This window comes from Sander lucioperca, chromosome 21, assembly GCF_008315115.2.
Source record: "Sander lucioperca isolate FBNREF2018 chromosome 21, SLUC_FBN_1.2, whole genome shotgun sequence".
Lineage (NCBI taxonomy): Eukaryota > Metazoa > Chordata > Actinopteri > Perciformes > Percidae > Sander > Sander lucioperca.
Window position 1 is genome coordinate 6,388,967 of NC_050193.1, and position 51,999 is coordinate 6,440,965.

At 41.5% G+C, this 51,999-nt stretch overlaps 4 protein-coding genes across 7 annotated transcripts in view; 2 read left to right on the forward strand and 2 right to left on the reverse strand.

The window, feature by feature from the left end:
* Nucleotides 1-19,642, forward strand: part of s1pr2 (sphingosine-1-phosphate receptor 2) — a 19,731-nt gene extending 89 nt beyond the window's left edge. Inside the window, exons 1-3 of one of the 2 annotated variants that reach the window (XM_031312651.2) lie at nucleotides 1-353; nucleotides 16,367-17,654; nucleotides 17,693-19,642. The exon at nucleotides 1-353 is cut by the window's left edge and continues 89 nt beyond it. In XM_031312651.2, the coding sequence (XP_031168511.1) occupies nucleotides 16,499-17,617 (1,119 nt within the window). In that variant the 5' untranslated portion in view covers nucleotides 1-353; nucleotides 16,367-16,498 and the 3' untranslated portion in view covers nucleotides 17,618-17,654; nucleotides 17,693-19,642. Of the gene's footprint in view, nucleotides 354-16,366 lie in introns of both variants that reach the window. The other variant, XM_031312650.2, reaches the window with a different exon arrangement.
* Nucleotides 19,643-21,651: 2,009 nt separating this feature from the next.
* On the forward strand, nucleotides 21,652-34,419 carry dnmt1 (DNA (cytosine-5-)-methyltransferase 1). 2 transcript variants are annotated; one of them, XM_035996519.1, is made up of 35 exons: nucleotides 21,652-21,895; nucleotides 22,343-22,379; nucleotides 23,101-23,208; nucleotides 23,304-23,544; nucleotides 23,669-23,741; nucleotides 23,871-23,952; nucleotides 24,044-24,084; nucleotides 24,169-24,220; nucleotides 24,314-24,397; nucleotides 24,598-24,707; nucleotides 24,848-24,966; nucleotides 25,066-25,158; nucleotides 25,245-25,396; nucleotides 25,862-26,049; nucleotides 26,354-26,368; nucleotides 27,171-27,351; nucleotides 27,434-27,531; nucleotides 27,752-27,899; nucleotides 27,984-28,099; nucleotides 28,171-28,372; nucleotides 28,448-28,581; nucleotides 28,705-28,884; nucleotides 28,980-29,204; nucleotides 29,283-29,475; nucleotides 29,832-29,922; nucleotides 30,014-30,148; nucleotides 30,273-30,555; nucleotides 30,664-30,805; nucleotides 31,212-31,378; nucleotides 31,502-31,679; nucleotides 31,812-32,007; nucleotides 32,088-32,251; nucleotides 32,897-33,013; nucleotides 33,969-34,062; nucleotides 34,144-34,419. In XM_035996519.1, exons 1-35 carry the CDS (start codon nucleotides 21,849-21,851, stop codon nucleotides 34,176-34,178), a joined length of 4,521 nt encoding a protein of 1,506 aa, XP_035852412.1. In that variant the 5' UTR covers nucleotides 21,652-21,848; the 3' UTR covers nucleotides 34,179-34,419. The 2 variants fall into 2 exon arrangements, with proteins under 2 accessions (XP_035852412.1, XP_031168185.1); XM_031312325.2 differs by lacking the exon at nucleotides 26,354-26,368.
* A 781-nt stretch (nucleotides 34,420-35,200) lies between these two features.
* On the reverse strand, nucleotides 35,201-38,612 carry eif3g (eukaryotic translation initiation factor 3, subunit G). 2 transcript variants are annotated; one of them, XM_031312327.2, is made up of 10 exons: nucleotides 38,356-38,612; nucleotides 38,224-38,270; nucleotides 37,464-37,552; nucleotides 36,823-36,882; nucleotides 36,621-36,725; nucleotides 36,279-36,474; nucleotides 36,042-36,152; nucleotides 35,796-35,932; nucleotides 35,394-35,500; nucleotides 35,201-35,311 (listed from the first exon to the last, which is right to left on the reverse strand). In XM_031312327.2, exons 1-10 carry the CDS (start codon nucleotides 38,376-38,378, stop codon nucleotides 35,296-35,298), a joined length of 891 nt encoding a protein of 296 aa, XP_031168187.1. In that variant the 5' UTR covers nucleotides 38,379-38,612; the 3' UTR covers nucleotides 35,201-35,295. The 2 variants fall into 2 exon arrangements, with proteins under 2 accessions (XP_031168187.1, XP_031168186.1); XM_031312326.2 differs by having other exon boundaries at nucleotides 36,036-36,152.
* Nucleotides 38,613-39,168: 556 nt separating this feature from the next.
* Nucleotides 39,169-50,813, reverse strand: LOC116059631 (suppressor of SWI4 1 homolog). The gene is made up of 13 exons (XM_031312854.2): nucleotides 50,571-50,813; nucleotides 50,096-50,266; nucleotides 48,181-48,282; nucleotides 48,048-48,098; nucleotides 47,692-47,862; nucleotides 47,382-47,458; nucleotides 47,006-47,113; nucleotides 46,753-46,876; nucleotides 46,585-46,663; nucleotides 46,256-46,385; nucleotides 45,997-46,160; nucleotides 45,507-45,907; nucleotides 39,169-40,299 (listed from the first exon to the last, which is right to left on the reverse strand). The coding sequence occupies exons 1-13, from the start codon at nucleotides 50,583-50,585 to the stop codon at nucleotides 39,322-39,324; spliced, it is 2,571 nt and encodes an 856-aa protein (XP_031168714.1). The 5' UTR covers nucleotides 50,586-50,813; the 3' UTR covers nucleotides 39,169-39,321.
* Nucleotides 50,814-51,999: the final 1,186 nt, after the last annotated feature.

A 51,999-nucleotide genomic window follows, 5' to 3' on the forward strand; every position in this document is an offset into this window, starting at 1 on the left:
ATTAGAGCAACAAAAGAGAAAGTGCTGTTAAAAAAAGTCTTCTTTGGCTTTCATCGCTCTTCTTTTTTTCTCTCTTTTTTTTTTTTAAATAGTCGCGCTTTCGGGTGTTTTTTTTGGTACGGTTTCCGCGGTGGCGCACAGACCCGGTATGGATTTACCAAAGACTAGACGAGACACGCCGTCTAGTCCTCCACCAAAGTTTTGATTGTCATCGCTGCCTCTCGACCCCAGAGCAGAGGAAAGCGCCGAACTTTGAAGCAGCATTTCTGGAAAGTGGTGACCACATGTGAGGACATTTGGAGACATTTTTATCGGAGCGTCTTTTCGCTGCTCTCTACTATATCTCTCATGGGGTAAGTCAAATATGGTTAGTGTGACAGTCTGCATGTGCTGCAGCAACCTAACAAAAGGAACTGATGTCTCTCTCGTACTACTGTAAAATGCAATGCAGTTTTACATGAAATGAGCTAATTTCAACCCTTCACTCGGGGTTTTCTTTAAATACATCAGCGATCACTCATACGCGTTAATAATGAACTGAAAGTCTCCATTGACGCACAAAAGTATCGGAATATGTCGTTGACTCACAAACACTACATGACAGCAGAATGGCCCACAATAAGCAACATGTCACTTTTGCACGGAACACCACGGCGACCATAAATTAACTTCAGTTATTCGCCACAAGCAAACACTACTGCAGCCACTGTTAATATTTGGATTCCGTGTGTCAGCCACGTTAGTTTGTGTTTTAATGAATAACACTGTGTGGTGTTACTTATTAACACGCAGGGCTACAGCTGTCGACCATACGAGGGGGGGGGGGTGGGGACGAACGACAGTTTGCTGCATCATGTTGTCTGTATAGCTGTTGTTGGCTGAGATGAGCTGCTTGCACCCCAGCCGCGACCTCGCAGGGGCCTCCACACACTCATTCACACACACATTTCCTTGGAGCCGTTGCGCAGCCTGCTGTGCCCCCCCCCCACCCCTCCGATGTTGTTGAGGCTTGTTCATCCGTCACTCTAAAGAAGGCATTGTGCTGAAAGGATGTATTAATAAGACAAAAGCCCCCATTATCCCCATGTACCAGAGTTAATCTCATGGGGCAGGAGATGTGCTCCCCAGAGGAAGACAGCACAGAGATTTAACAAGCAAGGTCTTAACAGACTACAGTACATTGTTGTCAGAGATTAAAAATGAGCAAATCTTAAAATATCAATTTGAATACACTGTCACAATAACATGCATCTGTATTAAAGATATTCTATCTATCTATCTATCTATCGACCAGTGTCATTGTATATTGGAACATTTGCAGGACTTCCTTCTATGCCATCTTTTGTAGGCCCTGTGATTACATTTCCTTATCATCACTATAAGGCCCGAATGACCAAACAGTGTGTTGTTTCCTTGTGTCTGAAAGAGTAAACCTGCAGAGAGGGATACATAGGTGTCAGCAGTCCAGCCATGGGGCATCCTGTTGTGGGAGAATCCTCAAATCACAGTGAGATAAGGTGATAAGGATGAGGAACTAATGTTTATTGCCCAGATAAAAGCCCACATCCATCATCCTCTATCCTGTGGACGGTCTGCTTCAGTCTACACAGTGTTGTGCTCATTAGCAGGCTGTCTGAAACTGAAAAGGGCTTGTGGCGGCATTATCTCGAGCCCCAGCTACAGGGTGAGGAACCAAAGTCTGAAATGCACACAAATGCTGCAAATCCTGTTGAATTAAGACAAACATCTAACTGTGATAACATCAGGAGCAGGCGGTGAAGAGGAAGCACGCTCAGTAGCATTAGGAGAGGACTATCAAGTGTTGAAGGCCCTGTCAGCAGGTTCATTGATGCTGGCGTGCAAGAGCAGCTTGGTTTGTTTGGGGGGTGCACGGCCACTCATTTGACTCAGGTGCTTCTCCCAGCATGCCTTGGACTGGCTGGAGACAGGGCATGATACAGCCGGCCTGTTGTCTGCGTTTGGCCAATGTGACCACATGCCTGATTGCACCAGAACAAAACCTCCACCCCACTAGGCCTGACCGCTGCCAGGCTTCTTCACACATTTGACCATCCTTGGCCTTGGCAAGAGCAAACCCCAGGGTGCTGTGAACAGCGTCAACTTATTGGCCAGACACTCCACAGCTCCAGGCAGGAGCACAAATGGTATTAGTCTTACCAGTCTATACAGAGGGACTTTAAAATCGTTTATGTTTTGCGCAGGCAAACTGGCTCAGTCCAGCAGCCCATGACATCATGAGTTGAGGATCTGTATGTTGCTGACCCAGCTCGCTGTGCTCAGTGGCCCTGCTTTCCTCTACAAGATGACTGCTGTAATTGGACCCTCCCAATGGGGACTGCCAGGGATAGCGTGAGAAATGAAGACAAATAGATGAGTTTAGTAAATAAATAGATGTATAAGTGCATGGATGGATAAATAAATGTATTGTAATTTAGCGGTGGGAACTGGATTTGCGGGACTTTTTTTAATGGAACAGGTCACTAGGGGGGGTGAAGGCGGGGATGGGTGGGCGGTGTCGATCCCTGAAGGATGCTCGGGTTTCAGCTCAGGCCTGAGAGCGGTCTGCTACTAGGAAGCAGCGAGAAGGGTTTTCCTTAGGGAGACTGACTTCTCTTTTGTTGTCTACACTCCCGACTTTATTAAGCCAGATTGGAGGGGTGACAACACTGTCAGATCACAGGAGCGACATGCCAGAGGCATGCTGGCTTTTACCTGGTTAAATGAAACCAGTCAGAGGTCATAACTTTCAAAAGAGAATAGGAACCTTGGCAGATCACAGGAGACAATGCATGTGTTCATACATTGATTTTTCTCTGTGATGGTAATAGTGTTCTGCAGAGAGCAATCTGGGTTCTACAGGCTCAGAGTTTTAGCTGGTACTCCCTCTTTAGCTGAAAAACACTTTCCTTGGGTGTGGCAGCTGGAGCAAAATAAACGCCTTCTGTTCACAGGCTCCCGAAGCGCAAGTCACAACACACAGCTGACAGCATATAGCTTTCACAGCCAAGAGCTGGGAGTGTCTCCGATCAGAGAAATAAATAATGCAACCTGCTTTTTACCCATTTTGCTAACACAATTGCGAATAGGATGTCACTAAAGGTCACTAAAGACTGCTTTGCCCTCTGTTGGGGGTTAGAGAAATACACATGCACACTTACTTGCGCTATCTGTCTCTCCTTTTCAAAACAACCTTCTCAATTGCTGTCAGTGCCGTTCTGAGTATCATATAAACATTTACATAAGCTGATTGGTGGAGACTATTCAAGGAAGGTGTTTTACCCAATGACAGAATCTATTAGCTTTAAAGTCTCCTGTTACATTCCTTTTCCACTTGAAGGACTTGGACAAACTATGAGACCCCCCATGACCAGGCACTAATGCTTGTAGCAGCATGCCATCATTTTTTCTGCGGTGCGGATAAGGCTGTTCGTCTTCTGTCAAATTTCAAGCTGGGACCAGCCCCTTGCTTCAAATGGCTGTCAGTTGCCAATAATGTTTTTTTTTTAAACCTTGACAGGCATTTTTCATTGTGCTCTACAGACATGAACATTATATATCTTTCAGAGAAATGTAAATTGAAGACCAGGTTTTTGGTTACTGCTGTGGCTTTGGATGACTTTTGAAGTTTGAATTTATTGAAATGAAAGCCCCTTGAGATGTAGCATCTCACTTTTGAGGGGGTCGGCAGAACCTTGCAACCTCTCCTTAGGTTATGCAGTGTGATTTATGAATTGGATGGGAACAACCTCATACAGTCTGTTCTAGCAGCAGGCTTAATCAGTGTGGTCATGTTGTGGTTTCCTGATTTCTGGCCATTCTCAGCGCTCACGCTAAAGCAATCTTGGAGCAGGTACACATGAAGATGCTGTGGTTTGGGAGACCTCCCCCTCCTCTTCTTTCTTTCTTCTTCTCTCTTGAAAGCCTTTGGTATCCAGTCAGCTTTGTTTGTGCAGCTGGAAAACTCAGCGGGATTACTTCAACACCCCACCTCCCCAGATCCAGAAGTAAGCTGGAGACAGTTTTCTTGGATTTTGAATTGCCCCATGCAGCCAGTGAGAGCCTGTTGAAGCATTCATTTTGTTCAGAACTGAAAGTTAACTTGATCGTCTCCCAATGAGCTCTTTCAGATTCTCAAATGACTCTCTCAAACTTACAAACACGTAAACCAAATAGTCAACTGTGATGGCCTGTTTTGTTAGAAAGAGCTATTAAGATTGTTTATCCGGTGAAGACCTCAGCTTCAGTCTATCCAGGCTGAAAGACACGATGGAATTAACCTCCAGCCAAACACAAGCCGGGTCATGACAAAGGCCAGACTGCTCCATTGCAACTGACAAATTGAGTAGAAGTGGAATCTGTTTACTTAAACTAATGTGACAACTGCTCAAACGTCCATTTCAGATGAGCCTTGTCTCGGTCAAAGTCAAGTAGCTGTTGCCTTGTACCCTCTGAAAAGCTACACCACAGCAATACTCACTTTCTGACCTGTTTGTTATTTTTTGCAAAATATTCCTTGGCAAGCCACTCTGCCTAAACCTTGCACAAGGCTTGTAAAGCTGAATATAAAAACAAGTTATTTACAGTGGGGCCTTTTCTCTGAAATTGTTTTACTCATTTAATGTTGCCAGGATGTAAAACAGACATAGTATTCCTCTCAAAAAATACCCTCAGGTCTTTTTGCATGCACACATTTACCGGTCTTAAAATGCAGGTTGTATTGTATACACACACACACACACACACACACACATATATATATTTACAGTTTAAGATACAATGTCCTCATGCCAGAGAGGTCGATTTTGTTAAAGGAATACATTTGCTCTTCGAAGTAACACATTCTTAAATTGTATAAAATACAGAGGAACAACTGTGGACTATGTGGACACAACAATGTTCCCTCTCCAGGCAACCGTGTTTTTCTCTAACGACAAAGCAGTGTTTAATGGATGTGTGTTTGCCAAAGGAGTATGGAGCTGTTTTCCTATGCTGGGCCATGAGGAGAGATGGTGGGCCTCCATCAATTTATCATCTTAAAGGCAGAACCAATCAGGGCGGCTTTGTGCCCCTGTGTGTCAGCCTATGTAGATGGTATCATTTACCATTGTGCAGGGCTTTGCTTTGTCGCCAGCACCTTCCCTTCTCATCTTCCCTGTGGCATGCGGTCCTGTGACAGTCTGTCTCGCTGCAACATCAGCGGAACAAACATGGATGTCACAGCAGCCCTCCACGCTACCAACATACACAATTGCATGAGTATATGTTGTCCAGTGTTCCTTGGCACGCCATGCAACAAATAAGCACGAGGTCTCTCACGGCAACCTTGCAGTTTCCGAATGAAGAAACAGAACATGAGAAGGGGTGGAATTCAAGGTCTACCAAGAGAGTAGAATAGGAGCAGGGAGCCAGGACAAAAGAGACCTAAACAAGGGTTCAAAGCCATTCATTAGGGAGACCTCATTGTAAAGACAAGGACATGGGAAGGTGTGAGAGTGGCTGAAACTTGAATCGAGCATGCCTCAGCATTCAGGTTTCTGATGCAGGCCAGCCAGACTTGATCTAACTTCTTACTGTGGTACATCAACCAGTCCTCCGTCTGTCTTAAGGGCACCATGTGGTTAACACTAGCCTACCTATACACGCACTAACCCAAAACAGTTTACCGCTGTTCCATGTAAAGCTTGAATTCTGAGAAAAGTCTATTACTTTTTCATGCTGAGCAAATCTCAGGACAGATTGCACATGCCTGCTGCAGAAATGCATACATTTGTCTTCAAGGATTAATGATAAGGACAATAATGTATTTGAAATTATTATCAGTGAAGATACATGAAACAACATTTCAGTTCTGAGAAAGTAGTTTCTTGGTGCAGAGCTCCAGAGTTTCCTGAATCGAGAGCTGATTATGTAGAGTGTGTGCTGTAATAAAGTCTTTAATAGGAGACTATAAGAACATGTCTGCCCCAGATGTGTGCTAAATAAATCCTTCTTGATGTGCATTTAATCACCTCTTTGTGGCCTTGTCTTTTGATCTCTGTGGTGAAGTTTAAAATATACGAGAGGAGGAGAGGGTGTTGGAGTGAGGACGATGTGGCTCTGCAAATGAAAGGGAAATATGCAAAATAGAGCAATATTAAAACGTGAATAATTTGGAAGACAGTTACTTAAGTTGACAGGAATGGTCCGAGAGTGAAGGTATTACAGTAATTGCCTCTCAGGCGCCACCCTTGGAGATCCCCCCCCCTCCTCCCAACCCCAAATGGGGCAGACTGGGGGTGGGGGAGTCTGCCGGTCATGCGGGCTATGGCTCCTTAGGCTGTATGATGCCCTTTTTTTACACAGCTCTTTGTCTCCAGCTACTCTCACTGCCACTCTAAGAGCCACAGCACATGAACAACTGCCATAAATAAAGCATCGCAAAGTTGCAAGAGATCTGACTGACTGAGGAGAGGAACAGAAAACAACTTTGAACTATCACTTTGAAACAGAAAAAAAACACTTTTTGTTCCTGGTTGTGTGTTGACAGACTGGACCCCTCAGAAGAGGCTGTACCCAAACTGTCAAACTGTTTGACGAGCGAAAGGGTAATCCCTAATTAAACGATGAAACACCATGTATTGGGGACACCCACTTCCCTAATATTCAGCCGCTTATATGCAGTTTTTATGAATTGTGTTAGCATAATAACGGACAAAGAGAGAGGAAGGTCTGCTTTCAGAGCTAAAATTAAACCTTGAACACAGAGTGAAAAAAAACAAGAACGAACAGCTTCACCTGTCATTAAAAAGGAACTGTTTTGTTATTTGCCTCTCATCTCACTTAATGATTCATGTTTCCTGACACTGGTGCAAACTTGTAATGCTTCTCTATTTTTTTTTTTCTAAAAAAGGATGTGATTTCTGATGTCTGCGATATGGTTTTGCAAGTTACAGCCATTCTCTGTTAAATTTGTTGTTCCTCTTCAAGCTAGAAACTGTGAGATATTGCAGGCCCCCATCTCATATCTCTCAGTCTGTTCTTCATCTAGACTATGCGAGTTACAGCGCGAGACTGAAACAGGCTCTCTTCTCTCTTGTTTGCACTTCCCTTTAAAACAACCAGTTTTCATTTATCTGGGGATTTTCGTGAGCGGGTGGTGTTTCAAAACAACAGAGCCTGCCAACGTATTTGCCTGTATTTTCACTCCTCCATCCTCCAGCCCACGCTTTTGTCCCTTGAGTAGGAGGCTACAGTGTGTGAAATCACTACCAGAATGTGTGAGACTCTCTGTCTATCTGAAATTTAACTACCTTGATTTCCGGCGTTTAGGAAATCAGTAAATATATCTGTACATTTCTATTCAAATGGGTAAGAAAGAACAAAACTGAGGGCATGCTTAGCACTCTGAGCTTCAATATTGACTGTTGATTCCTAAAGAAAACCCCTTGTAGTGGCATTTAGTAGTAGGCAGTTGAAGTTGCTGGTGCTTTGGTGCTTAGTTTGACCTCAACCTATTCACTTCACTGTTTTGGGCATCAGTTTTATCAGGGAGCTTGTGTGGCATGAAACAGAGAAAACAGCAACGGCTTAAGATAAGATCACGCAGTCATGATCAAGGATAAAAGAACTGTTCTGGGTTTATTTTGACCTCACAGAAGAGACGCTGCTTACCACTTAAAAGAGTAGCCCTGTGAGACTATTTAGTCTGTGCTGTGATCAAGGTTGTTTAAAGGACCAGTCATGTCCCAGCGGCAACATGAGTCCTCTACATCCCAGTTACAGTAATACTGGAAATGCTTTTTCCTGGAAATTGACTGCGGACAATCAATAGTGTTGCTGTGTTGATGTGAAAAGGTTTCACACACAGAGCCACGGGGCACAGTGATGGATAAAGCAGCAGAGAGACGCTGCAGCCACCTGCCAGTAGACACAGTCCAGCCCGTGTTTTCTGTAGTTGCAAAGCGTGACTGCATGGAGCTGCTAGATGCAAAAAAAGAAAAGAAAAGAAAAAGGCCTGCCATAACGGGCCCATGTGTGCAGTGGCTTGCGACGGCTTAGAGAAGCATTCAGCTGGCTATGTAAAGACAGTGTCGTCGTGCATAAGGAAATGGAAAAATGTAGGAAACAAGTGTAGGTGTGCATCTTTCAGTTTAGTCATTTCCCCGTGGTAGCAGTGATGAAACTTTGTGGTGCTAATAGTTAGTTGTGTTATCTCCTGTGTGTCTGGCATGTCAACACTTGACTGTCAAAATGCTCTGATGACATTGCTGTGCTTTGCATTTGAAATTTTCCCTCCAAAATGCCACTTGCTCTTCTACAGTATGAAGTCACATTCACACCTTTTGGTTTACATCCATTGCAATACTCAAAAAGACACCTTCAGATTATTCGTTTGAGTGTAAAGACTCAGAGATTTTCCCTTGGAACTCACCATTGACGGGGCTCAATCCGAGGGGCGGGATAAATTAAATAAAGGGATAGGATAGCGCTACAACCAGGCAGAGCAACGAAGAAGGTAGCAGAGCTAGTTGATAGATTAAACTTTTGCCGTATCCGGTCGGCAAAACTCCAAACACATCTTCCTTTTTTAAGAATGATTTCAGTGCCGTTCTTTGTTCTTTTCTCGAAGAAAAGCTTAACTCCAAATCTTCCAGAAGACCGCTGTTCCCAGCAGCAGCAGCCATAAGCCTGCCCACCGACTCTATACACGATGTGATTGGCCGGACCAGAGTTTGGTTTTTCCAGCTCGCAAGCCAACGGAGAGTGCCTAGACCCACCTGGCTGCAAATTAAATTTGCGTCTAGATTTCTAGGCTATGATTTTTGCAGTTTAACACCAATCGCTCTGAAATACCTATATTTCTTCCTCATATGAGTGCTGGTCGGTCGTTATGGTGGTAGCCCCCGCAGACTGTCCTTTGGTCTGGTCAGTTAGAAAATGCTGGACACAAGGAGCAGAGGAGAGAAAATAGGTGTAGACTGATTCCATTTACAGTTATAGCAAAGCACTTTTAGAAAGTATACACTGATACCACCATTAACGGCTGTGAAACTGAACAGGAAAGAACAAATCACAACAGCAGATGCTTTCTGTGTTTCCATGATGGATTACCTTGTGGCTCAGATTAAGTCTATTTCAGAAGAAAGGCCTGGTGTCTTGTAGAGGGCGCAGCAAGTCATTAAATCTAAATTAAAATGGAAAATGTACATGATTCACTTTTTCATATTATAGTCCAAACAAAAAAGATCTTTGTATAATAGTTTCATGCTGCTGGCTTTTTATGAGCAGATTTTGTGCTATGAAAAAAAAAGATCAGGCTGGATTGGTGCCATGTTGCCACTACAGCAGCTTGTGAGCAGGGAGTGTGAAGGGCAGTTGGAGAAAGATGTGTTACAGGATGTTTCAGACCACAAACTGCTTAACAGCGAAATACACTGAGGGATTTTTCTAGGTAAACAGTAAACACCTTTCAATGCAAACAAGATAAGCTGCAACTGTAAATTGCCTACGACACAAGGTTAGGGACCGTTCGGTATTTATGGAATGGACCACCGGAGGAAAATAGGGGAGGGTCATGTCTTTTATTCTTTGTTGAGGGGAGGGCAGGGTGAGCTGCCCCCCTGGTGGCTGAAACGGATAATTGCATTGTTTAAAAAATGAGTGGAATAATAACATCTGGCATGATCAGATATTTTATAAATATCTTAAATAACACAAAACAACTAAATGGTGGTAGGTAATACATCTGATTTCATATACTGCTTTAGTAATAAAAAGTATTTCCTGGCTGACGATGGGAGCAGCAGGACGTAAAAAACGAAAATGACTGTTGCACTAGTCTGGACATCTTACCGTGCCAAGGTTGCAATAAAGGTTTCCTAAATGCCACATTTGATGTCAGCTTACTAATTGATTGCAGGTTTTGTGTAGATTTGGACTTTTATACGTTTATTCCACTTTGTTTAAACGGCGAAGTGGAGGAAGCCTAGTGACGAGTCCATAGCAACCAGTTTGTGTGTTGAATGTTACCCAGAGTGCCTTGCTGAATGGTCTCAATATTTTATTGTTTTATTTCATGTGAATACTAGTTTACTAGAGGAGTAACTTAGTATTTGAAGTAATGCAGTATGCAGGAAGTGTGCATTTAGTTCCCATGCTTATTGTGTTTCCACAACAATGTTAGTGAGTAAATCTACTGAAATGACCACCACACCATAACAGAGGAGTGTGATGCGTCAGATGAGAATGCAGAGGTTTAGTCATGTATGTCATGGCTGTAAAAAAACAAATGGAATCTGTATATATTTGCCAAGCGCAAACCAGTACAGAAGGTATTGATAAATTGTGGGGGGATGGTTATTCCTTTTTTCCAAATCGTTTTGGAGGGTCATAGAATTTTTTTTACTGGCAAGGGGAGGGTCCCAAAACTCCTCTGGTGGCCCCTTAAATAAATAACAAACAGTCCCTTAGTCACTGCTCTTATCTAGACCATAATGTTTGTGAGAGCTTGTACCATTCACCTGAGAAAGTAGAGCCAGGTTTAAGTAGAATGTGACAGGTAGCAGGTGGTGTAATCGGGCGGGTTACCTTGGTTTTTGGTGAGCAGACGCTCTGCTAATTGGGGCTTATCAGGTGTTTCTGGGAAAAACACCTGAGGCTTTTGTGCAGCTGTCAGTCTCAAGATGGAGAGGGGAACTTTGTCTCTTGTTAAGATTAGGAGAAAACAAGAGTCAGCTTTCAGCAGCACCCTTTTGAATCATCTTTTGGGAGATAGAGATGATATGCATTTGTTTGCAACTGTGGTTCAATGGTTGATTAAAATATGTTATCTGTAAATGTGGTTGTGAAAAGAAGGCCTAGCTGTGAAAACTCTAACACGTACACAGCATGTGTGAACTTGCACCACAAGAGCATCTCTGCATTATTTTTCAAATGATGACAAACGGGTAGTCTTGGTGATGTTAAGGCTCACATAAGCTTTCTGATAGGAAATCCTGTCTCAGGTGTCTGTCTCTTGTTTGTCTCTTTGGCTTTCGTTTTTACCCTCCAGTCCACAGTTGTTTCTTTCATCACCTTTTTCTAACCATGTCTGAGCTTCACTTGTACCACAAGAGCATCTCTGCATTATTTTTCAAATGATGACAAACGGGTAGTCTTGGTGATGTTAAGGCTCACATAAGCTTTCTGATAGGAAATCCTGTCTCAGGTGTCTGTCTCTTGTTTGTCTCTTTGGCTTTCGTTTTTACCCTCCAGTCCACAGTTGTTTCTTTCATCACCTTTTTCTAACCATGTCTGAGCTTCACTTGTGAAATCCAGATAGGATATTATCTGTCTTTCTGTAGCCTCTCTACACCTTCACCTACATAACAGGACTTTGACAGTTGTTTATTAAACCAAAACAACTCAAAATATTCCATCATCTATGTTCTAATGAAAAAAATCTACTATTAAAAAGTATTTCCAATATCTACAAACTAATGTATATGCATTACTTTGGGAACATAAGATTATGTTTAAGTCATAATGGAAGAATTTGAGAACGAGTTTCAAGTTATTTCCACAATTAAAGTTGCACGTAAGTACTTGGATATGCTGTCCCAAAAGAAACACTTTTAAGTACTACAGTAGTACTATACTTAGGTCTACTTTAAAAAATGATGAATGTAACTTAAATGTAGATCTATTATATTTAAGTTACAGTGAAATATATCTTTAATGCATAAGTGCAAAAGTGTATTTAGTTGAATTGATTGGAAGTGTATATAGGCAATGCTACACAACATCCGATGCACAAGAAATATATGAAGAAGTGGTGTAACAGAAATTTCCCGCCTCTGGTTGTAGAATTTAATTTGTAATATTTTATATTCTTTTAAAATTGTAGTAAAATATTAATCAGCTCATAGAATAATAGATATACATGAACACCTTACTAGTAATATTAACATGATTTTATATATTTTTTCCATTTATTGACTAATTACTGAAGTATAGTTTTTGGGGGTTGTGCTGCTGTTGCTATCCCATTGTGTTAGTTTAGAAAGGAGTCATTAGTCGACATGGCGTGACAACATTTTTGACAATGTGTTATGTCTATTGTGGAAGTGTGACAGTGATGTCTGGGTCGTACACAGGGCACAACTTTGACGACAAGTCGGTCGGGAAGGAGGGTTTACATAGCAGGAAGTCTGCACTCCTGTCGACCAATCACCGTGGAAACTGTCTGAATGGCACTCGGCAGGTAGAGGGGCGGGGCACGGCTGCGACGAGGCGGTGTTGTAGGCAAACCAGCCCGTCAGGTTTCACAAACACACAGTAAAATCCTTGTGATGACAGACGCCAAGGACTGGAGGACACATGTGAGACCTGTCCACAGCAAACCGGGCTGAGCTGAGAGAAAAAAACAAAGATGAAGCAAAAAGCAGTTGGTTTTTTTCCTAGCGGACTGGAGACTGTGGAGATACAGAGCTGGTGTTTATCGCCTGACTTTTCCATCAATAAAATCATTATAGGCTGCAATAATGTAACCTAATGTAATTATGCTTGTGCAGCTGGCACATGTGTTCAGCCTCAAGCCTCTTATTTGTGTCTATTAATGGAGCTGAAAAGGATGGGGAGGGGGAGACAAGCTACCCTGATACAGCAATTCTGATAAGGGAGTGCTCAACTGTAAATAAATGTCTGCTATGATACAGTTGCAGCAGCCAAATGGAAGTGTGCTGTCCCATTATTAAGGCTGAAGGGCAATGCTATCCACACTGAAGGAGACTATTGTTCTTTGTTCCTGCTTCAGGAAATAGTGTGCTGGTTATTACTGGCAACCAATAGCAGCTATGTGTCGAACCTGCCTGTATGCAGGGGAATGATTTGCTGCCAATTAGCCGTGTATGTGTGTGTGAGGAAGGATTTCTGTGCGCGTGCAGAGTAAAGTTCTGTGTGCACGCAGAGTAAAGTTCTGCGCGGTGCAACGCGTCACATGGATGAGTTTGTACGTGTGGACGTCACAGTGATGTCTCAGATTCCAGCCTTTGTGTCCAGATGCCGTTCCACATGCATGCTCTCTGTCTGGCTTTGTCTCGTTTCCCTCTCCATCTTTCAGTCTCTCAGATTTTGAGTAAAAGCCCAGCAGAACAGAGACATGGTTCAGCCCCAGTTTTCACTAAAGGTTTCCAATTAAGAGCTAACTGAAGAAGACAAGCAGTGGAAGCATCAGTGTTGAATTACCTCTGGAGCTGGCCTGCAGAGGGATCTTGTTGCTTACTGACAGGTTTAAGACACCAGCTCTACCTCTAATTAGATTTCCAGAGCCTCCAACTGTCCTTAGTTTTCAGCCCTGGAGCTGCAGCCTATTTTATTTTGTTTTGGTTTATCTTCGAAAAAGAGCTATCTCAATAATTTGAAGCCACAATCTGGGTTCACAATAGCCTGACAAGCCAGACCCACATCAAGATGTTGGGTCTGGGAACTCACCATTGACGGAGCTCAATCCGAGGGGGCGGGATAAACGGTTGTCTTTCAAATTCCCTCTGCACGCAATAGGATAGCACTACAACCAGGCAGAGCAACGAAGAAGGTAGCAGAGCTAGTTGATAGATTAAACTTTTGCCGTATCCGGTCGGCAAAACTCCAAACACATCTTCCTTTTTTAAGAATGATTTCAGTGCCGTTCTTTGTTCTTTTCTCAAAGAAAAGCTTAACTCCAAATCTTCCAGAAGACCGCTGTTCCCAGCAGCAGCAGCCATAAGCCCGCCCACCGACTCTATACACGATGTGATTGGCCTGACTAGAGTTTGGTTTTTCCAGCTCGCAAGCCAACGGAGAGTGCCTAGACCCCCCTGGCTGCAAATTAAATTTGCTGCCACTAGGGTGTCTAGATTTCTAGGCTAGGTTCACAAGGCTTTTGTTAAGTTTGTTAAGGTGCGTCATTATAAAACTTAGGTCAAAGATTTTCCACATTGGTTTCAAACTAGTAAGCTTATTTATGTATTTAGACTATAACATATGCCCATAAAGCACCATAAGACATAATGTCATTGTGTGCAGGAAAAATAGAATTTAAAAAAATTAGTTTTAGTTAAGGTGGTGGGGGGGGGGAGTTGCCATCTGACCAATAGCTTCACTCACTCAAAGCAGATAGTATGTGTGAAATAAAAACAGGACACGTAATTTCACTGTGTTTAGTGTTTAACTACGCTACTATAAGATAAGATAAGACAGACTTTATTAATCCCACACTGGGGAAATTCCTGTGCTACAGCAGCTCAAAAGAAAAAAATGTACACACATCAGAATAACACAAATACACATTAAGTAGACATAGGAGAAAAAATATTCATAATGTATAAGAAATGGAAAAATATAATTAGTTATAATAATAATAGTAATAAAACAAACATATTTACACAATAAACACCCTTATATAAACAGACAGTATATAAACACAGATATACAGATAAGTAAGTTGTGGATGAGTAGAGATGACATATTACACAGTTCAAGGTAACAGAGAGTAATAAATATATAAATATGCATAGTGCAGAATATTGTCCAGTGATGGCTCATATTGCAGAGATAGCTAGCAGTGCTACATTATGATGTTGCATTAAAGAGTCTGACTGCTGCTGGAATGAAGGACCTGGGGTAGCGCTCCTTCTTGCATGTAATGATGGAAAAAAACAGACCAAACTCCCACAAACAACGACGCACGCGACAGTGAAATGGCGATTTATCCCTTTAAATGTGAATAAACGACATATTGATCCTCATAACCACTGAAAACTGTCAAGAAATCAAACCCAAAGTCCAATTATTATGGACGTTATCTGACATTAAGAGTTTCTGCTTCACATTTTCAGCAGGGCAGTGGAGCGGCTGTGGGTTGACTCTCCACAGTTCTCATGGCCTTTATAAGTCCTAATGTGAAAAAGCTTAACGTGGTTTAATGTACCTAAACAACGATCAGTGATCACCAAATTTCTCTATCATATTGCTCCTCATAACCACTGAAAACTGTCAAAAAAATCTAACCCAAAGTCCAATTATTATGGACGTTATCTGACATTAAGCGTTTCTGCTTCATTAGATTTAGATCATTCACTTATTTTATTTATTTATTTTTTGACGACGTAGTTAAGGTAGCAGGCGCGCGTTGAGGCAGCAGGCGCGCGTTGCTTAGGCGGCCACCTTTACTGCAAAGTGCTGCAGGAAACCCTGGTGTGGAAACACAATGTGGAAAATATTTAGTGTATTGAATACTTTTGAATTGTGACATGCCAATTAAAATGTCGATGATTTACTTTGGATGTGCCAAATCAAGTCTTACAAAACTTTTTCTCATAAAGTCAGGGAAACTCCCACCTTTTCCTCTCATTATCTATCTGATTTGCTGTTAGCTTGTGTGAACTGGTTAGATTGAGGGTTGGGATGAAGAGGTCTGGCTAGGGGCATAGCACAAAATTCTGGGTCCTGTGAAAGGCATTTTCTATGTGCCCCTCCCCGCATCCACAGCTATTCATTCTAGCATCTTTTTTGGGCCCTCCTCACATGAGGGCCCTGGGTACTCAGTCCCCTCCCCCCCCCCCCAGTCCGACGCCCCTGGGTCTTGCTGATCCACAAGCTATGCTGAAGTTTCAAGAGGTAGCTCACTGGAGTGGAATGGTTCGCTCCCCACAACAATGCCATGTGTTGACAGCCGAGTGCTCGGACAGGGTTAGTGGAATGTCCCCTTCAGACTGCAAGCCCTTTGTCTAAGCACCAGCACTCACAGAGTATTTAATCTTCCACCTGAAGATGATCTTTGCCTGCACAGGTTCACCAGCCAACAAAAAAAAGAAAAGCTCTTTGCATGTCAATATTCCTTGGTTTCCCCACAGAGTCATTTTTAATGATAACATGCAACTACTTTGTGAGCCAATATTACTTTCCATTCCTTTTAGAACGCAATAATCTGCAACTGTTGCCTGTGTGGGTGCTTAGTTTGGGATGTAACAAATGGACTCAGTAAGTGCAGTGTGTTCACTATGTGGCCATTCATTTATGTCATGTGGTTGTTGGTCTGTTACTTTAAATGTAAATGCCAGCTCTTTATTTTGAATCTGTTTATCTGTTAGGTCACCTCCGCAATGAACACCCCTGATAATAAGGGGTGTTCATTGCTGGATATCCACTTGAATGTTTAGTTTCCACTGTACAGACTTGGGAACAGGTTGTTGCCTGGCTACTTTGTTTTGCTAGAAGACTTTGACTTTGGCGAGTGCATTGCTATGTTTAAAATGAATGTTTGCTTTGTCACAGTTTATTTCATTAGTGCAACTGAATTTCCCTTGTCAGTAACCCAGGCCTTCTCTTCCTTTCTGTGTGTCTGCAGGTGACCCACATAGAGCTCCTTAGACGTGACTGTGGGACAGGCAGACTCCCTCCCAGCCTGGAGCCTCTTCCTGTCCTTTCCTTAAAGGCAATGATTATTGGCTTAGACCTTCTGCACAACTCCACTGTGTGAATGAATCTTTGCCGTAAAGCCGCTGTGCTCTGCCACCCTGTCACCATGAAGAGCAAGTATTCCCAATACTACGATCAGAGTCTGATCCCCTCCTACTATGCCTTTGTTAAGAACATGACCACCCAGGAGCTTTTATACTCACGTAGTGAGAATAAAAAGCAGCTCACCACACTCAACATTGTCATCGTGGTCCTTTGCACCACCATCATCCTGGAGAATCTTCTTGTTCTCATTGCCGTCTGCCGCAACAAGAAGTTCCACACTGCCATGTTTTTCTTCATCGGCAACCTGGCATTCTCTGACCTGCTGGCAGGCTCGGCCTACATAGCCAACATTTTCCTATCAGGACCAAGGACCTTTGACCTGATGCCTGTGCAGTGGTTCATCCGGGAGGGAACAGCATTTATTGCTCTGGCAGCTTCAGTCTTCAGCTTGCTGGCAATAGCTACAGAGCGCTATATTGCTATCACCAAGGTTAAGGTGTACGGCTCCACCAAAACGTGCCGCATGTTCCTCCTGATAGGAGCTTGTTGGGTCACCTCCATCCTGCTTGGAGGACTTCCCATCATCGGCTGGAACTGCATCAATGACCTCCTTGAATGCTCAACTGTATTGCCACTCTACTCGAAGAAATACATCCTCTTTGTGGTCACCATTTTCAGCCTCATACTACTCTCCATTGTCATCCTCTATGTGAGGATCTATTTGATTGTTCGCTCCAGCCACCAGGAAGCGACAAACTCACCAGCCTATGCCCTTTTGAAAACTGTCACTATAGTGCTGGGTGTCTTCATCATGTGCTGGCTGCCTGCTTTTACCATCCTCCTCCTAGATTCATCCTGCAGGATACAATTTTGCCCAATCCTCTCCAAAGCAGACATCTTTTTTGGCTTTGCCACTCTGAACTCGGCACTTAACCCATTGATCTACACACTGCGCAGCAAGGACATGAGAAAGGAGTTTCTGCGTGTGTTGTGCTGCTGGGGGGTGCTGCAAAGCGGGCGGCCAGCTGACCGTTGTCTGGTCCCTCTAAAGAGCTCCAGCTCTCTGGAACACTGCAGCCACAAACACGAACACCAGACCACACCAATCATGCAAGATTGTACCACCTGTGTCTGATATGGTGCAAAGACATCAAAGTACTTGAGTATGTTGAGTATGTATGTATGTATGTGTGTGTGTGTGTGTGTGTGTGTGTGTGTGTGTGTGTGTGTGTGCGCGTGCGTACATGTGCATGCGTGCGTACGTGCGTGCATGAGGGAAACCATGTGTGTGTACATGAGCTCAAGAAGAGAGGCTGTGATGTGCTGGATAGAAAAATGAGAAGCGAGCACACCGTGGACTGAGATGCCTGGCAAGGCTACAATGCAGACTTTTTCTTCAATCACAAGTGTGTGAAATCACAATCAGCATTCAATTGACTGCAGCAGGTGTAGAAACCCAATGTTCAAAGAGGGAACCAATTAAGTAAGGGAGAACTTTCAGAAATGTGAAAATAGCTTTTTCATAGGTACTCTCATTAATTAATATTGATTGCAATCCATTTTCATGTTTATGCCTGTCATGTTGTTATTGTTTTTCCTAAACCCAGATTGAAAGCCAAAAATAGAAACATAACATGCTTTACATCATAGTTATGGTGAGTTGTTTTGGTCCTTTCAAGAACTGAATCAATGCAAACTGCAAAGCTTTCCAAGTTGCACTTTGTAGATTACTTCACAGACTGTTGTCCTTAGTAAGGTTTAACCACATTACTCTCCTTTACTGATATATGTATACATGGGGCCCACAGATCCATCACTCATTCTTCATTATTCTACAAAGCTGGAGACAGTGATCAACTTCACTCAGCACTGCACTCCACAGAAGCCAAATTAGCACGAGTGCTCCCTTAACAAACCAGGGCTATATATTCCCTATATAACCTTGCTTAAACCATTTGATTAACCACAACAAACTTACATAATCTGCCTACATTTAATGCATGAAATTCTAACTTATTTGTAAGTGCTTATGTATGTATGATATATTCCAGCTCCAGCTTCCATCACTAACACCCCTTCCCTCATTTGTCCTCATAATCTGTCCCTACTGCGTTTACTGTTGTCTTTTGTATCTGAACAGTTTCTGTCGAGGAAGGCCTAATCAGAAAGCACATTTTCTGAAGTGAGTTGGCACTGATGAGTTTTACTCAATGACAGCTGTCCAGCTGTTTTGACAAACAGGGCAGATATCTTGACAGTGTTGAAGCAATGTAGCAGAAATGTGCTGTATCTGTTTGTGTCTTCCTCTTTGAGAATTAGGCTGAATGTATGTATGAAGTGTTTGGGGCAGGCGCTCCATTGTTGACAGTATTATTGATCATCATTTTCAATTACCAAGTCATTGACGAGCAGAGAGTGGGATGAACAGGGTAGGTGACTCTCACTGTGAAGTCTTAAATAGCACCATGAACAAATTTTGTTTGTGAACATCCTGGTTTAATTTGCTAGCCATATGCCTTGTGCAGCTAAATATGTAAACAAGTCTCATCTTTCCAAAGACCCGCCTCCCTTACAAAATAGGAGAAGATCCGGGTTCAAATGCACACAAGGGGATCTGCCCTCCTGGGAGGTCACCTTCATCCTCATTCTCTGACAGCTACAACATGTAACTTCCTTCTGCCACAGGAAGTCCTGTTTTTCTTTTTTCAGTTCCTGTTGTTCAGGGTTACACTAACCTTCCTGTAGACACACATTTAAAACTCTTCTCTCCCTCAGTGTATTTTATATTGACTACCAAGTAGAAATGGTGAAAAGCACTTTGGCAGCTTCAGTGATGTTTGCTTTCCCCCAGTTTTTTTTCAGATGGAGAGGTGTTTTTCCAGGTGCTTCTGTGTACCTGTCACTTCATTGTGTTGCTTGACTATGATGTTTTATAATAAATACATGAATAACTATGTATGTTTGTATGTAAGTATCTATGTATTTTTGTACAGTTTGTATGATTCGTGTTGTATGAAATGTCTCGTGTGCAATAGCCTTTTGTGTCCAGTAGCACGCTGCCTGTGTTAAATCGGTACAATCTGAAACACTAATGTAGGTACATAAACTTTTTGTTAATTGCATTCCCTTTTTTTATGAAATAAATAAAATACTGAAAGAATCCGTTTTGTGTGTTTGAGTTTAATTCTGAGCTGTACACAAGTTAATTGCAGCAGTAGCTTATCTGCAGGTCCTGATATGCCTACCTATTGTCATACATCTGAGAAGTATTCAAAATGCAGCATTTAATCCAAACATGCTCTGACAAGGTCAGAAAAACACTAGCTCCAACATGAAAGCCCAAAATTGTACATGCAAATGCTGCTTGGCCATTAATCATGGCTCTCTTACCTAATACAAGTGTTCAATTGCTTAAAGGCTAAAGCAAGACAGGGCTATGATGGGAAGCTGGGCAGAGGGCAGGGAGGGTGAAAATGGGGTGTGGTAAAGTAGAATATCTATTTGTAAGACAGTTTGTCTGAGAGAAGCATACAGAAAGGCCCCGGGAGAGGTTTTTGGGGTAAGAAGGAGACTTTGGGTGAGGGGAGAGGCTGACTTACCGTGGCCTTGGGAGAATTGGGCTTGTTTCCTGTCAGACGTCCAGGATTCCTGGGTGGGAACATTGGCTGAATCAGCCCCAGGAGGCTGCGCTGCTGGGAAGTCTGCCAAGTCTTTCCAGTGCCCTGCAGGATATGACATCAGGCTCTAAAACCTGTAGGTGAAGTTGTATACACAAAAACATTTAAGCACATGAGACAGATGTGGGTTTGTCCTATAATACATCCATGGTTTGTCCCTGCAAAATAGGGCGGACTGAAATACTTTCAAAAATAAACATGGACAAAAAAAACAACACACGTATTAATAATCTGCACACACAACTGCCTATAAACTACAATTGATTACTGTTCAATTAAGATAGGTCTATAGATTGAATTTATATGAGAAAACTGACAGTAAATGTGGCCAGATTGGATTTGCATGTAGGATACTTTTTTAAAAACTTTATAACAGGGAGAGGATACACAATCATTATTTGACAACCTGAAAAAGCCACAGACTCCTACTTTCAGACTATCGGTGACATAGTGCCACTTAGTGGTAAAATGGGCAAATAGCTAGCCATATTCGAAGGATGTTTTCTCCATACATTTTTTTAACTACTAGTCTACCTAATAAAATAATAGAAGTCGCTCAAATGTATATGTGTATCTGCATATAAAAAAGAGAGACAAAGAAAGCTCTAGCCTGGATGGGAATCCTAAACATAAATTGCCGCAGGAAAGTGAGCCATCTAGAGCTGTTAGCCTATACTTACACACATATTATCTATTACTACATATTTAAACCGTCTTTGACTTACACAACTCATGACTTATTCACTGCAAGTGGCTGTCGAGCAGACTTGATTCCTTGCGGCACATTGCTGCCTCTCACAGGTCAGTCTTGGGTATCGCCATTCTCAGAGGGGTAAATTAATCCTGTTGCAGATATAAAGTCCATGACTGCTTCCACTACCTCTGAGGGATATACCGTTCTCTTAATACATCCATGGGATATACTCATGGATGTATTGGATATACTAGGTCTTGTTGTGTCATGTCGTGTTCTGTAGTAACGTTTTAGTGTAAGAAAACGCAGTGTAACGCTGTTCTCTTTGCTTTTTGTATTGGTGATATTCTATAAGTAACGTTACATGTTTAACAGTTTGTTGCTGTAGTGTTTGCAGGTTCTACAGAGTCCATCCTCACGCTTGCCCATCTTTGTCAAATCCCATGCAGGTCCACAGTGTCCTGGTCTCAGCCTTGTCATAATTACTACTGTGTAGATACATACTCATCTCAAATGCAGACACGTATTGCTAATTTAACTAATTAGAAAGCAAACAACGTTCAGATTGCTTCCGCCTGGTCCTCAACATCTGGCAAACAATAGGGGGCAAACGAGTTAGTTGTTAATTTCAAGAAACGTATATTTTTCATAAATACAACAACGTGACAATCATAATTGTGTTTTTAAGTTATATATTATACAACATGTGTTTACGGTTCAAACGATAGACTCAGCAGGGAAATATTACGTCGCACATTGAAAGTGTTTTACCCAGAGATCGATGTAGTGGTACAGTCCACAACACCCGGGTTTCCCCGCGAAAAGACGGCCCGCGCGCCCGAATTGCTTATAGCATCCATTGCAAGGAACAGCGCGCAACAGGCACTCACAGTGGAGCAGCGTTGTAGTTACCAACGGACGGTTTAAACATTGTTTTAACGGATTTTAAAGCAGTTTTATCTATTTTATCTCACGCTTTTAGCTAGCTGTTTACCATGCCATCCAGGACTTCTATGTCTCTGCCAGAGGATGTCAGGAAAAGGCACGTTAACGTTTGTTACCTGAATGCTAATAATGTCCTGATGATGTGACGTTAGTTAGCTAACGTTGTATTACATGCAGTTAGTTGTCTTGGTTCAAAAGCCACACAAGAACAATGGAACCCGTGTAACTAGCTGCTCTGGACTTGCCCTGGCTGTCGGCAGCGGGGCTGTCCGTTTACCTTTTGCTAGCAGCTGCAGCTAGCGTTAGCTTGTTGTCACTTGACAGCCAGAGCTGATGCCGCATACATAGTTAACGTTAGCCAGTTAGCATCTTAGCCTGGCAATGATGGACGGAGCAGCGTGTGAGATTTGGCGCCACTCAAGATTTGTCACTATACATTGTATAACATATCTTGTCACACTGATTTCATTGCTACAACCTTGTCAGTAATGTGCTACTAGACGAACTTACCGTAGCGCTGTTTTGACATGGTCGTTTGTTACAGGCTGCAGGTGCTGGATGAGGATGGGATTTCAGACGAGGTGAGTTCTGTCTACTTAACGTTACTTCTCTTGAAAGCCTGCAAGTAGCCTCTTTAAGAGTTTTTCTAGCTGCCAGTAATTGTTCTTGCTAATGACTGTTCAGTCTGGGGCTCCAAAGACAATTCAAAATGATTGTAGGTTCACAATATCCTGTCATCTTTTTTTTTAATGGAATATTTACCCTTTTTCTAAAATCTGCAGTATTGTCCCATTCAATGATGTATGAATTTGAATTGGTCTTTCCATACACTTAAAAGCAAAGATAACTGTCTCGATGATGCCACCTAGAAACAAGTCCCAAAGATGCTCTGTTGATGCCCTGCATCTTATAAAATGAATTAATATTCACAATCACTTCCCAAAGTGTCATGAAGATATCAGTTCAAGTCTTAAAGGTGTCATCCTCAAGTTGAGGAGTTTTTATACAAAGCATGTGCTGAGAGACTTGAGAGCTGCGTTTTCAAGGATTTATTAGGTGAACTAACAGAAGTCCTTTTTATTTTTGTTATACTGTTTTCCAGCTGCAAGTAGCCTCTGATTCTGTTTTTTTTTTATAGAGCAATTGTGTCCATCACAAATCAAGCTATATATTGTATGGTAGCATCATGAATTTACTGTAGTTGTTTTATTTCTCATCTGCCTAAGTTAAGTTTTAAAGTTGACCGTTTTTTTTAAAGTTTAGCTTTTTTGACTAGATCTTTTTTCTTAAATACCATTCCAGGATAATGTGAAAGAGAAGCTGAAGTTGGTGCAGGACTTCCTGCATGTAGATGCTCAGGACCAGCTGTCCAGCCTGGAAGAAAAGAAGAAAAATTCAGAGATCTCAATGGTTAGGGACTCTTAAAGATATCCAAATCATTACTTATCCTGGAATTTCACTGCTCATTTCTTTGACGTGTGATGTATGCCATGTACTTTCCTCAGGAGGTCTACATCTCTAAAGTAAAGACCTTGCTGGGAAAAGAGCTTCTTCTTGAAACTGGTTCACATGTTGATGGTGTGGAGCAGAATGGAAAGACGACCGGCTTCACAAATGGTTCCCACAAAGATAAGAACAGTGAAGATGTAACCATGGAAGTCCAGGAGGAAGAGGAGGCTGTCAAGTCACCATCTGCTTCCAAAGGGAAGGGTGGACGCAAGAGCAAGGCAAATTCTGACACTAAAAGTACGTTTGAGGATTCTTCTTAATATTGTGTAAATGTTGCATTCCAAGATGGAAATGACCCACAAATGAAATGATTTAAAACAATACTATAGAAAACAAACCTAATCTTGTTTTTCTTTTTTAGAGTCTCCAGCCAGTACCAGGGTTACAAGAAACGCTGGAAAACAGCCAACCATCATGTCAATGTTCTCTAAAGTGTGCGTATATGAATTGTATGTTGTGCATTATACTTTGTTCATATTTTTCAGGAAGGGGAAAAAATAAAAAGAAGTTCTTCATGTACAGGTGTCTGTATTCTGCTTTTTAAAAGTAAACATGTCTTGCAGTCAAAAGCGCAAGTCTGAAGATTTGAATGGAGAAGCTACTAATGGACAAAATGAAGTAAAGGAAGAAGATAATGTTGAGGAGGTGAAGCATTTTATGTACCAGTGATGTTTGAAAGTTTTTGCAGTTCTAAATGTCTGGTATATAACACTGCCCTTACTCAAATCTGTTGTAGTCTCGGGAGGAGAAGCGTCTTAAAGTGGAATCAGATGAAAGGTAAGTTTTTTTGTTTGTTTTTTTTGCACTCTGGACAATAATCATGGTGATGGCATGAGCATACTTATACTTTTCTTCATACAGTACGGCTCCAGAGAAATCGAGTGAGACCACTAAACCGGTTTCTGCTGCAAAGGTAATGGATTTTTTTTTTTTTTTTTTTTTGCTCATTGTCATAGGTTGTCACTACAAAAATCTTTACAGCTGTGTAATTTTTTTTCTTTTTCAGACACCCCCCCCCAAATGTACAGACTGCAGACAATACCTGGATGACTCGGATCTCAAATTCTTTCAAGGGGATCCTGATAATGCGGTAAGAATTGGTTATTCAAGTAGTGGCTTTATTATCTGTGTTCTTTGTAAAACCTCAGTGTATTTTGAATGGACTGCAGTTTGTGACATGAAACCCAGATTTTCAGTATTGTCGTACATTGACATTGTAGTTTTTAAATGACATCACTTGAATTGACACTAATGTGAAGCCTGAAACGATTCTGCTCTTTTCACCTTCAGCTGGATGAACCAGAAATGTTAACAGATGAGCGTCTCTCCCTGTTTGACTCGAATGAGGATGGATTTGAGAGCTATGAGGATCTGCCACAGCACAAGATTACAAACTTCAGGTTAGTGTTCTTCAGGTGATACTTGGCTTGTTGGCCTTGTTCAGAGGAACAAACATTTCCCTACTTATTTCATAGTGTCAACAAGCTTGTGGTATTGCAGCACCTGAGTCGGTTATAGCATTACCTCTTATGTTTTACAGCGTGTATGACAAGCGTGGCCACCTTTGCCCATTTGACTCTGGACTGATTGAGAAGAACGTGGAGCTCTACTTCAGCTGTGTTGTGAAACCAATCTATGATGACAACCCTTGCTTGGATGGTATGAAATCCCACATTTCAAGAATGGAAGTTTAATCCTGAAAATGTCTTTCTCTTAGCCAATTATAACAAGCAGATTTTGACCTGTTTTTCTTTTCAGGTGGTGTTCCTGCCAAGAAGCTTGGACCCATTAATGCCTGGTGGATCACTGGTTTTGATGGTGGAGAAAAGGCTTTAATTGGTTTCACTACAGGTAGCAAAGTTTCCTGCTCCCAAATTTTAATTTAACCCGCTTTACCCCGTATGACGTACCAATGGTTATCTATCTTCATTATTCAGCTTTTGCCGATTACATCCTGATGCAGTCCAGCGAGGAATATGCACCCATTTTTGCAGTAATGCAGGAGAAGATCTATATGAGCAAGATTGTGGTGGAGTATCTCCAGAAAAATCCTGATGCTAGTTATGAGGACCTTCTCAACAAGATTGAGGTGACGACATGTCTGCTTTGTAACTGTTTCCTGCCAAGTTGGGTATTTGGGAATTGAGAATCTGCCATATTTGACTTGGTTCCATTTTTCTAGGGGCCATCTATGATCCCTGCTACAGTGCCTTCATTGCGAAATAGTGTGCTTCACTTAACACCGTTACAGTATATGTTTAGTTTGACATTTCTGCCATCAGTCTTGTCAGTGTAGACAAGTTATAGTGACTGACAGTCTACCATTTAACGAATCGTTCACTAATCAACTTTTCAAATGTCTAACATTTGCTGGTTAGAACCTCTGGCATGTGAGCGTGAACAATTTAGATAACATTTGCAGAGGCTTCGCTATTGTGATTTATCTTTTACACTGTACAGACTAAATGAGTGCTTAATCAAATATTCAGAAACATTTTGCCTTATCAGGGCAAAGTTTTGAGAGTGACATTTCTTCTGTTTCTCATGCCCTCAGACAACCGTGCCTCCTGCAGGGCTAAACTTTAACTGCTTCACAGAGGACACACTGTTGCGCCACGCCCAGTTTGTGGTGGAGCAGGTGGAGAGCTACGATGAGGCTGGCGACTCTGATGAGCAGCCCATCATTGTTACTCCCTGCATGAGAGACCTGATCAAGCTTGCAGGCGTCACACTAGGGAAAAGGTACGGCTCAAAGATAATTATGGTTTGATTCCTTACAGTGTTTTATTTTTTATTTTTTTTTGTACTAGACGTACAAGTAAGCTTTCATAGCTACTTTAGGTCAAAGTGAAAACGAGCATGAGCAGTGTACATATGTAACTTAAACGTACCATTCTAAGCTTCACTTAGTTTCTAGCAGGAGTTCCTTGCAACACAAATGCTTCAGGATTTAAAAGTTATCCACTTTATCTTTTTGCTTATTTTCTTGCATTTCTGCTCCTCGCTCCTTGTTATCCCTAATGTCTAACATTCCTTTGACATGCAGCATGCTGCTGTACTGGTAGGTAGGCCTTCTGAATGCATCCTTAGCTTGTATGGTTGTGTGTTAAGTGTGAAGCATTTAGAAGTTATATGGACAAAAAGATCATTATACCAGAGTTCACGGTAGAATTTTATTTATTTGAAGTTTTTTTTGCTGTACATTGTGGTCATTTTAGTGTATCTGGCATATTGGAATTCTGACCACAACACAAATTTGTCTTATTTAATAATAATAATAATAATAATAATAATAATAATAATAATAATAATAATAATAATAATGGATTTACCCCGGTGTAAAACTTAAGTCATGAAATGTGTGCAAAATTGCTTTACTTTTTGTTCAACGTTGCAGTCATGCAACCTCTTTATGTATACATGAGTTTCCATGGTCCAATTGGCTGTAGTGACCCCCAAAAGGTAAATGGTATAGGAAAATTAGTTAAAGCCTTTAACTTTAACAATGTCTTAAAGGGGGTTCTTACTGCACTTAATCCATGCTACAATAAACCCTGGGCTGACAATTTTGTCACTGATCACTGGTAACCTTTGGCCTGATTATGCCCTGCAGTGTGTTAAATTTTCTGTGCAAGCCATAGTGTTTTTTTAGAACTTTATTGGCCAGGTGTATCTAACGGGAACTCTGTACTGTACACCTTAAATGTCTGTTTGGTTTTATTTGCTTGTTTCTAATGTTGCATGGCCTGATGCTGGTGTGTTGACAGCCAGGGGCTTCATAATGCCATCGCTCCACATATCGGGCATTTGTGCCAAGTCAAATGGACCTCCTCCTCTAAACACAAACTTAATTGTATTGACAGGAGAGCTGCCAGAAGACAGGCCATTCGTCACCCAACAAAGATCGAGAAGGACAAGGGACCAACTAAAGCGACCACTACCACGCTGGTCTACCAGATCTTTGATACCTTCTTCTCTGATCAGATAGAGCAGAATGATAAAGAGAGTGGTGCGGCCAAAAGACAGCGCTGTGGTGTCTGTGAGGTGAGTCACTAATTCAACAGTGACATGTGTTTGGTGTGTGTGTGTCCTCTGAAATACTACAGTTGATTTTCTTTGTTTTCAGGTTTGCCAATCACCTGATTGTGGCAAGTGTGCAGCTTGCAAGGACATGATTAAATTTGGGGGAAGTGGCAAAAGCAAGCAGGCTTGTAAGCAGAGAAGGTAAGTTGTGTCTTCTGAGCAGTTTAGACTTGGATGGTTTAAACAGCAACCTTTTGAATGTATGCTTGTTTTGGTCTGAGTTTCTCATATAGTCGCATGTTGTCTAATTAACATGTGAACCTTGCAAACTTAACACCTTTTAATGTTGAAGAAAAGATGTAGACAAATGTTTGTCTATAGTCCTCAATTCCTCTTTGCCAACACACATCTGTTTGTTTAGATGCCCAAACCTTGCTGTAAAGGAGGCTGAAGATGATGAGATCGTTGAAGAGGAAGATGTTCCAGTGGAGAAGCCCAAAAAGCTTTCTCATGCTAAGAGGAAGAAGCAGACACAGTGCAAACTGACATGGATTGGAGAGGCTGTTCAGGTGTTTGTTCCCCTCCTCCTTGGTTGTTACTATATAGATATTTGATAGGATGTGTATACTATATGTGTCTCTTACCCCCTTCAGACTGAGGGGAAGAAGCAGTACTACAGCAAGGTCCGTGTGAATGATGAAGTGCTAGAGGTGGGCGACTGTGTATCGGTTTCCTCAGAGGATCCAACCATGCCTCTGTTTCTGGCAAGGTAGGACATTATTACACTGATGGCATTTTGTCACTGTGGCTTGTATAATCTAATGATTTATTGATTCTCAGGATCACATCACTGTGGGAGGACAACAATGGAAAGATGTTCCATGCCCACTGGTTCCTTCGTGGTGCTTACACAGTGCTGGGCGAGTCTTCTGATCCGCTGGAGCTCGTCCTTGTGGATGAGTGTGAAGACATGCAGCTCAATTATGTGCAAGGCAAAGTTGACGTCATGTATAAGGCCCCGTCTGACAACTGGTTTATGGAGGTAAGTTAACTTGACAGCAGGCTCATTTTAATGGTATACATTTTTCGTAATCCCATGGTTACTTTTGTATTTTAGGGGGGCATGGATTCGGAAATCAAGGTGATTGAGGATGACGGGAAGAGTTTCTTCTATCAGTTCTGGTACGACACAGAATATGCTCGCTTTGAGACACCTCCTAAGACCACTCCATTAGAAGACTGCAAGTTTAAGTAAGCACCATCCACACACGCATTTGTTCTGCACATGTGATCTTTTCTTTGTTCGTCTTGTGTGTTTTGTTTTTTATTTATTATTTTTTACCTTGTGGTGGATATGCTCCCCTTTGCTTTCAGGTTCTGTTGCAGCTGTGCTAGGACCAAAGCGCGAGAGGAACAGGAAACGCCACGTGCATTTGAACCTCTGGTGGACAAAGACCATGACTCCAAGGTTCTGTATGCTCTGGCCTGTTTTAAGGGGGAGCAGTTCAAGTTGGGAGATGGTGTCTACCTGCATCCTGACTCTTTTAATTTCAGGTGAGTGAAGTGATTCAAGTGACAAGTTTGATTTACTCAAACTTGTACAATGAGGAAAATGTATGAGACTCATTGTCTCTGTTCTTGGCTCTCAGTGTGAAGCCAGCTAGTCCAGTGAAGCGCTCTCATAGGAAAGAGGATGTGGATGAAGACTTGTATCCAGAATATTACAGGAAGTCTTCAGACTACATCAAGGGGTCTAACCTGCATGCTCCAGAGCCCTTCCGCATTGGGCGCATCAAGGAGATCTTCTATCACAGACGTAGCAATGGAAAACCTGACATGTCAGAGGTCAAACTGCGACTCTACAAGTTCTACAGGTAAAACCCATTACAATTCAGTTGGTTGTTATTGAGGATAATTGTTCAGAATTAACTGGCTATTGTCTCATCTCCCAGGCCTGAGAACACTCACAAAGGTGTCAAAGCCAGTTACCACACAGACATCAATCAGCTATACTGGAGTGATGAAGATGTGACCGTCAACATGACTGAGGTGCTTGGCCGCTGTCAAGTAGAATATGCAGAAGACCTAAATGAATCAGTCCAGGACTATTCCAGTGGTGGACCTGATCGCTTCTATTTCCTGGAGGTACGGTTTTAAATACTTTATCTGCAGTTATTTCTGTAATATTAGATGCAACTTATCCTGAGGGAAATGGCTGTGCAGTTGATCAGCAAAATGGCACTTTAATTAGCTACCCCACTGCTAGCATGTTGGCATTGTTATCACTGCATAGGGAGGAAAATAACGCCACAAAGCACAAGTACATTCACTGTGTATGCTAGACAAAATTGACATGTCTCATGCTAATTGTCTAATATGAAAACGGGAGTATCAAATGTTGAGCTAAATTGGAATTCATTTTCAAAATTAGGAAACGAAGCCCATACTTGAACATGTCTTTAGTGTGCATATTTATTCTTATACATAATCCTCTCTTACAGGCCTATAATGCAAAATCCAAAAGCTTTGAGGACCCTCCTAATCATGCTCGCTCTGCTGTTCATAAAGGCAAAGGAAAGGGCAAAGGGAAAGGTGATAATGCAGACATATTTTTCTTAATCTAAAATTGGTTTTAGGCTCACTGAAATGCTAAGTCAATGATCCTATTATTCTCACCTACAAGGTAAAGGCAAAGGAAAGGCTGCACAGGAACCACAGGACTCTCAGAATGAACCACAGACACTTAAAGTGCCCAAATATCGCACACTGGATGTGTTCTCTGGCTGTGGTGGGCTTTCTGAAGGCTTCCACCAGGCCGGTAAATGCTTGTTCCATGCCACTCACGAAATGTATTCAGATCCTCAAATGTCGACATACAAAGGAGTACTGCAACTGCAGTTTTATTTTTCAATGCTGAAAACATGACTGCTGGTTTCCTTTAGGTATATCTGAGACTCTGTGGGCCATAGAGATGTGGGAGCCTGCAGCACAGGCCTTTAGGCTCAACAACCCTGGCACCACAGTGTTCACTGAGGACTGCAACATCTTGCTGAAGTTGGTCATGTCTGGAGAGAAGACGAATTCTCTGGGCCAGAGGCTTCCTCAGAAGGGTGATGTAGAGATGCTGTGTGGAGGACCTCCTTGCCAAGGGTTCAGTGGGATGAACCGCTTCAACTCTCGCACTTATTCCAAATTCAAGAACTCACTCGTGGTCTCCTATCTCAGGTCAGTGTCTGCAGGAGATTTATTGTAAACATGATGTTGCAGGTTTTCTGCAGGATAGACCACCCAGTCTGTAAGTGCACATTTAAAATATGCTTTCCTCTCTTACAGTTACTGTGACTACTACAGACCCAAGTTTTTCCTGCTTGAGAATGTGAGGAACTTTGTCTCATTCAAAAGCTCCATGGTTCTGAAGCTGACTCTCCGCTGTCTTGTGCGCATGGGCTACCAGTGTACTTTTGGTGTCCTTCAGGTGGGTCATATTATAGTGATGATCCAAATTGTGCTTCTGGCTCGGACTCTCCTTGTAAAGCTTATGAGCAAAGTGCCTGGCAACTCTGTATTGGAGGAGATGCATGGCTATTGCAAATTTGGGGGTATACAAAAAACTGAAACTTTTTTATTGTTGCAGAAGTTATTAAATTAAACTTCTCCCTTTTTTAAAATGTGAGGATACCAGCTGAAAATACTCATTTGAGGCCCTACAACAAATGAATGTCCTCCTGTAACACCTTGTCATTTTTTTTCTTATGTGCAGTTAAACCAGTGACTTTTTCCCTACCCAGTTTCTGAAAAGTTAAATGTCATACATGCCAATGTTTTTATGATTGAAGTTGGCTTTACTAGATCACTAACCTGCTTAATGCTGCCCTCATCAGGCTGGTCAGTATGGTGTTGCCCAGACCCGCCGCAGGGCAATCATCCTGGCTGCTGCTCCTGGAGAGAAGCTGCCTCGTTACCCGGAGCCTCTGCATGTGTTTGCTCCCAGAGCTTGCTCTCTGAACGTGGTGGTTGACGAAAAGAAATACGTCAGCAATGTCACACGGTAATGTAAACCCCCCCCCCTACTGTTTTTATGATCTGTAATTCTCCAACTTATACAGCTCCTCAAATGGATCATAACGATATCTGTGACTGCACACTTGACTGAATTTTCTGTCTTCAACAGAGGTAATGGAGGAATCTACAGAACCATCACTGTCAGAGACACCATGTCTGACCTGCCAGAGATTCGCAATGGTGCAGCTGCATTGGAGATTTCCTACAACGGGGAGCCTCAGTCTTGGTTCCAGAGGCAGATCAGAGGCACACAGTATCAGCCAATCCTCAGAGATCACATATGCAAGGTGAGCTGTCTCACTTTTTTTTTTTTCTCGTTAGTAATAACATGATGTACTGTGTTGATGAAGAATTGATGAGATCACTTCTATGTTTGAGGATTAATGCCAAGTTTATAAGAAATATCTTTGTGTCCTCAGGACATGAGTGCTCTGGTTGAAGGTCGGATGCGTCACATCCCCTTGGCTCCAGGCTCCGACTGGAGGGATCTGCCCAACATTGAAGTTCGGCTGAAAGATGGCACCATGACCAAGAAGCTGCGTTACTCACACCCTGATAAAAAGAGTGGTCGCAGCGGCACCGGTGCACTCAGAGGTGTTTGCACTTGTGCAGGAGGTATGTAGGTCTAGGTTTCTACTTAAATAATAATTTATATTTCTACCGGGGGCATCTCTGATTTTTGTTTTTCATTTTAGGGAATCCATGCGACCCTGCAGACAGGCAGTTTAACACCCTGATCCCTTGGTGTCTGCCCCACACTGGGAACCGCCACAATCACTGGGCTGGACTCTACGGCAGATTGGAATGGGACGGCTTCTTCAGCACAACTGTCACCAACCCTGAACCTATGGGCAAGCAGGTACATCAACTTTTCTAATTGAGTTGGAATTAGTTTACATCCTCGACGTTCCACTTCAGGGATTGCTCCGGTGCTGCAGGAAATGCACGTATTTTTGCGGGTTTTTTTGTGTTGGAATTTTAATCTCTGGATGTATTAGGACTATGGTTAAGTGCTCCTCAGATCTGTGCATGGTAAATTGAGACAACTAGCTAGACTATCTGTCGTTTGTGAGAAAACTCAGATTGGACAAACAATTTTTTAATGCACACGTTCCACCAAAACAAGTTCTTAGCGAGGCTATTTTGCAGCGGCTCCAGAGCACGTTTTTCTCCAATCCCGGGATGCTGTGTGGACTAGCCAGACCCTCCTCCACAGCACTGTGCAGGAAGGTCTGGCAAAGCAGGACTAAGATGGATAAAAACCAATTTTAACCCAAATGTTTCAGAACTGGCCCAAATGTGCTTGGAGCCTATTCTTGGTTCCATACTGTGAAACATCCCTCCTTATGTCTTGTTGGTATAAAAAAATTATGTGGAATCGAAACAACAATTGACGTTTAGTTACAAAAATATGTAGTAAAATGGACGGGAATTAAATTGATGCCTTACAAGGCCTGTAACAGATTTCCAGCTTTGAATCTTAATCGAATCATTTTGATTTCAGGGCCGTGTTCTGCATCCTGAGCAGCACAGAGTGGTCAGTGTGAGGGAGTGTGCACGCTCTCAGGGATTCCCCGACACTTACCGCTTCTTTGGCAACGTCCTGGACAAACACAGACAGGTAAAATCCAGACATCATTCAAAGCTTACTCAGAAAGCAAGCAGTGGGGAGCGTCCTTATCTTTTGGCTCCAAATTGCACTGGGTGACACTGGCAGCTGATTACGGGATGCACTGCTGTTAGTTGGCTGGTTAAAGGATCACAATGTTTTGGATGTGTCCTGCTTTTCTGAAAGTGGCTATCATTGATAGTCATAGCAATTATTGATCAAATGACGAAATAATGTGAAAGTGGTCACTGGGAGAGAAACCCACAAGTGACTATCCCCGTTTTATAAGGAGCACATTCATCATACCTAGTTTAATTACTCTGGATTTGGCTACTAAGAGAATTAAGAAATAATCTTCAGTAATGTAGATATAATGATTAAGTGGGGAAAGGTAAAAAATAATAGAGCTAGAACAGTATGGTAACACAGAAAATGACATCACTTTACTGTAATGCAGCCTTTAAAACCAGGAAAAGACAACTTTTTTTTACGATATTACGATTTCCAAAATCTAAGACTATCTAGTCTTGTATCACGATCGATATTATTGCCCAGCCCTATATCAGACTCATGCTGACAGAATCGGAGTACGACGTCAGGCTAAGTAAACTTGCATCATATCATGCAAAATCAATTTAAAGGTGATCATATGTCTGCGTTTCTGCTGTCATCAAGTGGCCAAAAAAGTAATTGCAGATTTAAATGGGTTATATTAGCCCATAAGTGTCCCTCCCTCTGAAACTCCCCAAATACTGAGACTGCTGCACCAATCTGTCCATGTTGAATCAAAACTCACCTTTTTAGAACTACTTTTAATGTGTGAATGCAGTTTTATTTCTGTTAACTTTTGTGAAGTGTCTTCTTCTAAAAATATAAGCAATTTCAACAGGGATTCTTTATGAAATTTAAAGGGCAAAAATACCATTTTAAACTGAGATCATGTGATGATTCTTCCTGTTTCTGCCAGGTTGGAAATGCAGTGCCGCCTCCACTCTCCAGGGCCATAGGCCTGGAGCTTAAGAAGTGTGTCATGGAGAGAATGAAGGAAGAACAGGCATCAGGTGATTCTTCATTCTACTTTTCTTATTGACATTAATCACTTGAATATGTAGAAATCTTATACATTTTTTTCCCCCCTCCAGAGACTGTCAAACAAGAGATGGAGGTCTCTGATTAGACCCTTCCCAGCAAGAATCGGTTCCTGATGCCTACATGTCAGGCTATAATTTCTTTTAAATAAATACACTTGCTTTTAACTGTCACGAAGTGGCCACCATGGACATTCTGTGCAGTGCCTTCAATGTTTTTGTTTTAATGTGCTTTTTAATCATGTTGAAATGTTCACCTCATGTGGGATAAATTGTATGTAGTTTTTATATGTGTAATATTTCAAATAAAACTCTTATGAAATTGATAAATTGTGAATTTCATGTGTTGAAATGAACAGAGCAGTTAAGATGTTAATAGCAGATAGTATTAGGTGGAGTCAGCAATCTACTCAGTCCAATTCAGCAAATCTCAGTCCGCTTGTCAGTTCTGTACACGCTGAAAAGTCCCCTGGCTCTGTAAATGTGCCCAAGCTACACAACATACTGGCTATTCACCAGGAAATGAACTACACCATGAGTTAACAAGAATTTGGGTTTTGAGTTAAGTTTATTGCAGCTTATTCACATCAGTTGTCAAATTTAATGTGGAGTTGAGGAAAAGTAAACTACAGATATCTAGATCTTAAAGTTGCAGTCTCCCATGTAGCTGCTTTTAATCATTGTATTACATTGCAAATGTTAGTTATCACTGAGCCAAAAATGTTTTTAATCCAATTCAGAAATGTACTGATATCACTAATACTGATTTTATAATGGCTCACCCAAAGTTAGGTTAGTACATGGTGTCTAGGTGGTCCTTCAATGCAGTGAAGTAAGCATTTGTTTTAATAAACTAGCACATCCCTGACTTTCAGAAGTGTGGCCTGAGTGATCAGAATTCAATGTGCCCTTCCTGCATTTACATCAAATGATCTGTATATGAAGCACTCTACTTTAGATCTGTTCTCAGTTGTTGCTTGGAGCTCAACAGGACAAGGTCTAGCTTCAAGCCAATGGCTGTATAGCCTCAATGCAATTTTAAGTGAAGGTTCAGTCAGAATAAAAGCTGCCTGGAAATGTAAAAGATATGCAAATAAAAACAAAAGGAAAATGTGATAACAATTGTGATTCTCTTTATTTAGGTAACGGCCATGTTTTACCACAATAAAATCTGGCGTCATCCTCACGTATATTCTGATGGATTCCTCAGTTGTTCGACGGTCTGCAGAGAGAATTAAATAAGGTTGGCAGCAAGAATAAATAATATACTTAACACTTAATTGACCAAACTGACAATTACTTACTTGGCCCATTCAACATTGAGAATAAGATGATCGTATCCAAATCCTGACACTCCTGCGATGGCTCTGGCTGCGTCCTCCCGACGGTGGAAACTGATGAAGGCAAATCCCTGCAGGAAACAAGTAGTTCATGGATGAGACAACTGGACCATGCTGCGTTTCTAGTCATTATCAATGATACCACAATTGTTGGCAGGGCCAACTAGGCATTAACTCAAAAGTACATACTTCGTTTAATAGATACAAAAACACTAGTCAACATTATCTACACCTTGTTGCATGATGTCTACAATCAAACCAAAACACCTAAAATATTTCCTCTCTTCTTGGCTTAAGTTTTTTTTTTCTTTTAATGCTGTAAACATCAAATGTGCAGGTCTTTGTATTCTTAAGATGAGTACTGACCTTTGACTGCCCAGTATTCTTGTCCTTGGCCAGATAGATCCTCGAGATGGACCCAAATGGTCTGAAGAGCTCCTGCAAGTCTGTCTCACGGGTGTCCTCAGACAGATTGGTCACACGGATAGTGGCATTGTCATCAGCTGTGGGGTGCAAACATACACAGTTAATACTGAGCATTGCTCTTGCTGCTGTACAATGAGTCAAGTGAAGAATGGGTGTAAAGAAAAAAAGAAATCCACTTACACCCACCTCTCCGGTTGGGCTGCATGGACTCCCCTCTTCGCGTTCCTCCATCCCTCAGGCTTGGGGGCACATACTTCCCGGTCTTGCTCTGCGCAGGCTGTGCAGGCTCTGGCTCCGCTGGTGAAAAGAGAAAAAAAGCACGCCACATCAGTCATAACATTAGGAATGGCCAACCACCAAGTCCAACAGTGGATCACAAAAACAAATCAGAATCTGATTATGTGAATGGTGTGCTGATGGTACCAGAGCCAGCAGGCTTGTCCTTGTCTCCGGTGGAAAGCCCAAGCTGTTCGGCCAGCTCCTTCTGCATGGGGCCTAGGGTGTCCTTGTATGGACAGCGGGTGGTCCAATGGTCGCCTTTACAAATACGGCAAGACACAATCTTCTGTCCTTTCAGTTTATTCATGGGATCCTCATCCTGGTCTTGGGCGTTCAAGTCCTGCAAGATGTAAGAGTAGGTACTCAGACACAAGCTAAACGAGGAAATTACAGATCAATACCACCGTTTTTGCATGTATTATGTTGACTGCTACACATCAGTGAGCAGCAGCACAAAATCTTGAAAAGGTCACAATGGATCCTCACCTCTTTACTGGAGATGAAAGTCATGTAGACATCGTCACTGACTGTGGTGGTGGCAACATTAGGACCTGGTGCATCAAACTCTGAGTTGCCAAATTTCTTCCAGTTCTAAAATGAGAGAACAAAATAAAACATGACACCTGACTTTACCTAAAGTCTTGTTCATTTCAAAGTGAATGCAACTAAATTCAATGTGAAAGCAGACCTTTCTCCTGGCAACAGCTTTTGAGGCTTTTCTTGTCTCGATCTTGAAGGTCCGCACAATCTAGAGGAAAAAAAGGCACAAAAGCCTAATTCATTTTTATTTCACTGAAGCTAAATGTGTTACTCCTGTAGTCAAAATGCCCAAAACATGTATGTAATGTAAATAAACATTTAAACATGCCCTGAAGCATACCGTCTATTATAAGCTCTTGCGAGTACTAGTGCTGCGACCTTGAGATTTTTTAGTGGTTAAGGTTATCAATAAAAATGAATTTCAAGAGTGGCAGAGGTGATGATATACAGACCAAGGAATGACTACATATTGTTTTTTTGCCGTTTTACAAGCCAAATGACAAAGGGTTGTAGTTTAAGATATCTAGAAGTATGTAAATCAAAAAAAATGAAAAAAACGTCATGTTGTTTGAGATCCACTTCTCTGGTCCTGACTTTTTAAAGATGAACACATAAATACTTCTGTACCATAATGTTGGTCTCATAGTACAGGTAAAAGTACACTAAAATGTAAGATCATTTCTCAACATGTGTGAAAGAGCTGCTCCCATGAAATGCAGCCATATACAGACCAACACTGTAAACAATCTTTATAGATGCAACACATACCTTAGTAAAACTCAAACTTACCTTGAACTTCTTTCCATCATCATCTATTTTATATTCCGTGATAGTTTTTATATTTCCTTTGATGGTTTCCTTGGGGGGTGGTAGTGTGCCTGACAAAAGAATATTCAGTCAAGACTTAGAGGATAAAAAGACAAAAAGGAAAATAAACTGTTTTTCCTGCCCTCTTGTTAGAGGCTTTTGATTGTGTTGGTCGACTCTACTTTAATATTAAATAAACAAACAACTTCATTTGGCCATCAACACTGTACTATCCTATGCTGTCAACAGAGCCCCAGAATTTCGCATCTCTTGATCGCATCCCCAGTTCTGAATTAATCCAGGACTCACTTTACATTTGTTTAGACAGAAACACATTTCAATTGCTGACACAATGGTTAATTGCATAGTTCGCCTTAACTAAACCCATTAACATAGCTAGCTAGCTAGCTAGCTTGCCAACTTCTAGCTTTCTTACCAGTGAATGACACTGCCTACGTAACGTTAACTGTCCACAGGCCACAGCATATGCCGATTAGCTACATATTTCATCAATGAATCGTTAATTGAAGTCAGTCACTCAAACGTATTAATGGAGCATTTTAAACAATAGATATCCAAAACATCACAGGTTAGTATATCTTTTATCTCGATTTTTACGCCCGACAACCACGTGGAAGTGGAAGCCGCCTAGCCGGCCTCCTCCTCCGGACACCAGACTACAAGAGATGTGCTAGCATTAGCTAGCTAACTAACGTTACGCTAACTAAGGTTGGCTCTTTACCTTCATCTACTTCCTCTTCGACTTGGTCTGCCCAGCTGGGCTTGGAGCTGGAGGGGAAGATTGATAAGCAATATTAGATCGATATAAGACCTCAACAAGCAGAAATTATTAAATGTGTTTAACAACACTCACTCGTCGTATTCAATCGACGGCATCCTCTCAGCTAGCTTAGCGTCAGGACCGTAAAGAGCGGAGCAGCGCGAGCCGAGCCGCCAATACAAACACTTCCGGTAATTTAATTTCGCAATAAAAGTACCACGTCTGTTTAACTTTTAGCTTCGCAATAAGAGTCCTTTCTTCTTTTTTAATTGTTTGAAATTAAATTTGAATGGTGGGAGGGTGAAAAATTAATAATGTGTAATCCTATATGTTGTGTTCGCTTTATATTATGAAAACGTCGCCATTGTAAAACTTCGGTGTTTAATGATAGAGAGAAAAAGTGACAAAGTTGCCAGTAGTGTCCATACATCAGACAAAGCAGTTTTTCTTTTCAATTTCTGAGAAAAACTAACTGAGAAAAAGTTTGTAGGTTTCAGGCAAGGCTTAACTATTCAGGAAGATAAAGAAAAACTATTTTTTTTATATACCTTTCTGTATTTATGCTTTTGTTGTTGTCTGCTGAATAGCCTACTTTCACCATTCATATATTTTCAAATAAAACTAAAGAAACATACAAGTCACAAGTCAACATTGCTTCATTAAAATGTTGAAAACCACTTCCTCAGAGAAGTCATAACTGTGAAGAATGTGTCTATACCTCTGCAATGAGCAAAATACCAGATGGTGATTACCATCTGGTGTGGATTTCAGATCATAATCAAAACTATGTCAGTGGATATTATAGAACAACAATTATCCAGTCTAACTTTTCTTTTGGTAGGCTATGGTTCAGACTGGGTCAGACAGGAAGTTAATCAGAGTGATGATAATCAAAAATTAGGCAGATTACAGAAACAAATAAATCTTTATTACAGATGATTATATTTTAAAGTTAGTAGAACAGTTACTTTCATCAATAACAAAAACAAGAAAAAAAAGTCAAGAAATTAGAGCAAGTTTTACAGCATTAAATAATGAATGAATTTCACAGAAAAGTGGTCAAGCAGCAGCTCTGCTATACTTCATCACCACCCCATTGTTGTCCTCGGGGCTCTTCCCGCAACAAGCTACTCTTATACTGTCAAACAAAGCCATGTAAAGGATTGGATGGATACACATGTTCAGAGTTGCCAGTCCCTTGGACACCTGGTACATGTCGTAGACCCAACAGCTGTCAAGATTATATATAGGGTTAGGGTAGAGTTTCTGATACAAGTGATAGATCTGGAAGACGTGGTAAGGCACAAAGGAAATGGCATACAGCACGATCACTAAGGTGACCAACAGAGCTACCTTGCGTTTCTCCAGTGTGGTTATACTGACATTTTTCCACACCACCGAAATCACCACACAGTAAGAACTGAAAGTAACAAGGAAGGGAACAACACACCCAAACACAGCAAGAAACATTTTGTAAGTGAAGTGAGGACGTTCATACTCACGACACACAGCCATACACTGTTGTTGAGTGTTGTTATTGTGCTGACTAGTGCAGACTGAGGCAAATGTCAACACAGGGCAGGAAATGATTCCTACAACGATCCAGATGATGACACTGATGGCCTTGGCGTGGGCAGGCTCTACATAGGATCTGGTGAAGAAGGGACACGCAAGGGCCACACATCGGTTCACACTTATCGCCATGATGAAGAAGATGCTCACATACAGGTTGCAGGTGAAAAGAAACCTCTCGATTTTACACACAGCATCACCAAACACCCAGCGTTTCCCCAGTGAGTAGTAGACAATCAGCAAAGGCAGGGTCAGGACATACAGCAGGTCACTGATCGCCAGGTTACAAGACAGGACAACCCCAGTGTGCCAGTTCCTTTTCTCTCTGACCACCAGCAGCCACAGGGCAAACAGGTTTCCTGCCACGGCCACGACGAACTCAACCCCATACATTGGAGGCAGCAGGGCCAATTGAAGCTTCTCACAGTGAGAGAAATCCTGCGTCATTTTGCTTTCAGCTGAAGGTTATTTAGTTGTCGTGCTGCTTTCACACAGTTTGTAATGTCCAATATCTGTAAATTTAAGTTAAATCATTACATTTGAATGACAATTATATTAATTTTCACGTTTAAGTAGCCTACGGTTCATGTTTGATTTCTGTAGTTAAGCATGGGAAGTTAGGTAATCAGAGAGCCTTCATTTCAAATTATCAATACAGTATACAATACATATATGCAATATGAAATGGTGGAAAATCTTGCATTTTAAAAACAGACTTTCGGACATACTCAGAAACTTAAATGTTAACTTCCACTTACCGAAAGGCAGATTTGCAGTGCACCGTGCTGTGGAGTGTCTCATAACCTAAAAGTTAATTTCTGTGTGGTAAGCTATCTGTAAAGAAAGTGTGCAAAGCACCTCAACCATCATTTATATTTTTGTCAGGAAATGGGATACGTGGAAGGCTTTTATAAACCTGAAAGTCACTTGAACTTCCCCTCTCTCTCTCTGTGCATTTGCGCAATTTGAAGAAGTGAAACTATGATGACACTAACCATGCATTTGCAAAACAGTGTCAAACTGTTTTAGAGTCATAGAAGTGCGTGCTTCTTTATCAAGTGTGGTCATATTTTACAGATCGATATCAGAAAGTACCAGATAGTATTAGACAATTTAAAGCAACCAGTGCAAGCCTCTTTATCTCATTGTGAAAAAGTGTCAGTAATACTGTGACTGCCAGAGATTCTACTCCATATTACACATAATCTTCATAATCGATGGAGTATGGTGACTACTAAATTACAAACCTGCATTCACTTGTAGGAATGTAGTATATTCCATGCTATAGGCTAGGTATCTACTTGTTTCTGCTATATGTTTCTGCTATATATATATATATATATATATATATATATATATATATATACTGCATATATATATGTATGTGTATATATGTATATATATATAAATATAATATTATATATATAAATATATAATATATCCATCCATCCATCCATCTTCTTCCGCTTATCTGGTAATGGGTCGCGGGGGTAGCAGCTCCAGCAGGGGACCCCAAACTTCCCTTTCCCGAGCCACATTAACCAGCTCCGACTGGGGGATCCCGAGGCGTTCCCAGGCCAGGTTGGAGATATAATCCCTCCACCTAGTCCTGGGTCTTCCCCGAGGCCTCCTCCTAGCTGGACGTGCCTGGAACACCTCCCTAGGGAGGCGCCCAGGGGGCATCCTTACCAGATGCCCGAACCACCTCAACTGGCTCCTTTCGACGCAAAGGAGCAGCGGCTCTACTCCGAGCTCCTCACGGATGACTGAGCTTCTCACCCTATCTCTAAGGGAGACGCCAGCCACCCTCCTGAGGAAACCCATTTCGGCCGCTTGTACCCTGGATCTCGTTCTTTCGGTCATGACCCAGCCTTCATGACCATAGGTGAGGGTAGGAACGAAAACTGACCGGTAGATTGAGAGTTTTGCCTTCTGGCTCAGCTCTCTTTTCGTCACAACGGTGCGATAAATTGAGTGTAATACCGCACCCGCTGCGCCGATTCTCCGACCAATCTCCCGCTCCATTGTCCCCTCACTCGCGAACAATACCCCAAGGTACTTGAACTCCTTCACTTGGGGTAAAGACTCATTCCCTACCTGGAGAAGGCACTCCATCGGTTTCCTGCTGAGAACCATGGCCTCAGATTTAGAGGTGCTGATCCTCATCCCAGCCGCTTCACACTCAGCTGCGAACCGATACAGTGAGTGCTGAAGGTCACAGGCCGACGATGCCATCAGGACCACATCATCCGCAAAAAGCAGCGATGAGATCCCCAGCTCACCAAACTGCAACCCCTCTCCACCCCGACTACGCCTCGATATCCTGTCCATAAATACTACAAACAGGATTGGTGACAAAGCGCAGCCCTGGTGGAGGCCAACTCTCACCTGAAACGAGTCCGACTTACTGCCGAGAACCCGGACACAGCTCTCGCTTTGGTCGTACAGAGATTGGATGGCCCTGAGAAGGGACCCCCTCACCCCATACTCCCGCAGCACCACGACTTCCACGCAATGTTGAAGAGGCGTGTCAACCAAGACAACCCCTCCACACCCAGAGCTTTAAGCATTTCTGGACGGATCTCATCAATCCCTGGGGCTTTGCCACTGTGGAGTTGTTTAACTACCTCAGCAACTTCCACCAGGGAAATTGACGACAATCCCCCATCATCCTCCAGCTCTGCCTCTACCATAGAGGGCGTAGTAGTCGGATTTAGGAGTTCCTCAAAGTGCTCCTTCCACCGCCCTATTACCTCCTCAGTTGAGGTCAACAGCGTCCCATCCTTACTGTACACAGCTTGGATGGTTCCCCGCTTCCCCCTCCTGAGGTGGCGAACGGTTTTCCAGAAGCACCTTGGTGCCGACCGAAAGTCCTTCTCCATGTCTTCTCCGAACTTCTTCCACACCCGCTGCTTTGCCTCTTTCACGGCAGGGGCTGCAGCCCTTCGGGCCCTTCGGTACCTTGCAACTGCCTCCGGAGTCCTCTGGGATAACATATCCCGAAAAGACTCCTTCTTCAGTCGGACGGCTTCCCTGACCACCGGTGTCCACCATGGTGTTCGTGTGTTACCGCCCCTTGAGGCACCTAAGACCCTAAGACCACAGCTCCCCGCCGCAGCTTCAGCAATGGAAACTTTGAACATTGTCCACTCGGGTTCAATGCCCCCAGCCTCCACAGGGATGCATGAAAAACTACGCCGGAGGTGTGAGTTGAAAGTCTGTCGGACAGGGGCCTCCTCCAGACGTTCCCAATTTACCCGCACTACCCGTTTGGGCTTACCAGGTCTGTCCAGAGTCTTCCCACACCCTCTGACCCAACTCACCACCAGATGGTGATCAGTTGACAGCTCTGCCCCTCTCTTCACCCGTGTCCAAAACATACGGCCTCAGATCAGATGAAACGATTATAAAATCGATCACTGACCTTTGGCCTAGGGTGCTCTGGTACCAAGTACACTTATGAGCATCCCTATGTTCGAACATGGTGTTCGTTATAGACAATCCATGACTAGCACAGAAGTCCAACAACAAACAACCACTCTGGTTTAGATCAGGAGGCCGTTCCTCCCAATCACGCCTCTCCATGTGTCTCCATCATTTCCCACGTGCGCATTGAAGTCCCCCAGCAGAACTATGGAGTCCCCCACTGGAGCCCCATACAGGACTCCATTCAAGGTCTCCAAGAAGGCCGAATACTCCGAGCTCTTGTTTGGTGCATACGCACAAACAACAGTCAGAGTTTTCCCCCCCACAACCCGCAGGCGTAGGGAGGCGACCCTCTCGTCCACCGGGGTAAACTCCAACGTAGCAGCGCTCAGCCGGGGGCTTGTGAGTATCCCCACACCCGCCCGGCGCCTCACACCCTGGGCAACTCCGGAGAAGATATAATATATATATATATATATAATATTATATATATATAAATATAATACTATACTATATATATATATATATATATATATATATATATATATATATATATAATACTATACTATATATAAATATATTATATATATAAATATAATACTATACTATATATATATATATATATAATACTATACTATATATATAAATATATTATATATATATAAATATATATATATATATAAATATATTTATATATATAAATATATATATATATATATATATATTTATATATATATATATTTATTTATATATATATTTATTTATATATATATATATATATATAAATATATATATATAAAATATATATGATTTATGCAAACGGCACACTTGAGAGCAACACTATCGCGGTTTGAAAAAAAAAAGAAGTTTTATCTTTGTTCCTCAGCCACATCCTTTGAGCCATTTCCCCCCAAACCGTATTTCTTTCTAGTGTATGTCTCTGGCATCAATAAAGAATCAGCAAACCGCGTTAGGGTGAGAACAAATAAAATAACTATACTAACAAAACATTATATATTATATTTTTATATATATATATATGTTTGTTTATATATATATATTTGTTTATATATATATGTATATATATTTTTTTATATATATATATTTTTATATATATATATATATATATATATATATTTTTATATATATATATATTTTTTTTTATATATATTTTTATATATATATGATTTATGCAAACGGAACACTTGAGAGCAACACTATCGCGGTTTAAAAAAAAAAAAAAAAAGAAGTTTTATCTTTGTTCCTCAGCCACATCCTTTGAGCCATTTCCCCCCAAACCGTATTTCTTTCTAGTGTATGTCTCTGGCATCAATAAAGAATCAGCAAACTGCATTAGGGTGAGAACAAATAAAATAACTATACTAACAAAACATTTAATAGTTCTCACATACGTTTCTACTCAGTTAAACTTCAAGTTTCTTTTATAGAACTTGATGACCACTTAATCAAGTGTCATTTTATTTTGACAAATTATTTCCGTAGAAACGCATTGTACCAGAATGTTTGTTTTAATATAAAAAAAAGTTATAAAGCCGGTGTTTGTATATTCTGTAACCTAATCACTGATCTGAGAAAATTATTTATCGCTACTTACAACTCAATCCTTCCATGATGACTTGAACAGCGCAGGAGCATCATCAGCAAGCTAAAGTTAAATCCTCTGGGTGCGGTCTTTTAGAGCTGAGAAGCTCCCAACCACGTATTAGGAGAATGGACCCAACTAAATCATTTGACCCGGAAGTGCAATTAAAGTGATTAGTCATACCTGTCGGGCACATTCCTAAAATTCCAAGGACAAGTCTCAATGTGTTTCTACAATGAACTCGAGTTCAGGCCTATTTGTTGAGCTTGTGGTTAAATTACAAATAGATGTCTTAGAGAAAGGAAAGAACTAAAAGACACCCTAAAATTATCCCAAGAATCTCAAGAAAATGACTGCACCGACTCCATGACAAGAATAAAACCATTCACCAAGTTGGCAAGATCTGTTTTAACAATATATTGAGCATGTACAATTTCAATACAGTGTGGAAAATACAGCACTTTTGTTCTCTTCTGTCCTGCTGATTTTCAGCATTAAAACAGTCTTACAAACAACCATCCCTCACTGCTAAGACCTTCACAGGCTGGAGGCATTGATGGCAAATGGATGCTTGCTGCCATCTGGTGGTCGAGCATAATAACACATTCAATGTCCAAGTCCAGAGAGAAGAGGAAGAGGGTCAGCCTTTTCCCTTCCTCTGTTTAAAGCCTTGCTTTGCTCCTGCACCTTTCTTGAAGGATGGCTTGCCTTTTGGGCCTTTAGACTTGAAAGATTTGTCCTTATTTTTCTGTCCACCGAATGTTTTGTTCCCTTCAAATTTCTTCTCCCTATCGCCATGTTTCTTTGCTCCGAATGCCTTTCCTCCTCCAGGCTTCATTTTCCTTCCAAATGGTTTCTCCCTGTCCCCAGACTTCTTCCATCCTTTTCCTGATTTGTCTCTGTGATGTCCTCCTGGACCATTTCTCTTGGGTGATTTGGTATCTCTGTCCTTTCTAAATGGTTTACCGGTGGACAACTTCCTCTTCTTGGCAGGTCCATGAGTCCTCTCTGAGCCATGCCTCTTCTTGGTACTGGGGAACATGTCTGAACAGAAAATAAGTCTTGGTCAATAAATTCAAAACAAGACCCAAGGGCTGGTTTATAGCACACACGTTATTTATATAAATAGTCACCTTCATCTGGCTCCTGGCCGACAGCCTGTCTGTAGTACTCCACCTCATCATCAGATTCAACAGCAGCTGTCTGGCCATCCTGCATCCCGGGATCCTCCACCTCACTGTCCTCTTCTGCCTCAGCTTCAGCGTGTTTCCTCTTAATGCCTTCCAGGCTCTTTTTTCTGTTAGTAGAGAAACAAACCAGTTTACACTTCAACCAAATAAAAAAAGATATGGATACAGCAGAAGGATCACGTTATTTACAAGGCATTATTACTTGTTCTCTTCTCGTTTCTCTTTCTTCTGAGCAACATCCTGCTCCTGCTTTTTACGGCGACCCTCCTTCTCTTTTAGCTGGGCCTCCTTCCTGATCAGGATCTCCTGTATTTCCTCCTCTGTCTTGGAGACTTGCAAACACAGCACATAACAACTTCCCATTAGAAGACTATTTTTAACAGGTATACATGAAACTATGTAATCTTTAGATGCATCAGTAAGCGTTTACTTTTAGAGAGAAATCATAGAATTTCATAATGATTTTTTCATCATGTACACCGGAAAACATCAAGCAGAAAGACAAAAGAATAAGGACAGGAGTGCACTCACTCATGGTGTGATAAAGGACATTCCCCTCTCCCATGCCTTCTTGTATCTTAATCAGCTGCAGAGTCATGCGCGGACCAATCTGAGGACAACACAGTGCAACAATTCAGGTGCCATCCAAGCATCATCGTCATCTTGTTTTCAACAGTTCTACTCCCTCAGCATCCTCACCTCGGTCAAACGGACAGCACTCTGCTGGGACGCCATGTTGCCTCGGCCAGAGTAGACCTGTGGTAGTTCAGTTATGTTGTGCTCCCCATCTTGCTCGGCTTCACTTTCTGAAAGGTTTGCCCCCCTGAGAGTTTTAGGAGAGCACAAATATCATCAATTCTGCAGATGTTAGAACAATGGCTACAGACTGTCATCAAACTAAGTTTTCTTTGACCTCAGGACTAAAATGATTGTACCTTCACAAGAACCTTACTTCATCATCAGCTCGCTGATATCCTCAAACTTGCTCATGTTGGGGAACTTCTCCTGCATCAGCTTCTTGACTCCGCGGCTCATGCCCACAGGGACCACCTTCAGGCTGCTGCAGGTTGGGAACATGATCATGTGAGTCAGTGTGACATTTGCTTAATAAATACAAGAAGTCTGGTTCTTGTGTGGAGGCCCATCAGTGCGTTTACTTTGAACATACATCACTGAACAGTCAAGTCAAAAGCTGTCATCATCTGAGCCCAACATCTCTGTACTTTGTCATCAAAGAGTGCAGGTATGAAGCTGTCAAGCTCTTTGCTAACCAACTACAATACTGAGAAAACAATGACTGTTAAGGTTCATGGCAAAATATTACTTACTAATGACGAAATTCAATTTCCTGGGTCTCTGGGTTGTAATTCAGCAGCACACACCTCTTGATATTGTTGAGGCTTACCTGGAAAACAACAATACCCTTATTTGTTTGCAAGAATTCTGGGTTAAATGTTTACAATGCTGAATGACTCAAAGATCCAGAAATCAGAAAGCGTTTACTTTTAATAAATCTTCAATGGAAATCTCAGAAGACTATACGTTCATCATCATGCCAACAAGGATTTAAATCTTGAGTCAACCAAAGTGAAGGCAATGCATTATTTTTGCAAAAAAAATAAATAAATCAAAACATACCTTGTGCACATTAATGGAAGGAAACATGTTCTGAAACATTGTGGCCATGAGTTTAACATGCATGCCATCAGATCCAAAGTTGTTTAGGATGAGTAGTGGATGATGTGTGAACTGCTCCTCGTGCATCCTGTGCTTCTTCAGAGATGAAACCACATCTTTGACAAGAGAGTACTGGAGAAAAAAAGTTCAAAAGAGTCCTTATTTGAGTGGGAAAATAATTAAGAGTTAAAAATGACTTTGGCAGTGTGGGCACATCAGTGCGTTTACTTTGAAAACATCACTAACAGTCAAATATTGCAATGTCATCATCTGAGCCCAGTTATCTATTGCACTTGTGTTTTAATCTTGATATTTACCTTTTGCACTCTGAAATGAAGCATGGGACCTTTGGGTAGTCGTGCAAGTCTCTGAAAGCACAAGAAATTAGGATGGTAGTAACATGGCAAAACTGGAAAGTCTTACAGTAATACCTGTGTGCTTTGAAATTACCATGTTGATAAAGCCAGCAGTTTTTCTGAAGATCATGAAGTGGGTCACTCCCAGTGGTCCTGCAATAGCCACAAAGTCTTTCAGAACGTTCTTTTTCCTGACCTGGTACAAAAAAAGAAAGCACAAACAGGTCAGGGAAAGTGCATGTGAAACGGCATGATATGGCTAAGATGCTTTTATATTAAAACGTCTCCGGCAAACTTGATATTTTACTCAAAAAAAAAAATCAAATAAAGCCCATATTGACCATACATCTACACGTTTGATGCCATTTAAAGGGGTAATAGAATGATTATATAGGGTATTTCCCACTGTTCCTTAAGGTCTCCTAATAGGGTATGTAACATTGATTGGGCTGAAAATGGCCCAGTTGCTATTTTATGGGCCCTTATGCATCCCTGTGTTTTGGCCCCATTTGGAACGAGAGCTTTTCTTCCAAATATGGTATGCTCATGAATATTTAGATGAGCTGCGCGCTGATTGGTTGAGTGAACCACATACACTGGAGATGAGACAGCAGGTCTCATTTCAGACACTGCAATGTTTCGTTACTAATTTCACTTCTGAGACGTTTTTTATGCGAGAAATCAAATATATAAAGCTCCAACATGGGCCGTTTTTACGAAAATGTATGGCTAATTGCAGATTTGGTAAGACGTGTCGGACTTCAGGAGGTCCACACAGTCTGACGAGACAGCGGCAGCCCGCTTCGCTCCATACCCAGGAGAAAGTCACCGTTTCTGGGTTACTGGACTACCGGGGATCTGGGCTCCACGGAGCTGGCCGGGTGCCAGCATAACTATAGTTTATTTACAGTTTGAATTTCATCACGCCACTTATATTACAGCTACCCTAAGATTTAATGCATTTTGTGAATGTGAGGGGTTTCGTTAGCTGCTAGTGTCCCTTCAATCCTATGGGTAAAGATCGTCGCCCGCTAGCTACACTTTCAGCACAACTATAATATATTTACACTTTGAATTTCGTCAGGCCACTTATATTACAGCTACCCTAAGGTCTTACAAAGCTAACATTTGTGTCTGATTTCAATTTAATGCATTTTTGTGAATGAGAAGAGTTTCGTTAGCTGCTAGTGTCCCTTCAATCCTATTGGTAAAGATTGCGGCTAGCTAGCTAGCTACACTTTCGGCATAACTATAGTATATTTACACTTTGAATTTTGTCACGGCATGTATAAGCTGCCCTAAGGTCTTACAAAGTTTAGCTAACACTTTTTCCGGCCGTAACGGAGATCCATCTAGCTCACAGCGGGCGTGGTCTGTGAAGGAGCACACGCCGGGCGGCGAGGCAGCACCGGCCGCTGTCACGTTAGCCTGCTGAGCTCCTGCTGAACTCCGACACACAGTCGGACAAAATTTTCAATTATCCATCAATTTTCGTAAAACGACATATTTGACCTCTACATAGCTGATTTCTCGCATAAAATCTCAGAAGCGAATTTAGTAATTAAATAGCAGACGAACAATGTATAACATTTCTGAGATCTGCATGACCTAGCTAGATTCAGAAGACTAAGCTGACCTCAGGTCAGTGGTGTAGCCTATGCAAATGTTGGGGCGTGACAAAGGTAGACTAGAGCCAAATAAGGTAGGAGTTGACGTCAACTTTTAGCTTTGTTGAGATTCGCCAGTTTTTAGCAGCAGTTTCAAATTGTGAGATTTGCAGAGAAAAGGGATGTCAATGGGATTTTGAGCTTCTATGTATGTCTATTTACCCACCGAACTGTCGTTTTCCAACTATGACAAGGTAAAATCGGTTTTGCATTCTATCACCCCTTTAACGCAACCAAAGGAGTTCACAAAGCACTTTAAATGAAGCAACATGGCCTCATCCAGTGGTTACTTGTGACTTTTTTCTGAAGACAGCTGCCCAACTTGTAGTTTTCCAGACAGACCTTCAGAGACTCTGCAGTGTATGGCTCCATGACTCTCCGCACGTCAAGGATGAGTTGACCCACGTTTTTCCCAATCTGACCCCGATGAAACACGAAGGAGTGGGGGATAGCTCCGAAAGTCTCCTCGGCCACATGGTTGGCTGTTGCTCGGGATTTCTTCTGGTTCTTGGTCTGAAAGCACAATATCCATGTAACGTTAATAATTATCATTAAAAAAATAATAATTAAATGACCTTCGACAGCCTCCTGCGTGAATTTGCTTTAAAATTCAAAACTTTAAAATTAAAACTCAAAGTAAACCAAAATGCAAGCTAACGTACACGATCAACCAGCTCTACTAACATTATCACACAACAGTTCAACTATAGGTTCCTCATTAATGCTATATTTTCACAAAATAACAATGATTAGATGGCCTTTTAAATAAAACTTCAGTTAAGGCTAACCTGCTAACTTAGCCTAGGCCGTTACTTACCTTTGATTTCCCCATTATTCAGCGAGATGTAGAGCAGGTGAATTTAGTCAACAATGTAACATGAATTGTTGCTAGACTATACTAATGCTAAAACGAAAAAATACGTTCATTATGTCCGTGATTATGACAACGTTTCAACCACGAACTCAAGGCGACGTCTTCCACATGGCTCTGCGGCTGTGTGTCACATACTAATATCTCCGGGTTGCTCAAATGTCTCGAAATAGTTCCTAGCAAAAGTGATCCGCGTGCATAGCGGTGCATAGCCGCTGTTACTGCACTACTAACTCATCAGCGTAATGTACAGTAGATTATTCTACCATATGCACTCTATATATATATATATATATATATATATATATATATATATATATATATATATATATATATATATATATATATATATATATGTCAGGTAAAACCAAAACATGGTCTGGTCTATGGGTAAAACTTACTGATAGTTAAAAACATTTAAATAAAAAAAAACTTACTAATAGTATTCCCACGGAGGTATCATACGTACTTCAAATAAAACAGTCAATACAATAACAGTGAATATTGTAACATCATAATGGGGAAAAGACTTACGTAATGCTGCACACGGTCACACTTCCCACCCGTTGTTGGTCAATACATAGCCTACTTAGTTACAGTGTGTAAGCTAATTGCTAGGGAGCTACCTGTAGTTACAGTGTGTAAGCTAATTGCTAGGGAGCTACCTGTTTCCCTGCTTTTACACTTCTAAACTTTAGCTGAACATGTCTGTATTGAATGCATAAGGATTACTATAATATAATAATAAAAAAAGAACATAAATAGACAATTAAATAAATAGGGAAATGAACATAGAAATAAATAAGCAGAGAAAGAAAACCATAAATACACAAAAACCTAATACTGTGTATTTATTTGTTTGGTCATATTAGGTATACTTATTGGCATAATATAAAGGCATTTATTTATTCCATTTTTTTCTACTAATTTTTATGTTTTATTGTCTTTCATTGGCTCACATAAAACAGGATCAATGTGTTAATTTTAGCAAAGTCACTTTAGCTAATATATATATATCCTAGCAATATCTTGATTTTAAGCAATCCTACATTGTTACAGGACAAAACAAAAACGTCATTCTACACGAGAAACATTAACCTATATGAAGTATGGCAATTTAAATTATTAAATGTTGAAAAAGCCATAATGAAATGTAATTAAAAGGTCCAGTTAATGAGAGGGAAAAGAGTTGTCAGTAGAAACTTTATTCAGGAGTGGCAACAGAGAGCAGGGAGAGACCTGTAACAAAACAAAAAAACTGAAACCGTTTTATTTAAGAGAAGATGAAGAACTGAAAGCACAAGATGCAATTAGTTCCACGAAATGCAGATAGGCAACACCACCAGCTGCTGTGACACCACAAACAAGAATATAA

Coding starts and splice junctions, on each gene's coding strand:
- eif3g (XM_031312326.2), bottom strand. CDS start 38,378: ATGCCGTCGATTGAATACGACGA. Junction 38,271..38,355: donor CCGTCGATTGAATACGACGA/GTGAGTGTTGTT, acceptor CTTCCCCTCCAG/CTCCAAGCCCAGCTGGGCAG. Junction 37,553..38,223: donor CGAAGAGGAAGTAGATGAAG/GTAAAGAGCCAA, acceptor TTCTTTTGTCAG/GCACACTACCACCCCCCAAG.
- LOC116059631 (XM_031312854.2), bottom strand. Junction 46,877..47,005: donor ATCAGCGAGCTGATGATGAA/GTAAGGTTCTTG, acceptor TAAAACTCTCAG/GGGGGCAAACCTTTCAGAAA. Junction 46,386..46,584: donor TGTCCTTTATCACACCATGA/GTGAGTGCACTC, acceptor TGTGTTTGCAAG/TCTCCAAGACAGAGGAGGAA.
- dnmt1 (XM_035996519.1), top strand. CDS start 21,849: ATGCCATCCAGGACTTCTATGTCTCTGCCAGAGGATGTCAGGAAAAG. Junction 30,806..31,211: donor GTACTTTTGGTGTCCTTCAG/GTGGGTCATATT, acceptor TGCCCTCATCAG/GCTGGTCAGTATGGTGTTGC. Junction 31,680..31,811: donor TCAGAGATCACATATGCAAG/GTGAGCTGTCTC, acceptor TTGTGTCCTCAG/GACATGAGTGCTCTGGTTGA.